Source organism: Lactuca virosa, chromosome 3 (genome assembly GCF_052849685.1).
Source record: "Lactuca virosa cultivar CGN04683 chromosome 3, Lactuca_virosa_CGN04683_v6, whole genome shotgun sequence".
Lineage (NCBI taxonomy): Eukaryota > Viridiplantae > Streptophyta > Magnoliopsida > Asterales > Asteraceae > Lactuca > Lactuca virosa.
In genome coordinates this window covers 137,314,131-137,386,219 of record NC_136428.1, presented here as the reverse complement: position 1 = coordinate 137,386,219, position 72,089 = coordinate 137,314,131, and the positions used below count along the sequence as shown (strand labels likewise).

The 72,089-nt window shown below is 38.9% G+C and overlaps 2 protein-coding genes and 1 long non-coding RNA gene across 6 annotated transcripts; 2 read left to right on the top strand and 1 right to left on the bottom strand.

Moving 5' to 3' along the window:
- Positions 1-3,436: 3,436 nt before the first annotated feature.
- LOC145162630 (uncharacterized) lies at positions 3,437-5,553 on the top strand. Its single transcript, XR_013739217.1, has 2 exons — positions 3,437-3,659; positions 4,024-5,553. It is a non-coding gene; the product is annotated as an uncharacterized LOC145162630 (long non-coding RNA).
- A 14,196-nt stretch (positions 5,554-19,749) lies between these two features.
- On the top strand, positions 19,750-26,036 carry LOC145164101 (succinate dehydrogenase assembly factor 2, mitochondrial-like). Its single transcript, XM_079082825.1, has 5 exons — positions 19,750-20,027; positions 20,108-20,212; positions 20,294-20,420; positions 20,509-20,577; positions 25,983-26,036. Exons 1-5 carry the CDS (start codon positions 19,750-19,752, stop codon positions 26,034-26,036), a joined length of 633 nt encoding a protein of 210 aa, XP_078938951.1.
- A 21,254-nt stretch (positions 26,037-47,290) lies between these two features.
- LOC145166612 (uncharacterized) lies at positions 47,291-52,739 on the bottom strand. 4 transcript variants are annotated; one of them, XM_079085632.1, is made up of 19 exons: positions 51,799-52,739; positions 51,543-51,692; positions 51,370-51,445; positions 50,957-51,132; positions 50,728-50,869; positions 50,352-50,438; positions 50,103-50,276; positions 49,934-50,015; positions 49,778-49,837; positions 49,640-49,692; positions 49,284-49,542; positions 48,984-49,192; positions 48,753-48,810; positions 48,615-48,671; positions 48,163-48,529; positions 48,000-48,064; positions 47,848-47,904; positions 47,625-47,737; positions 47,291-47,535 (listed from the first exon to the last, which is right to left on the bottom strand). In XM_079085632.1, the coding sequence occupies exons 5-11, from the start codon at positions 50,838-50,840 to the stop codon at positions 49,398-49,400; spliced, it is 714 nt and encodes a 237-aa protein (XP_078941758.1). In that variant the 5' UTR covers positions 50,841-50,869; positions 50,957-51,132; positions 51,370-51,445; positions 51,543-51,692; positions 51,799-52,739; the 3' UTR covers positions 47,291-47,535; positions 47,625-47,737; positions 47,848-47,904; positions 48,000-48,064; positions 48,163-48,529; positions 48,615-48,671; positions 48,753-48,810; positions 48,984-49,192; positions 49,284-49,397. The 4 variants fall into 4 exon arrangements, with proteins under 4 accessions (XP_078941758.1, XP_078941756.1, XP_078941755.1 ...); XM_079085630.1 differs by having other exon boundaries at positions 47,625-47,904; positions 51,370-51,463; XM_079085629.1 differs by having other exon boundaries at positions 47,625-47,904.
- Between the last annotated feature and the right edge of the window lie 19,350 nt (positions 52,740-72,089).

Below are 72,089 nucleotides of genomic sequence, written 5' to 3'. Positions count from 1 at the left end.
GAACAAACCCCCATTTCAATAGTCAACTTCAAGACCCGAAAAGTAATTTAACTGTCCAAGATCTTTGATAGAAAATTACTGATGAAGTCGAGTAGGGTGTGCAAAAAAAACCGAAACCAAACCAAAAACCAAAAAAACCCGAAAAAACCAAAAACTGTAACCGAAATAACCGAACCATTTGAAAAACCGATGGTTAGGTTTTTGTTTTTTGGAAAAACCTAGGTACAACTTAGTTATTCTATTTCTAGAAACTGAAAAGAACCGAACCAACCAAGGTACACAAAATGACATCGTTTTATATATAAATATCACATCATTAGTAAAGTAATCCATATAATAATAAAAATTAATATTTTATGGTGTACGTGAAGCGTGTATATGATAGGAGGGGTTAGAGGGTTAAAAGTCTAAAAAGATTCAAATCACATACATATCATATTGATACTATAAAATGAAGAAAAATAATTAACTTACCCATCCCATGACAATTATTTGTAAATGAGTAATATAATTTGCACTAGGGATGAGCATATGGACCGGGGAACCGGCCAGAACCGGAACCTGAACCTGATGGAATTGGTCAGGCCGGGACCGATACTATAATTTCGTCAATTTTTGGAACCGGGACCCGGTAAGAACCGGTCGTTGGAACCGGCCCAAAACCGGGAACCGGACCGGATAACTAACTCAAATTTTGAAAGTTGCATAACTCACTCAATTTAACTTTTTTTGACCTGAATCTTTTTCCAACATGTAGATTATGATTTCTAGTTAAGTTAAGATTATAAAAACGTTTGATTTGGTTAAAAATTGAATGAGTTACAAGCCCCGCAAGGAAGGGTGTCAAATCATAATTTTTTTAATGTTTCAGCAATTAAATGTAATCTGACTTTGTTGTTTAAATGTGTATAACTCACTCAATTTAACTTTTTTTTACCTGAATCGTTTTCCTACATGTAGATTAGGATTTTTAGTTAGGTTTAGACTATAAAAACGCTTGATTTTGTTAAAAATTCAATGAGTTACAAGCTCCGCAAGGAAATGTGTCAAATCAGAATTTTTTTGATGTTTCAGCAATTAAATGTAATCTGACTTTGTTGTTCAAATGTGCATAACTCACTCAATTTAACTTGTTTTGACCTGAATATTTTTGCTACATGTATATTAGGATTTGTAGTTAAGTTTAGACTATAAAAACACTTGATTTGGTTAAAAATTGAATGAGTTACAAGTCCGGCAAGAAAGGATGTCAAATCAGAATTTTTTTATGTTACAGCAATTAAGCGTAATCTGATTTTGTTGTTCAAACGAGCATAACTCACTCAATTTAAGTTTTTTTTTTTACCTGAATCTTTTTCCTACATGTAGTTTAGGTTTTGTAGTTAAGTTAAGACTATAAAAACGCTTGATTTTGTTAAAAATTGAATTAGTTACAAGCTCCCGCAAGGAAGCGTGTCAAATCAGACCGGTTCCAAAATCGAAAACCCGGCAAAAACCGGACTCGAAACTGGAACCGGTAGAACCACCGGGCCGGTTCGGTTTTTGATTTTGGCCGAAGTCGGTTCCTGGGTCGGGTCAGGTCGGGTCAGGCCGGTTCGGTCCGTTTGCTCATGCCTAATTTGCACGCATCTAAAAAATAGGCACCAATTTTTTTTTTGTAGTAATTTCCATTTTGTTTAAACGGATGAGACATATTGTATATTTGTGTCACAGTATATATTAAATAAGTATGATCTTTTAAAATCTAATGAGCCGAGTCTAATAATTTGTTAATGAAAAAATACAAAATAAATTAGCCAAAAAACCGAAAAACCAAAAAAAAAAACGATGGTTTGGTTTTTCCAAATTAAAAAACCGAACCTTTTGGTTTAGTTTTGGTTTTAGCAAAAAAACAAACCAAAACGAACCATACTCACCCCTAATTCAAGCAATAAAGGAGCTCATGACATGTTCCTGTCAAAATAAGATCATCAACATACGCCAAAAGATATATGATGCATGAGTCACATTTAAAAACAAATAAGGAGGTGTCGACTCAACTGCAAACAAAATCATCATGTTTGAGAAAGGTATACTCTCAGTGCTTGTTTGAAACCATACAATAAGTTTTCAAGCTTACAAACATGATAACGAAACTGGGCATTGATAAACCCACGTGATTGTTCCATATAAACAGTTTCACTAAACTGCCTATGTTGAAATGCATTTTTAACATCCAAACTTCCACCGGTGAATTATAGAAAGTGATAAAAAATACGTAGTACGGATTCTTTGACAACCAAACTAGACATGTGTGAGTAATATAAGGTCGATATCTTAGTGAAACATTGAGCAACAGGGCATGCTTTATGGTGCTCAATAGTTTCATCAGAGTTAGACTAGGTCCAAAAAACCCATTTGGAATGGACCATATTTGAGTGATTAGATATGCATATCAAGGAACAGGTGTCGTTAGAGTAAAGGGACATCATTTCATCTTGCGTTCTGGACATCCATTGTGGATGTTTTGAATATTTTTTTGACACCTTTTGGATCGCAAGTTACAAATAACGCAAAACATACTATTAATCTGCTTGATGCTTTGGTTTAAAAATTCCCGATTTTGATTTAGTATTCATCGAATGAATGTTCGGTAATAATGAGCTTGAAACTTGTTGAATTGGAATAGAAGTAGTCCTAATAGGCTGGGAGGAAGAAATAAATTATGTTGTGGTATCCTTTAGATAACGGACATGCCGGGCAAACAATGGGTTTAGGCGAAACTGAAGTAACATTCAAACATCCAAATTTGTTCAAGACATAAATAATATCAAATGCAACATTCCCTAAACGATTATGCAAAGTACAATAAGAAGCTTTAGTAGATGAAAATGAAACCAAAGCTTTATTCCCATCATTCAAAACAAAGAGCCCATTCTCACATCTTTCTTGTGCTAGTGATTGTCCCGTCTTTTTGTCATAATGGTTAAAACGGGTTGAGAAAATAGAACATCAACCGAGTTATCTGTTGTATGTTTTCTCACAGATAATAAATTCTTTATGAGATTAGGAACAACCGAAATATCACTAAGCTTAACATTACGAGGAAGATGTGAGTAGCAGGGACGGTTTTGTAGAGGTGCCCGGTGTGGCACCGGCAACACCTAGTTTTCGTATATGCAGTGTAAATTTTTTCAAAAATTTTTTTTTTTTATATATTGGCAACTACGTAAAAAAAAATTGGCAACTACGAAAAAAAATTTGCCGCCCAATTGGATCAACCAAGCCCAAAAATATATTTATAACTTAAACTTATCAATTAGTAGTCCAAAAAGCCTATTAATTTTAGCCCAAAAAAAAAACTAGTGTAGCCCAAAGCTCATTTGGATAATTGGATCTTTTGAGTTTTGATCCAATTGGGAGAATGGCAAAAAAACTTGCGGCCGATGAGTAGCAAAACAGAAAGCAAAAAAAAAAAAGTCATCGACACAGTGAAGTCGACTTCGAGACTTCGACTGTGACGCACGCCTCAGCCCTCACGAAGACTTGCTTGGTGCTTGATGCTTCCATTGTTAATTCCTTCTAATTTCTTGAGTATCTTGTTGATTGAGTAGCAAAAATCGATTCCCAATTGTTCAATTCGACTCCAAGTGACCAAGCCCTAGCTAAGAATGAAACAAGTAAGTGTTTGAAAATTGAAATTTTACCAATTTGTTTAGGTTGAAATTGCTATGTTTTTATCTTGAATTGGTGAAATTGCTATGTTTTCATTGATGTTATTGACTTATTGATTGATTTGGTGAAATTTTACCAATTTGTTTAGGTTGAAATTGCTATGTTTTTATCTTGAATTGGTGAAATTGCTATATTTTCATTGATGTTATTGACTTATTGATTGATTTGGTGAAATAAAATTACTATGTCATATTGTCTTTATTGAAATTCAATTTTGATTTGGTGTAATTTCTATGTTTTGACTTTTGATTGAAGCTATTGGATGATTTGGTGAAATTATTAGTTATTTAGCTTAATGTTGAATTGTAGGTTACCCTTGGTGGTTTTCTTACCAAAAGACCAAGACCTAATATTAATGAAAGTGGTGAAGGATCTTCCCAAACACCAATCACCAACCAATCAATTCATTCGGTCTCTAATGCAATTCCACAAACACCATGCTCTAATGAAACTAATGATGGTGTTGATTTGAAAGATCTTCCAAAGGACCCGGCGGATAGGCCAATGATTACAAGTTATGCCTCAAATATAAGAGATGATGTAAGAAGGGCATATTTGCTTCAAGGACCTTGTCAAATAAGGCTACATAAGTTTCCAAAAAAGAAAATAGGTGATAGATTAAGAAGCTTCGTTCCTCGTGTAAAAGAAAAGACTTGCTACGGGAACAAGCAAGACAAAGGGTGCAAAAAGGCTTATGTAGTGGTGAACTTGAAACGGGAAGAGGGTTAAATCAAGAGACTACACTTGTTCGGGCGGGAGATACAAGATGGGGTTCACATTTCAACACACTCACAAGTCTGATGAAGTTGTTTGCGGATGTTCTTGTGGTTTTAGAATTTGTGAAAGTGGATGGAGGGTCATTGGCTAACCGCCAACAAGCGTCCGGAATTTTAGCATATTTTCAATCTTATGAGTTCGTGTTTTACTTGTATATGATGTATGACATTTTACACCTCACGGGTACATTATCAAAGCAACTTCAAACAAAAGATCTAGACATTTTAGAAGCGGCTTCGATGGTTAGAGGGACAATGGACGCATTGCAATCTTTAAGAGACACGGGGTTTGCTACTATTTTGCCAAAGGTATCCTCTTTTTGTCAAACACACAATATTGCTACTCTGGAAATGCAGGATTTTTATATTGGTGCGAGAAACCGTACGACCACAAAGACCAATAGATTTCACTTTGAGGTTGAAATCTTCAACACGGTGGTAGATATGCAACTGACAGAATAGCGGGATCAATTTAGTGAAACAAGCACCCAGTTACTAGAATACATGGGTGCTTTGAGCCCTTGTGATTCATTTTCACAATTTGACAAATCAAAGTTGTTGAAGTTGGCTAAGTTGTACAAGTATGACTTTGATTATTCGGATTTGATAGATCTTGAAGGACAACTTGAGATATTTTATCACTCTTCCATCAAAGATGAGCGTTTTACCACTTTGAAAGGAATTTCCGAGCTTTCTCGTTTGATGGTTAGTACGGGGAAACATCGGTCTTATCCTTTGGTTTATAAGCTTTTAAAGTTAGCTTTGATATTACTCGTAGCAACCGCTAGTGTAGAAAGATGTTTTTCGAAGATGAAGCTCCTGAAGACCGACTTGCGCAACAAGATTGGCGATGAGTTTTTGAACGATGCGTTGCTTTGCTATGTTGAGACCGAAGCACTTGTGAAAGTTGAGAATGAAAAGGTAATGGAACGGTTTCAAAAGATGTCGACACGAAGAGGACAAATTTAAATTGTAATAGATGATAGATTGTTGTTATGTTTTTAACTTTTATGTAATGGATCGCTTATTTGTATTAGACATAATGAATTAGTTTTTGGTTTTATATTATGTTTGACCGGAAAAAAAAAATTCGACAACACCTACTGTCAATTCATGCGTTCGTCCCTGGTGAGTAGCTTGTATATGTAACAGGTAAGGATTGTCCATTACCAAATATCACATGAATATTACCTGGATAAGAAGATACATTGTTTAGACCATTAGTAGATAGATCCATATGAGTAGAAGGACGCGAATCAACAAACCAATTAGGTGTGGAGGTACTGAGGTGACATTGAGCTTGAAAGGCTTGAACTAAATTAACATTATGAGGGGTGGCATTAGAGGCAAACGAAGCAAGATTAGGACATTGATTAGCAAACTATCCTTCATTTCGACAAAGTTGACAATGGGGAGGCCGTCTATAATGAACCTGATGACCCAAGAGGAGTAGAATCACATCCATTTGATCAGCTTCATACCATGACGTGTAACCGGGATTAGCAACATGTTTGTCCTAAAAAGTAATTTTCGTCATAGTGGTAAAACCGACCCATCAAAGTGCTTCATTAACTTCTAATAAGATAGGAGGGGAAGCATTTGATTTCTCCATAATAGGTAATTGAACGAATTAAATTTTGTAATCATGTGGAAAATTGTACACATGGGTAGGGTTCCATCAAAAGACTGAGAACAAGACATGTTGAATTGATCGATTGAAGAAAAAGAAAAGAAAACAGGATGCAGAGAGAGAGAGAGAGAGAGAGAGAGAGAGAGGAATTTTCCTAATTAAATGGTTGAAACCATATACACGTAAAAATTATCATCACCAATTAGGTGATCGAGGTTTTTTTTTTAACCTTCTCAGATTCACAGTGTATATAATAGTAATTCAGATTCACAATGTGAATCTGAACTGTTCGAGATTTTTTCATATTGTGAATGTTAAAAATTGAAATATTTACAGTTTAGATTCACAGTGTGAATCAACACTGTTCGAGGTTTTTTTTTTTAATCGGTGTTGATGTTTATTAATAGAGTACAAAAAATTAATATTTTTGGTATAATTAGTTTTTTTTTTGATAAAAATAAACTTAAATATTGAAAAAACTAAGAAAATTAAGTAGGTTTTTTTCGAAAAAAAAAAGTTCGTTTTTCATATAGCATCATGGATCTCTATGGAAAGAGGACGAAAAATCGTGAACAACGGTATTTTCGGTTTTTTTTTTTCGATAAAAAATTTGGCCTAAAAAAATTTTTAAATGATAAAAAGGAAGTGGGTTTTGTTATAATCCGGTACATGTGCGTCCATTATAAAAATTTACAACCATTCCTTTTGCCGTTGATCGCTTTAAATTCTGACGCTTTGGATTGGTTCCTTGGTTCTTTGATTAATAATGGTTCTCTATTGAACTTTTTTCTCTCTCTCTCTCTCTCTCTCTCTCTCTATATATATATATATATATATATATATATATATATATATATATATATATATATATATATATATATATATATATATATATATATATATATATATATACATAATGCTCAGTTTTTCACACTAGGTACACCACAATAAAACTCATTTATATTAACAAATTTATAAAACATTTTAGTGTACACTAGTGATGGGTTTTGAGCATAACATACAATCTTATGTGTGCATGCAACCCTAATAAGATCTATGTCTTCTGTATTTGAACATACAATATGAACAACATCATGCAAACCCTAGAACTATGATAAATAATCGAAATTAACATAAAAGAGTTATGATACATACCTTTGATTGTTATGTAGTAATAACAGTCCAATAACCTTGAAGATCTTGAAGCTTGAGAGCAAGTGTCACAAGTGTAACACCTCTAATGAATCACAAACACACAAGTCATTGATGAAGTTGAGGATCCATCGGAATCTTTCAAGATTGAAACTATGCAAGTTTCACATATTGAAGCCTTGGATGAGTTGCTTGAGGTAGAAACTAAAGATATTACAGAGAGTGATGCAAAAGGTTCAACTTGTCTAGAAACCATGTATATACTTCAAATATTAAAATTACAGAAGCCGCAAATGGGGATTTGGTAGAAGGGTTGCAAGATATGTACATGGAAGTTTCAAAAATTTTAGATGAGGCAAGTCGGATTTAACTTGCTGATGTCAATCTTGAGGCAACAATGGAAGTTTTAACTACTGAACGCATGTATGTTATGGATCTGGATGTAGAAGATGAGTTACAACAAGTGAGCACAGGTAATAATGATGAAAGTTATGTTTCATATGTGATGCCTATAAAACCAGTTCTAGAAGAGGAGGAAAAACAACCATTTGTAATTCTTGACCAATGATCGAACACTGCCAATCTTTAATCAAATCCATGGATAACTATAAACTCATAAACCCAATGTGAACTTGATTTGAAACAAAGACGCATGAAATGAAGGAACAAAATCATTAACCTTATTTACCCCTTTGTATATTGATTTCTTTCAAATCAATGTCGACGCCGGCGTTGACCACCCTCTGTATCTCGATTTCTTTTAACTAAATTCTCTCAATCAGTTTTTCTTGCTTTGAATTCGCTCTGATATCCTCATCTCTTCTTAGTTTTACGACCACACACACCCAAACGTGATGATGAAAGAAAAGTGGTGTCAATCGATTGAAGAGGTTGGGGTCGATTAGAGAGGCTGAGAAACTGGGGTGGGTGTCAATAGAAGCGAGGAAAGCGATTTAAAGTGGGGGAAAGAAATCCACAGTTCATTGGTTTGCTCTTAAAATAAGAGTTCGTTGCTGATCTTTATTAAAAATATTATTTAGAGCATATGGTATGGACAACGAGAAATGCTATTATTGCTGATGTGGCACCTCATAACCTAGTCATAACAAGATGAACACCAACCCCCCCCCCCCCCCTTCTTATTGTATCTGTTGGGTTTTGAGCATTCTAACACTCCTAAGTGTACATGCAACCCTAAATACCTTGGATCTATGTTTTCTCTATTATAAATGCAAATATGAACTTTCCAAGGTATTCATCCTAACTAGCATAATATCATTGATTCATATGAACATAACAAGTTAGAATTACATACCTCTTTGATGTAGAATGTCTTCATGAAGCTTGAGTGCCTAGTGCCCCAAGTGTGACACCTCAAATGGTTCACACAACACCAAATGCACATGGAATGACTTGAGAGAAAATGAATCACTCCTTGAAATCGTCTAGCCCTCATATTCACACATTAGTGCACGATTTCTTGAGCCATGGGATTCTTTTAAATGGTGGCTATTAGGGTTACACTATGTAACCCATAACTTTACCCATTCCTTATGCTCCATGGATTTTAACCTCCACGGAGTATCCATGGGTCACCCCATGGACTTAGTCCAACATAAGGAATCTTGGATCACAAGCCCACATATAAAAGAATGAATGATTTACACAATCAACCCATCCTTTTGATCACTTAATTAATTCCAAATTAATTCTTGATCAATACTAATTAAATAACCTTATTAATATATTAGAACTTATAATATATTAACCAACCTTAAGTGTTATTTCTCTCATTATAGTCTATCCAAATGCATGATGTCATGCAACCCAAATGTACCATGCCGGGTCGGGTCAAGTCTTACCAATTATAGTTATGGACTTAGACATTAATCCAACAGTCTCCAACTTGGATAAGTCGAAAACTATTATTGCAAGTATGACTTCAAGAACCGACTGGCAATCGTAGCTCTCAAAAGCTTCTGTCGAACTCTGACCTTGCCGATGATCTCTGACCTTTGTCAATGACTTGTCCATTAGATAAGGGATCATATATTCCTCCATTCTAGATATCATATGGACTGAGACATGGATTATAATGGACTGAGACATGGATTATAATCATTCTCTCTGTCCATTTGTTGTTTCCCGATTTTCCGATTTATGACGACTGACTAATTGAACAAATCAAATCAGTCCAGGCCCGGTCGAGCACTTACATTTGTCATCACTAAATCATCAAGGGGCCCACAGATATCGCTTTTATCCCGAAGGTAAAAGGAATGGATAAACTTCGACTCATATGGCTTGTTCTACTACTTGTTGAATCATACACAAAGGCACGTTTTATAACATCGAGTTACCAATGCGTTTTCGCGCAATCAATGTACAACCAACTCATAGTAACAACTCATATCTCTAGGTTTGAAGAATATAAGATATTATCGTCTCATGATCACTCGTGATAAAATCCATGAAGTGATTCCAATGAGCGCGGGTTGAATCCAATACTCAGAACTTATGAGCACTCATGAGTGTTGTAGCACCACCTTGTCCAACATATTAGACCTCTACAAGCCCAACCCATGACAGTCTTGATTCATATCTACTTCCAACATATGACCGATTGTGGATGGTTTAAATAACTTAGTCATTCGGGAAGAATAACCTAGTTATTATGGAAGTCAAAACATGCAAAGTGAAACACAAGAATAAATGAATCTAATATGGTATCAAAACCTATGAATATAAATAAAACACTTTCTATTTATCACCATACTGATTACTCATTATTCATTGTTTCGGTTTTATCAACTTTGTACTTGAATTAAAAACACTAGTTGTCCCATGCTCCAAGCAAGTACACTATGTTTTCCAAAACAATAGCTTTGCCACACACCAAGTATGCACTCTATGTTTTCTATGATCCTTACTTTGTGAAATAAACCAATTGAACATAATTTCAATGATTCTAATTTCACAGTCCCAAATCCTTACTGCAAATGCAAGAATTCCAAATTCATGCCATTTACTGAAATCTGTTAGATTCTAAACTTATATGCATTGATCCTCTTGTAATGATCATGCACAAAGTCATAAAGACTTGACAACAAACATTACAGAGCGTTCCAAAGAAGATCAACTCCTTGGAAACATCCTTCTTGCATTAAGTTTCCTAATCTTACACAGATTTATTGAAAAATTTCTAACTTTGAAACATTTCCATATTCCATTTTGACTATCACTTCTGAACAAGAGTTGCCTCCTTACAGATTATGTCAATATGGTCCTTCCAGAATTAACATTATACTTCCAACTGTCCTTGAGCAACCAATCTTTGGTAAACCTTAGATTGTCCTCAACAATTGCTTAATCCTTTTAGTCATATCCAATTCTAGACCTTTTCCCTTCTTAATGCCCCAGGCATTTTGAAAATTTTAGAAAGGATGAATATAGCACATGTAATCGATCCTATATCCGAAGCATATGGGACACGATTCATGATGTCTCACATAAAGACTAAACCAGTCTTTTGCTATAATATTTCCATTTCAATTTGCCAAGTTCTCATAATTCAGATTATGAAAAGGGATGCCGTAATCATAATCGAATTTTAGAACGCAAATAATGGACCCATATATAGAATTTCCTTATGTTGAGCCATTCCAACATGAAATTCATATATATATCCTTGACTAAATACGATTAAAACCTCAATCTAAGCTTTTAGATTTAAGATGAAGTATAATTTCCTCTCCCTTAATTATAGCAAAACAACTCTTTCCCAATTGAAACCTTTTGTTTTCTATAATTAACATTGCTAACTTGCAACCTTTATCATAATTATCATGCTCCCACTAACATGATGATTATTAGCATAACACTTATGCTCCCACTAGCTTTGACATGTACTCAGAAATCAGCTGAACTTCTAGAAAGACAATACTTTATTGACTTTCTTACCAAAGTTCAGATTTCTAATACTAGATTGCTTTGATAAAACTTTATCAATATCATACACCTTATCTTAGATAGCTCACAGGTGTGTCTAAGCAATTTTAAGAGCTATGAAAAGGGATGCCGTAATCATAGTCTCAATTGTTTAGACCTTTGCCACTTCTCACAAGTCCATGTTAGTGTGCCAGTTAACCACACATGCTCCGCTAACTACTTTGAGAATGCAAATATCACAATTGCTATCTAGCTAGAATCTACTTAGTGAAAGTGTTTCCTCACCATCATTTTCATGAATCGGAGAGAAACCTTATGACACTTAGATTTAATGGTGTATGTATTCTTATCCATGTGAATTCGTCAAACCTTAATCACAAGACTAGGTTAGTGATAAATCCTAACTCATATGGATTGAGCTTGTGCAATCTTAAATTCTTGCCACCTGGCAGCCGAAGGGCCTGCCATTGCTTCCAAGTTGATGTGCAACCAATTGAGAACTCTAAGAACTCATATGCAAAGCCAACTTTAATTGGAATGGGCACAGAATGTGTCAACACGATAGGTTATAAACCTCAAGTCGTGTGCTAGTGAAGAACTTCAGGTTTTATTCTTGATTAGTTCTTGAGACTTTCAAGATCTTTAAGACTCCCACTGTCCTCTTGACATATAAGACTCACTTGTCAATTATTCAAGAGATAGTGTGGATTCTAATCAAGACAAACACTTCATACAATTGGCCTTAGTTGGTCTTTGTTTTATCCAAAACATCACAACTTACCAATTTCAAATGTACAAGAGTAGACAACTTTTACTCTTACATTTGACAAGTGTTCTAAACCCTTTTTAAGACATGTCACTCAAGTTACAATCTTAGAGTATAACTCTAAGAATTGTTTTTGGAACGAAGTATGAATCATCTTCTTGATTTAACCACTTCAACAATTCATAACTCCTATTCTTAGCCATCAGAATGCACTTAGAGGATGAATTGTGATAAGGTCTCTTAATCATTAAGATGATTACATAACATGATACTAAAGTACTCTCCCATCTTTTCAGATTTGAGAAACTTTTATCTTTCTGCCTAAGTTGATTCTTCTTATTCGTTCTGCCATACACTGAAATTTTTTCAATGCTTCAGAATTATACTTAAGCCTGTAAGTATAACCATATTTACTAAACTTTAGTAAATCATGACAAATAGTCTTATCGATCTTTTGTGGTGGACTTAATCAGTGCACAAAAATGTGTACTCGATCCCTTAGTCCTTTACTTGACTCACACATCCATGTGAACAAGTAATTAGTCTTAATTTTCCAATGCTTGTAAGTTCTCATTCATCATACTATACAACTTGCATGATTCCAAGTTTCGGTCCAATTGAAACTTGGGTGACGAGAAACTGTCCTTAATTGGTAAATTTAGACACTACCACAAATGAAAGAATCAAAACCATTTTCCTATATTACTAGCAATGGAATCATACAAACAACAATTTTTCACAAATGCCATTGTAAGGATACTTAAAATAAATAAAATCAAATATTTTCCTTTTATTTTAAAAACTTTGCGGAAAAACTATCCTTACAATGCAAAAGCACATGAAAAATTTGTTGTTATCTATTCCTAAGCAATATATCATAACTCCTAAGAAGTAGCTCAAGAATCCGATCTTCAAACTATGCGATAGAAATCCATCTACGCGATCATATTCAGCATATTCTTTCTTTAAGTTCCTTCACTTTTCTTTGATTCTTAAAACATCAACATGTGACCCAGTCACATCATGCATCAAGAATCTCAGAATCGAAACTTAGCAGAGTTAGATAGTGGACTTTACCTGAAGTAGAGTCAAACTTATTGACTTTAACATCCTTTGGTAAATTTGGCAGCTTTGCAACCAATGCCCCTTCCTTTGGCAATTTAACATATGGACGCATTGGTAATAGTACATGGGACTATCACAGACTTAGCCTTTCTCTTTACCATTGGGAAGAGAATGCTTTTCCTGGATTTCCAGTGTCATCATTGTCAATGTCCATAAGGTTTAGGAAGTTGATCTTAGCAAATAGATAAGATCATTAAGGGTCTTGTCATAGTCTGTTTCATAGGAGTCCCAAAGGACCTCACTATGTGACTTAGAAAGTGATTGAACCACCAACTTTCTCAAGACTTTGACACCCAACTCTCCCGGCTTGTCAATATGTGACTTCATCTCCAAGATGTGATCACACCTAGACCTTGCCTTGCCAATAGGGCTTGAGTGACCTTAAACTTGTGGGTTAGGGAGAATAATTGTAGGAGGTGAAAGAAGTATGATTTCCATGGGACATCATCTTCATTTAGGAAAGCTTGTTTCAAGAGATTTGGGAAGATCATAGATGTCTGAACTTAGACATCTTTTGGGAGATATTCAAGATAGTTGATCTAAGGTCCTTAATATGACACCCAATATGAAATATTAAGGCTAGGACCCAACAAACAATTTTATAACTTAGAAGAGGGATGTCGTAATCCAAGCTATAAAATATTTGAAGGTAGGTGAATGACGATTCACCAATTTCTACCAAGATAAACAAAATGTATTATTATTAAGTTTTAATTGGTTTTGAAACTCCTAGATTCTTTTGAGATTCATTGAACTTTTCAATGGCATGTTTCAATCTCGAGTGTGCCCTTCAGGTTTTGTGACTGGGATGCCGAGGATCACAAAACAAGGTGTGAAGTAACCATGCATATTACTTGGTACTCTTAAATGTTTACCACCCAACCGATGTGCCGGTAAACCACACACGCTCCACCGGCCTATGATAAACTTTAAGAAACCCTTTGCCTACCTTGTTAAATTAAGCTAGTGTGCCGGTAAACCACACACGCTCCATTAACGACATAAACAAAGTGCAAAGTGTAATTTCATGGATTAGCACCTTATTCACATTTTCCTAAGTAACTAAGATTGCGAATTTATAAGTGTTTAGTTACTTAGTATTTATCATTAATACTTTTAATGAAGGGAGAATTATAGTCCTTGTCCTACCCGTTCGGCTAACGACCCTCCACCGGTCAAGGAAGCGGTGGGTGAGAGTGGACACCCATTAAGCTGCCATTTTATAGGCAACAACCTTATACCCCCCTTATAGACTGGCTTCGTGAATGAGGCCCACTAATGGTAAGACTGACTTGCTCTTATACATGTATATATATTATTATCTTATAATATTATAAAGTATAAGGGTTGAATTTTAACTTTTAAAACTCTAAGGGCTAACTTGGAATTAAAGTATTCATAAGTGAAAACTTTTCTAATTCCAAAACTTTGAGGGCAAGTTTTGAAACTATTCAAAACTAATTAATTCCATAACTTATGTGTTTAAAGTAGTTTTAATTAAAAGACTCTTCAAGTTCCATAACTTGAGGACAAGTTATGGAAGACCTTAAACTAATAAAAGAATGTAACTTTTCTTTATTTTGTAACTTATGGAATTAATTAAGGTTATATATTTTATTACTTAATGAAGTGACTCTTGAACCTCCATAACTTGAGGACAAGACTCTTCATTTTTGTAACCATTGCCAACTTTTATGAGTTTTTATGAAACTTAAATGTGACTTTTCATATAACTTGAGGACAAGTTACAAAAACACATTTTAGAATCAACTCTTAGATTAAAATGGATTGAAAACACATAATCAATTAACTTTTCTATTAATCTAAGCAACTCATATGAACAAAGATAATTCACATCAAACTTTTCCAAGTATTTAGCATAACTTTTAAACTAATACAAAACATGAATCTTTTGACAATTATCTTTGAAATTGGATTAGCATGAACATTACCACATCAAAAACAAGTTTATAAGTCCAAAAACATCTTATGGTAATGTTCCTAGTCCATTTCCAGCCAAAAAAACTCGAAAATATGCTGTCAGGGGGTCCAACTCGTCGAGTGCATGAACCAACTCGGCGAGTTGGATCGTTTTGACCACTTTTAAGGCATGGACTCGTCGAGTCCCCTGATGGACTCACCGAGTCCGTTGTCCAGACAGCACAAAACTTTGATTTTTAAGCAGTTTTTGCAAGTATAACAAGAAAACAAGCCTAGGCTCTGATATCACTGTTGGGTTTTGAGCATTCTAACACTCCTAAGTGTACATGCAACCCTAAATACCTTGGATCTATGTTTTCTCTATTATAAATGCAAATATGAACTTTCCAAGGTATTCATCCTAACTAGCATAATATCATTGATTCATATGAACATAACAAGTTAGAATTACATACCTCTTTGATGTAGAATGTCTTCATGAAGCTTGAGTGCCTAGTGCCCCAAGTGTGACACCTCAAATGGTTCACACAACACCAAATGCACATGGAATGACTTGAGAGAAAATGAATCACTCTTTGAAATCGTCTAGCCCTCATATTCACACATTAGTGCACGATTTCTTGAGCCATGGGATTCTTTTATATGGTGGCTATTAGGGTTACACTATGTAACTCATAACTTTACCCATTCCTTATGCTCCATGGATTTTAACCTCCACGGAGTATCCATGGGTCACCCCATGGACTTAGTCCAACATAAGGAATCTTGGATCACAAGCCCACATATAAAAGAATGAATGATTTACACAATCAACCCATATATTTAATTAGTCTCCTTTTGATCACTTAATTAATTCCAAATTAATTCTTGATCAATACTAATTAAATAACCTTATTAATATATTAGAACTTATAATATATTAACCAACCTTAAGTGTTATTTCTCTCATTATAGTCTATCCAAATGCATGATGCCATGCAACCCAAATGGACCATGCCGGGTCGGGTCAAGTCTTACCAATTATAGTTATGGACTTAGACATTAATCCAACAATATCTAGTTGTGTTGCTTCTTGTTGTGGCCATGACTAGATGAAACAAGATCATCTATTGGCTGCACACATTATCTATCTCTATCTCTCTCCTTTTAACGGGTGTTATAACACCATGAACACCACCCCCTCTTCTTGTTGCTTCTTGTTATAACATCACTTCAAGTTGCCCACACCTAATAGTCTTAATTAAATCAAATATTAATCTCTATATTTATGGCTAGTTGACTTTATTTTGTCACATACCCATTTTATTTTTCACCTCTTTTTCTCTTGTCCATTGTCGATGTCTCGATGACAATCACCTTACGGATTTGACTGTTCGATCTCTCAACCTCATTTAAACGAAAAATTTACTTTGATTATAAAATCCACAGAAATGTTCTTCTTTATCTTCCAGATTAGGTAGGTTACTCAATATTGATATTTTTTCTAAATTATTTTCAAGTTAATTGATTGTTCAACATATGCCTACTGTGATCAAATTTATTTGGTTGTTTGTAATAAAATATTTGATCAATTATTCCACTTTTCCCATTGTTTTTTTTTCTGGTTTTGTCAATGGAAACAACAATTAATAGCTACACTTTAGGCACTTTCCGCATATGTTCTCTTTGCAACTGTTGCACACACCAACTGTTCGATGTATTGCTCCAAAGAATAATCATCTCTTGATTTCTAGATGTTTTTAAGCCAATTTGATGTATACTTATTCAATTTGAACCATGATGACTCTTTAGCATCTTGTAGGTATGATTTAGATTGGTTTAATCCAATACCAGATGTATTTATTTTCTTATTTTTTTAGTTAGCTTGTCATTCTAGATTGACTATTAAACTAATGGATGATGGGATTGAAAAACCAAAAGTGGTTCCAATTTCTATAGATTCTAATTCTACAACTTATCTTCGTAAGGATTTTCTTTATGATGTTAATACAAAAAAGCAATTGGGCATTATGATGAACCAGTAATAAACAATAGCAATGCACTTTCAGTTATTTATGTAATAATTTATAGCCTCTCATTTCCATTTCTTTCCATTACATTTACATCATTGCGTTTTGAAGGAACAAAAGAGTACTCCCAACATAAAGGTTCTTTCTTATTTTTTTTTTATTCAAGTATAATCATAATTTTTAGTGATCTTTATTAATTTTTTTATTTTCAATTATTAAGATTGATTTGGTATCTGAGATAGTCAAGTGCCTCATATTTTGTTGGAAGTTGATGCAGCCTGAAAGCCAAGGCCACAAAGAACTTCACTTCTGTCCAAATTAAAGTAGACACTACTTCTTTCAACGAGTGAGACAACACGGGCAGTAACACGATATAACATGTCATTAACACGATATAACATATCATTGATGAATTCTCCCATTTGTTTTGGTATTCTTAAAGAATGGAATAACTAATTTCAATTTCTCGTCAATGAAAAAATTGCAATTCTGTTCGAATTTCAGCAAGAATTGCAACAATTCTGTTACTAATATCGACTTAGAATGTGAAAATTCTTGAAAGGAATATAAGATGTATGTGTTTATGAGAATTATATTCTTGAAAAAATCAACTTTTATTGTTCAAAATTATCATCTTTTACAACATTTTTGAATGAAGGAACTTTTTTTTTCCTTTATCCATTCCTTGTTGATTTCCAATCATTGTTAAGAATTAGATTCTAGAATGTAATTTATTTTTTATAAAAACAAGAGTTTATGTTTCAAGCATATATAAATTATTTGTAGTTTGATTGATAAAACTTAAATAAATGTATTCTTAGAGAATATTGAAATTATTTCATTCTTAAGACAGAATATGCGATTTGTTCATCTTGTAATTCTTCTTTTACATTTTTCATTGCTTGTTCTATTCCCAGTATCACTGTTTGCAGTGCAACCTCTACATGAGTACACATTCAAAATAAATACAATAATTACACTTTGTTAGAATTTGAATGGAAAAGGTTATAACCTTCTTGATGCATAATCAACAATCAAATAATAAAAAAAAAAACAAGTCTTTATAAAAAAATACACCTGATAGATTCTATCATAATATTGAATACTAATAACCAATAAACCATAATCATTCCTGCAAAACGAGTACACCAAAACACACTACAACAACTTAATTGTTTAATATTCCAATATAAGTGTAATTAAAAATCAATGAAATAGTTACAAATACTATTTTTTTTCAATAATAAGCACAACAAATCATTTGTACTAATCAAACTATCCTTTTTACCTTTATGATACTTTGTATATAGATCAAAAAACCTTAAATTATGTAAAGTTCTTTTGTACTATAATACACATTTATGCATAATTAAAGTTAAAGAAATTGTAACATTTAAAACCTTTTTACATACAGTACACCATATATATTCTATTGAAATTTTATGTATTAACAAAAAAGTCATTATAAAGAATGTATACACAAAAGCAATTTTAAATCACATTCTGTTAGAATATTCAATATGGATTACACTCCCTACAAAACGAATTCTTTTAAAATAAGTTACTCCCCTTTATATGTTTACATTCTAGAAGATATATACACACAAAAAAAAATTACATTCTTTTGGACTTTGTTGTATGTCTTACAAGTCCTAAAAACAAACTCTTTTAAGAATCACTTTACATCCTGTATGGATTCATATTCTTGAAGAATATACGACATAAAACAAATTTTTACCATTTCAAAAATAACATTCATATCTTTACCATGTTTTTGGACCAAAAACCCCTTTTTTACAAACTAACGTTCTGACTCATTTGTTACCAAATAGCTATTTTATAAACCTTACAAAACATTATTACAGAATATTTAAACCTTTACCGCAATCAAATACACCCCTAAACAATAATGACCAGTAACCTTGTATAGGATTAACGAAATCTTCATCGTCCAAGTTAATAGGTGATACAGAAGTATTCTTGAACTTAGCCTTGAAGTCTTTCTCAATCTTGAACTTGATCGTGGACTCCGCATTCTACCAGAATTCGATACACACGGACATTGCAAAAAACTAGGGTTTTACGTAAAATTCTTGATTTGACAAAGAATGATGTTGATGAACCCAAATAAACGATTCTTATGGGTCGTTCTTAACAATAATTCCTAAAGATCAATTCTATTTCAGTTTTCGAAAAAAGATGGTGACGATAGGTAATCTATGCGAAGAATGGGGGAAAAGATATATATATATATATATATATATATATATATATATATATATATATATATATATATAGAGAGAGAGAGAGAGAGATAGGTTCAGGTGTTTAAAGTATTTATTGTGCTATTGTATGCATAAATGTAGGCCAATGAAAATTAAATAAAAAATTAAATAATTAAAAAATAGATAAGGGTAATTTAGTAATTTGTTTAGTAACTTCCAAAAATAATCCCTATAATCATGGGATAATCACTGGTCTTCCTCACCTTAAAACCTAAATAAATTATCCGGTCTTCCTCACCTTCTCATTGCCGCCTGCGACCGCCAACGTCGTATCTGCCTCATCGACCTTCGCCAAAAATCAGCCCCTTCGCTCTTCCTCCAAATCGATCAGAACTCCAAACTTGGAATCCAAGACCTTTGCTGGATCCAAGCCCAATCCGACTCATGGATAATCGCTGCCCTAATGGGACCATCACTCCTCGCTCTCTTCAACATCCCCACCGGACGTTGCTTCTTCAAATACGATGCATCGCCGACGATCCCAGACCGAATCCCGATGAGTTCTGCGACGAGTTCTGCAACGAATCAACACCAGCGACCCTTTGTGGGGTTGCCCTTCATCGTCTTCTTTATAAGTGTGTTGTTTGGCATATCACGCTTCCTTAATTCAACAGCCGCCCCGGCTCGTGTACTCGGCGGCGCATCGTCAAACGTCACCATTCCGTATCAAACTCTCTACAGGTTCATAATCTTGTGCTTGTGTGTGTGTGTGTGGTTTGCCAAATTTTGTTCTTCTATCGATGGTTTTCTGTGAGTTTCAGGCCTTATGTTAATTCATTCTCTCGTTTCTATTCTTCTAATGACGGCGTCGAATCCCTAGATTTCGATTTGTCTAACGAAGAAAGCAAGCGAAGATTAACTAACAGGTTTGATTTTTCATATCCCTATTTGACTTCCAGAAGCGTGATTCATTTCTGATTTGTGACTTTTGTTGTAAATCGGAGTAGGTTGTTTTATAGAAGCAAACAAAGGGGTTTTCTGGAGCTGGACTTAGTTCTAGGAAGTTGGGTGGAGAATCACATTGGATCTTTAGATGTAAAGGGGATCAAATCGCTTATTACTGTCCTCGACCTGGTAAATTCCACAAATATTATTGCTAATAATTACCAGTAATAGATTACACCTAGGGTTAACATCCATCTTACTTACTTTTGTATTGCAGGAAAATCCAGATTTGTGGAAATGGCTCACTGGACAGGAGCAACCTCCTAAAGCAATCGAGACGAATCCTGTGAGTTAAACGTTACTGAAAAACCTGAATTCATGTACTAGTTTGTTTCTTATGTATGTATTGTGTAGAGTGTAGATGGCTATCTATCATCAGTTTGTTAATATTCTAGATATTTTTTGTTTCAGGCTGTGATAAAGCAATTTTGTGTGTGGGTTAGTGTGGGAAGCTGAGACCGAAAATTACATATTCTGCAAGGATGAATTTCAGCATTTCTGACAGCAATTCAGCCGGAATGGAATATCGAATTCCAGTTCCGTCAGAATAGGAGAACTATTCGTCGTTATATTCTGATAGAATAGTCTACAATAGAATGATGGGACTATATGTAATAATATATTCCGTTAGAATATTCAGGTGGAATAATATACATGTTTTTGTTTGTTATTAGTGAGTATTTTATTGTCATAGAATATTATATAATGTTTTTATTTTTTAAGAAGGTAATGAAAAATTGAAGTTATATCCAAAATTTTGTTACTAGTCAGTGATATTCTCATAGAAGTTCATTATAACAGAAATATGTATACTGACATTCCTAGAGAATATAATTCTAACAGAAGGTCATTCTAACAGAATAAAATCGGGGTTAATTAAAAATTACAAATTATGTTATAGTTAAAATTGAATTAATTAAAAAATTCAGAATTTTAAAATCAAGAGAATTAATTATCCCTAAAAATATGGAAGTTTCCTTTTTTAAATTGATCTCAATTGTCTAAAATACCCTTGGAATGAAATTAGATGGTATTTTTCAATTATCTTTAATTTAATAATATGTATTAATCATTTTCTTAAAATAAGTAAAATGATTGGCCCACATTTATGCATACAATCACACAATAATTAGTTTAAATAGAATAACATAAGCCTATATATATATATATATATATATATATATATATATATATATATATATATATATATATATATATATATATAGACCTAGGTTATTCTATTCAAAGTAATTATTGTGTTATTGTATTCATAACTGTGGGTCAATCAATTTTACTTATTTTAAGAAAGTGATTAATATATATTATTGAATTAAAATAGATTTAATAAAGGAAAATTACATATTTTAAGGGATCATAGATTCTATTAATTTTAAAAATCTGATTTTACGAATTATAACTATTAATTCGGACATTCTGACAGAATATGTTTATTTATTTAATTATTTACTCAAAAATAAAAATATTCTTGAACCATAAATTCTTGAACTTCTTGTAGAATAACAAATTCTTGAACAATCAATTGAAGAATAAAAACAAAAAATACATTATTTCTTATAGAATACGGTTAACAAATTCTTGTCCCACATTTATGCATACGATAACACAATACTTAGTTTAAACAAATGAACCTAGCTCTATATATAATTATATATATATATATATATATATATATATATATATATATATATATATATATATATATATATATATATATATATATATATATATAGAGAGAGAGAGAGAGAGAGAGAAAGAGAGAGAGAGAGAGAGAAAGAAAAAGAGAGAGTTAGGTTCAAATGTTTCTACTATCTATTGTGTGCATTTAAGATTGATTCTGGACCAATAATTTTAATTATTTTAAGAAAAGTAATTAATGTATATTAAATGTTGAAGATTTAATTAATACTTATTACATCTTCAACATATAATATGTATTAATTATTTTCTTAAAATAACCAAAATGATTGGTCCAGAATTAATCTTACATATACACAATAGATAGTTAGAACACAATAACCTAACCTTATATATATATATATATATATATATATATATATATATATATATATATATATTATATATATATATATATATATATATAGGGGATAAAGAATATGTGGCTGTCATGTATTTAAGGTTAGGTATAAAACTCTCAAAATTATATAGTTTTAAGCTTAAAAAACATAATCTGTAACGCCCCGATTCTCAGGTATTGTTTAAATAAGATTTATTGGGTGAAGCTCTACTCGAGGAGTTGGTTGACCTACTCGTCGAGTAGCAGCGGGGTGGGATCGCGTGTTAAGTGACCTACTCGACGAGTCCATATTGGGACTCGACGAGTTGGAGCTGGCAGATGAAACCCTAAGTCCCGGGGTTTTGCACCCTATTTAAAGGAGCTTCAGCCTCCTTTGGCCTCTTTGCAGTCCTTTGAGAGCTCCTTAAAAACCCTAATTCGTGTGGTATTCCCTTTGGTATGTTCTAAGCTTGGAAAAAAGGTTCGCTAGAAGAGAAAAGCTAGAAGTGCAAAGGAATTGAAGCAAGGAAGGTGTGGGAAGCAGAAATTACCTCAGCTAGCATTCCTTGGAGGTATCAAGTTGCCATCCTTACTTCCTTTTTTCCTTTTTGTTGAGTTTGGGGGTTTTTCATGGATTTTAAGGTTGATAAGGTGGGCTATGGGCTAGATCTGAAGTTGTAACTTCAGATCTGGACCCTCCTTAAGTTTTAGAATCATAAAGTTGTTGTATTGGTCGTGATTGAGGTCCCTCTTGGACATGAAGCCCCATTAAGAACTTAGTTTTAGCATTAAGAGCCTTATTAGTCATGCATGCACGTAAAGTTTGCAACTTTACGTGAAAAGCATGCCCTAGAAGCTTGGATCTGTGATTTGGAGCTGTTGCATGGCTCAAAACAAGTCTGTATGGAAAAAGGACTGAATAGACTCGGCGAGTCGCAAGGTTGACTCGGTGAGTCACATGAAGATGGCCGTGAACTCGACGAGTTGGATGAACAACTCGACGAGTCCGATGAAGATCACCATAAGAATCGACGAGTTGAAGAACAACTCTGCGAGTCGGATGAGTTTTCCCTAGGATATGTATGCGTGTGTGCCCGTCGAGTGGCAAGAAGGGAACTCGACGGGTGGCCTTAGAGTTTGAACGGGAATCGAAGGAACTCGACGAGTCACCTCGATGACTCGGCGAGTGGAATGTGCTTCGAGGAACTCGGCGAGTAGCCGAGGGTACTCGGCGAGTTGGGATCAACATGGAATGTTGACTTTGACTGAGGACTTTGACTTTGACCAGGGGTTGACTGGTGGGTTATGGAGTACCTTATAAGGTTAAGGACTTATGAGTATATTATGTTATGGTCATAGGTGGTGGAGCCTGTGTCAAGTGATCCGAGAATTGGAGTCTACCTTTTGAGTCGGCATCTGCAAGGTGAGTTATCCTCACTATATCGATAGGGTCTACGGCACCAAGGCCGGCCCTTTAGTTGTTATTGTTATGGTATGCAACATGGTTTGGTCTGCTAGATCGGAATCAGGGTAGACAGTATGTTATGCTTTATGATCCGTAAGGATTGGTATGTTAGTGACCTGCTAGGTCGGTACTCTAGTTATGAGAGGATTCTATGGTTGATGATCAGTATGACATATATGTTGATGTTTATATATGCCAGTATATGATAGTTATGCGAACTTGGTTATTTGCTTATTGGTTGGGTTGAGGCGGTCCTGCTTTGTGCTGAAGGCCAACATACCCTATGAGAGGTCCGGGGAGACTGCAGGCCCACGAGGCGGACCAGTCATGCCGAAGGCTCGGGATAGATTCAGATAGACTGTAGGCCCAGTAGGGCGGTCCAGTCAGGCCGATGGCCCAGTATGCTTGGATGGGTTCAGATAGACTGTAGGCCCAGTAGGGCGGACCAGTCAGGCCGATGGCCCAATATGCATGATTGATTGATTGATTGTTACTGATATGGTATTGTCAGTGTGGTATTGGTATTTTGGGGGTAGCTCACTAAGCCCTCGGGCTTACAGTTTTCAGTTTATTGTTTCAGGTACTTCAGGAGATCATGGCAAGGCGAAGGTGTGACCGTACCGCTCCTCATCCTTATGTTATGATTTTGGGACACTCTGATGGATACTGATTGGAAAACATTTTGTAAACAATACTATTTGACTTTTATTTGTGATTTAAAAAGTTTGAATTTGGCGTGAAATTTATGGATGTTACAAGTTGGTATCAGAGCCTTGGTTTGAGTGAATTGGAGGAACACTCGTGTGAATCCAGTCTCAAACCAAGGAGATTTTTGGGAAGTAAGTTTTAAAAATGGTTTTCAAAAGAAAGGATGGAGGATGCAGAGGGTACGATCAGTCGGAACCTGTAAGTAAACCCCAAAATACCATACAGTTATTTGATATTCTGATATGTTAGAACAGCATGCTAGTGCTAGGCTATCGATCTTCAGGAATCGTGTGATAGATTTGCCTGATTATATGATACCTATTAGCCTAGGGTTTCTTGTATATATGATTGACATCATAACTGTAGATGTTTAGTGTATGCATCACGGCCGTGTATAGTTAAGATCTTATAGCCTGAGAATGTCTGACTCGACCTTAGGGTAGGGTTGGATATTCGAAAGTCTATCGGGTCCAGCGTTATGTGCGGCTAGCATACACTAGCGCTGCAGGGGCTGATGGAAGTTCCATGGAGGTGTGAGTTGTGCAGAGTTGTGGGATCAGTAGTGAGATAGGCAATATCCCCTAGTAGTGAGGGTTGAGCGCACATTATGTTGAGTATAGTATTAGGGAGTTGTGGTGATACTTGAGACAAATATGGGTAGGTGTGGAAGGTAGTATGGGCCCGTACTACTGGAAGCACAGGACCCATACGCGTAGCAAGGAAGTCACAACCCCTAGGATTTGTGAGTTTTGGTCTCCCGATGTTATGTTATGTATCTGATGTCTTGAACGTATCTTTCAGTATGGTGGTGACGAGAAGTTTTGCTGCTGGGTCCGGATCAGGATCGGGATCCGGATCAGGGTCGGGACAGGGGGATGGAGGGCCAGAGGTGCCGGTAGCACCTGAGCCCGTGGTTCAGATGGGGACTGAGGAGCTGGATGCTAGGATCCGAGAGATTTTGCACGATGAGGTCGTTGTGGCTTTCCGAGCGCAGCTACCAGAGATGTTTGGGTCGATCAAGACCGCGATGATCGAGTATTTTGATGAGCGATATGCAGCTCTGGCAGAGACAGCAGCCGCTTCAGCCACTTTGGCTGTAACTGCGGCAGGGGTTGGAGAAGGAGCCAGCAGGGCTTTCCAGTACCGGGACTTCGATAATACGAGGCCCCCGACATTTGATGGTACTCAGGATGCGATCAGGGCTATGCGGTTGTTGTCTGACGTGGAGGGCTGTTTCTTCACGTGCTCATGTCCTGCTGACCAGAAAGTCAGGTGTGCTCTGAACCTGCTTAGGCTCGGGGGAAAGGAATGGTGGAGATTGACGACAGGTTCATATTATGATGATCAGTGGGCTGCTGTTACTTGGGAGCAGTTCCGGGATATGTTTCGCACCCGCTACGATCCGCGCGTGGAACGGGAGCGGCTTGCTTAGGAGTTTTTGACATTGAGGCAGGATGGGGAATCTGTGATGGAGATTACCCAGATGTTCACAAAGAGGGCTATGTTTTGCCTGGAGTTTGCGTCGGAGCAGTCTTAGATGACTCGTTATCTGAGTATGCTCAAGACGGATATACGACAGTTTGTGGCTACACAGCGTTGTGAGACCCTCCTGGATCTACAGGAAGTCGCGAGGCGGCGTGAGTTGGAGATAGAGCTGCAGCTGAAGGAGCAGCATCAGGCACCGGTACAGTCTCAGCCGGCGCCTAAGCGGTCTAAGACCGCTGATGCACGGTCTGGGGGTCAGCAGAGTCGCACTTGTGGAAAGTGTGGCAGGGTTCATTCGGGAGTGTGTAGAGCAGGAGGGGGTGCCACAATTGTGGCAAGGAGGGGCACTATGTCAGGGACTATCGTCAGTCCGCCCCTCCAGCGGATATGAGGATTTGTTACCATTGTCATCAGGTTGGTCATGTGAAGACCAACTATCCGCAGCTCGCCGCCAAGTCGGCGCAGGGTCCCGCGCCAGCCACTGTGAGGATTGGAGATGGGAGGCCAGGCAGGGTGGAGCCTCCGAAGGCTCAGGGTCGCGCCTTCCAGCTCACGGCCGAGGAGGCCAAGGCAGCGCCGGATGTGGTTGCTGGTATGTTTCTATTCTCTGTCTCAGTTATTGTATTGGTGTTATGCTTATTGATTGTACCTGTGGTTAGGTACGTTTTTAGTGAATTCTTTGCCCGCTTTGGTATTATTTGACTCGGGGGCGAGTCGGTCGTTTGTATCTCAGACTTTCTCTAGAGGGTTCAGTGTGCCGATAGGTGATCTTGAGTGTCCGTTGCGAGTTTCTATCGCCAACGAGCACGGGGTTTCTGCTTCTTCGGTTTACCGGGGATGCGAGATGGATATTTTCGGGGTGTCCTTCCTGATATATTTGATTCCTATCCCCATGGGGGATGTGTGTGTGATTGTAGGGATGGATTGGCTTAGCCGTTTCGTCGCCATGATCGACTGTGGGAGGCAGCGGGTGGTGGTTCGAACCCCAAGTGGGGGAGAACTGGTAGTATATGGCGAGGGCACCAGGTTGGGATCAGGGTTTTGTTCGGCAGCCAGGGCTCGACAGTATATACAGCACGGGTGTGCCGGTTATTTGGCGTATGTAGTAGATACGCGGGTTAGGGAGCAGCTCTCAGTTTCGGAGGTTCCGGTGGTTAGAGAGTTGGCTGATATGTTTCCAGATGAGTTACCCGGAGTGCCTCCGGAGAGGCAGGTTGAGTTTAGGATTGATCTAGTGCCGGGTGCGGCCCCTATCACTAAGGTGTCGTACCGACTGGCACCGCCGGAGATGCAGGAGTTGTCATCTCAACTGCAGGAGCTGTTGGGTAAGCATTTTATTCGTCCGAGTAGTTCACCCTGGGGAGCACCGATCCTTTTAGTCAGGAAGAAGGACGGTTCGCACAGGATGTGCATTGACTATAGGGAGCTGAACAAGTAAACGGTGAAGAACCGTTATCCGCTTCCGAGGATAGACGATCTTTTTGATCAGCTGCAGGGTACATCTTGGTTTTCCAAGATTGATTTGAGATCAGGATACCACCATGTCAGGGTGAGGGAGGGAGACGTGGAGAAGATCGCGTTTCAGACTCGTTATGGTCTTTACGAGTTCGTGGTGATGCCGTTTGGGATCACCAACGCGCCAGCAGTGTTCATGGATCTGATGAACCGAGTCTGCAGACCGATGCTCGATCGCTCGGTCATTGTATTCATAGATGACATCTTGGTATATTCCAAGACCCGAGAGCAGCATGAGGAGCATCTCAGGGAGCTGCTGGAGGTACTGCGACGAGAACAGATGTATGCCAAGTTCTCGAAGTGTGAGTTTTGGTTACGAGAGGTTCAGTTCCTCGGACATCTCGTTAACCAGGATGGGATTTTGGTCGATCCGGCCAAGGTGGAGGCGGTTATGCAGTGGGAGACTCCGAGATCTCCCTCAGACATCAGGAGTTTCTTAGGTTTAGCAGGGTATTATCGAAGATTCATTCGTGATTTATCCAAGGTTGTCGTACCCCTCACTCGTCTAACGAGAAAGGGAGTGGATTTCCGGTGGGGCCCTGAGCAGCAGAGGGCGTTTGAGACCCTCCGGCAGCGGTTATGCGAGGCGCCAGTGTTGACACTCCCCGGGGGAGTGGAGGATTTCGTGGTATATTACGATGCATCCATCACAGGATTAGGGACAGTCCTCATGCAGAGGGGACGAGTGATAGCTTATGCATCGCGGCAATTAAAGCCGCATGAGGCGAGATACCCCACGCACGATCTTGAGTTGGGAGCGGTGGTCTTCGCTCTCAAGATTTGGAAGCACTATCTGTACGGGGTTCGTTGTACCATATACACGGATCACAAGAGTTTGAGGCACATTATGGATCAGCCAAACCTGAACATGAGGCAGAGCAGGTGCCTGGATGTAGTCAAGGACTATGATTGTGAGATCCTTTACCATCCTGGTAAAGCGAACGTGGTTGCGGATGCTCTGAGCCGCAAGTCAGTTGGGTCCTCGACCCCAGCTAGGTGTATGAGGATAGCGGTGGATTCCCCGCTGGTGGGTCTGGTCAGGGATGCTCAGATTAAGGGTATGAGACTAGAGAACTGGAAGTTGGAGAAGATTAAGGGCGAAAGCGCCCGGTTTGTTCAGGATAGCCGCGGATTGTTGACCCGTTACGGTCGGGTTTGGGTTCCGATGACCGGAGGGGTCCGGCAGATAGTGATGGAGGAGGCTCATTAGTCTCGCTTCTCTATTCATCCGGGAGCCACCAAGATGTACCGTGATCTGAGTTCGAGTTATTGGTGGTCGGGCATGAAGCGAGATATCGCTTGGTTTGTTGAGAGGTGCTTGACATGTAGGATGGTCAAGGCCGAGCACCAGAGGCCGCATGGTAAGTTGCAGCCCCTGGAGATTCCCATGTGGAAATGGGAACGGATCACGATGGATTTCATCACGAAGTTGCCAAAGACGGCAAAGGGTTTCGATGCTATATGGGTCATCGTGGATCGATTGACCAAGAGTGCCCATTTCCTAGCTATATGGGAGAGTTCGTCGGCGGAGAAGTTGGACGACCTGTACGTCCGCGAGATTGTCTCTCGCCATGGGGTTCCAGTTTCCATAGTTTCCGACCGGGATGTCCGATTTACTTCCCGTTTTTGGCAGAAGTTCCACGAGTAACTAGGTACGAGGTTGCATTTTAGTACAGCGTTCCATCCGCAGACTGATGGGCAGACTAAGCGGACCATACAGACCCTCGAGGATATGTTGAGGGCGTGCGTCATTGATTTTGGTGGGAGTTGGGATTCCCACCTACCGCTTATAGAGTTCGCCTACAACAACAGCTATCATTCCAGTATTGGCGCCCTGCCTTTCAAGCTGTTGTATGGGAGGAAGTGTAGGATCCCAGTCTGTTGGGGCGAGGTTGGGCACAGAGTGATGGGTCGGACAGAGGTAGTTCTGCAAACTACCGAGATGATACAGCAGATTAGACAGCGACTGCAGACCGCTCAGAGTCGGCAGAAAAGTTACGCCGACCGACGCCGATCTGAGTTGGAGTTTCGGGTGGGTGACATGGTTCTCCTGAAGGTTTCACCCTGGAAGGGAGTGATCCGCTTCAGGAAGAGGGGAAAATTGGGTCCCCACTACATCAGGTCGTTCAGGATTGTTGCCAGGGTTGGCAGGGTGGCTTATAGGCTAGAGCTTCCGGAGGAGCTTAGCCGGATCCACAGCACATTTCATGTTTCGCAATTGCGAAAGTGCATTATGGACCAGGAGGCAGTGGTATCGTTGGATGACATTCAGGTCGATGAACTCCTGAACTATGTGGAGAGGCCGGTGGCTATTTTGGAAAGGAAGAAGAAGATTATGCGGAACAAGGAAATACCTTTGGTAAAGGTACAGTGGGAACATCGGAGGGGATCCGAGTGGACATGGGAGCCGGAAGCGGAGATGCGCGAGCATTACCCGGCATTGTTTATTCCGACGGACTTCGAGGGCGAAGTCTAGTTCAAGTGGGGGAGAGTTGTAACGCCCCGATTCTCATGTATTATTTAAATAAGATTTATTGGGTGAAGCTCTACTCGACGAGTTGGTTGACCTACTCATCGAGTAGCAGCGGGGTGGGATCGCGTGTTAAGTGACCTACTCGACGAGTCCATATTGGGACTCGGCGATTAGGAGCTGGCAGATGAAACCCTAAGTCCCGGGGTTTTGCACCCTATTTAAAGGAGCTTCAGCCTCCTTTGGCCTCTTTGCAGTCCTTTGAGAGCTCCTTAAAAACCCTAATTCGTGTGGTATTCCCTTTGGTATGTTCTAAGCTTGGAAAAAAGGTTCGCTAGAAGAGAAAAGCTAGAAGTGCAAAGGAATTGAAGCAAGGAAGGTGTGGGAAGCAGAAATTACCTCAGCTAGCATTCCTTGGAGGTATCAAGTTGCCATCCTTACTTCCTTTTTTCCTTTTTGTTGAGTTTGGGGGTTTTTCATGGATTTTAAGGTTGATAAGGTGGGCTATGGGCTAGATCTGAAGTTGTAACTTCAGATCTAGACCCTCCTTAAGTTTTAGAATCATAAAGTTGTTGTATTGGTCGTGATTGAGGTCCCTCTTGGACATGAAGCCCCATTAAGAACTTAGTTTTAGCATTAAGAGCCTTATTAGTCATGCATGCACGTAAAGTTTGCAACTTTACGTGAAAAGCATGCCCTAGAAGCTTGGATCTGTGATTTGGAGCTGTTGCATGGCTCAAAACAAGTCTGTATGGAAAAAGGACTGAATAGACTCGGCGAGTCGCAAGGTTGACTCGGTGAGTCACATGAAGATGGCCGTGAACTCGACGAGTTGGATGAACAACTCGACGAGTCCGATGAAGATCACCATAAGAATCGACGAGTTGAAGAACAACTCTGCGAGTCGGATGAGTTTTCCCTAGGATATGTATGCGTGTGTGCCCGTCGAGTGGCAAGAAGGGAACTCGACGGGTGGCCTTAGAGTTTGAACGGGAATCGAAGGAACTCGACGAGTCACCTCGATGACTCGGCGAGTGGAATGTGCTTCGAGGAACTCGGCGAGTAGCCGAGGGTACTCGGCGAGTTGGGATCAACATGGAATGTTGACTTTGACTGAGGACTTTGACTTTGACCAGGGGTTGACTGGTGGGTTATGGAGTACCTTATAAGGTTAAGGACTTATGAGTATATTATGTTATGGTCATAGGTGGTGGAGCCTGTGTCAAGTGATCCGAGAATTGGAGTCTACCTTTTGAGTCGGCATCTGCAAGGTGAGTTATCCTCACTATATCGATAGGGTCTACGGCACCAAGGCCGGCCCTTTAGTTGTTATTGTTATGGTATGCAACATGGTTTGGTCTGCTAGATCGGAATCAGGGTAGACAGTATGTTATGCTTTATGATCCGTAAGGATTGGTATGTTAGTGACCTGCTAGGTCGGTACTCTAGTTATGAGAGGATTCTATGGTTGATGATCAGTATGACATATATGTTGATGTTTATATATGCCAGTATATGATAGTTATGCGAACTTGGTTATTTGCTTATTGGTTGGGTTGAGGCGGTCCTGCTTTGTGCTGAAGGCCAACATACCCTATGAGAGGTCCGGGGAGACTGCAGGCCCACGAGGCGGACCAGTCATGCCGAAGGCTCGGGATAGATTCAGATAGACTGTAGGCCCAGTAGGGCGGTCCAGTCAGGCCGATGGCCCAGTATGCTTGGATGGGTTCAGATAGACTGTAGGCCCAGTAGGGCGGACCAGTCAGGCCGATGGCCCAATATGCATGATTGATTGATTGATTGTTACTGATATGGTATTGTCAGTGTGGTATTGGTATTTTGGGGGTAGCTCACTAAGCCCTCGGGCTTACAGTTTTCAGTTTATTGTTTCAGGTACTTCAGGAGATCATGGCAAGGCGAAGGTGTGACCGTACCGCTCCTCATCCTTATGTTATGATTTTGGGACACTCTGATGGATACTGATTGGAAAACATTTTGTAAACAATACTATTTGACTTTTATTTGTGATTTAAAAAGTTTGAATTTGGCGTGAAATTTATGGATGTTACAAGTTGGTATCAGAGCCTTGGTTTGAGTGAATTGGAGGAACACTCGTGTGAATCCAGTCTCAAACCAAGGAGATTTTTGGGAAGTAAGTTTTAAAAATGGTTTTCAAAAGAAAGGATGGAGGATGCAGAGGGTACGATCAGTCGGAACCTGTAAGTAAACCCCAAAATACCATACAGTTATTTGATATTCTGATATGTTAGAACAGCATGCTAGTGCTAGGCTATCGATCTTCAGGAATCGTGTGATAGATTTGCCTGATTATATGATACCTATTAGCCTAGGGTTTCTTGTATATATGATTGACATCATAACTGTAGATGTTTAGTGTATGCATCACGGCCGTGTATAGTTAAGATCTTATAGCCTGAGAATGTCTGACTCGACCTTAGGGTAGGGTTGGATATTCGAAAGTCTATCGGGTCCAGCGTTATGTGCGGCTAGCATACACTAGCGCTGCAGGGGCTGATGGAAGTTCCATGGAGGTGTGAGTTGTGCAGAGTTGTGGGATCAGTAGTGAGATAGGCAATATCCCCTAGTAGTGAGGGTTGAGCGCACATTATGTTGAGTATAGTATTAGGGAGTTGTGGTGATACTTGAGACAAATATGGGTAGGTGTGGAAGGTAGTATGGGCCCGTACTACTGGAAGCACAGGACCCATACGCGTAGCAAGGAAGTCACAACCCCTAGGATTTGTGAGTTTTGGTCTCCCGATGTTATGTTATGTATCTGATGTCTTGAACGTATCTTTCAGTATGGTGGTGACGAGAAGTTTTGCTGCTGGGTCCGGATCAGGATCGGGATCCGGATCAGGGTCGGGACAGGGGGATGGAGGGCCAGAGGTGCCGGTAGCACCTGAGCCCGTGGTTCAGATGGGGACTGAGGAGCTGGATGCTAGGATCCGAGAGATTTTGCACGATGAGGTCGTTGTGGCTTTCCGAGCGCAGCTACCAGAGATGTTTGGGTCGATCAAGACCGCGATGATCGAGTATTTTGATGAGCGATATGCAGCTCTGGCAGAGACAGCAGCCGCTTCAGCCACTTTGGCTGTAACTGCGGCAGGGGTTGGAGAAGGAGCCAGCAGGGCTTTCCAGTACCGGGACTTCGATAATACGAGGCCCCCGACATTTGATGGTACTCAGGATGCGATCAGGGCTATGCGGTTGTTGTCTGACGTGGAGGGCTGTTTCTTCACGTGCTCATGTCCTGCTGACCAGAAAGTCAGGTGTGCTCTGAACCTGCTTAGGCTCGGGGGAAAGGAATGGTGGAGATTGACGACAGGTTCATATTATGATGATCAGTGGGCTGCTGTTACTTGGGAGCAGTTCCGGGATATGTTTCGCACCCGCTACGATCCGCGCGTGGAACGGGAGCGGCTTGCTTAGGAGTTTTTGACATTGAGGCAGGATGGGGAATCTGTGATGGAGATTACCCAGATGTTCACAAAGAGGGCTATGTTTTGCCTGGAGTTTGCGTCGGAGCAGTCTTAGATGACTCGTTATCTGAGTATGCTCAAGACGGATATACGACAGTTTGTGGCTACACAGCGTTGTGAGACCCTCCTGGATCTACAGGAAGTCGCGAGGCGGCGTGAGTTGGAGATAGAGCTGCAGCTGAAGGAGCAGCATCAGGCACCGGTACAGTCTCAGCCGGCGCCTAAGCGGTCTAAGACCGCTGATGCACGGTCTGGGGGTCAGCAGAGTCGCACTTGTGGAAAGTGTGGCAGGGTTCATTCGGGAGTGTGTAGAGCAGGAGGGGGTGCCACAATTGTGGCAAGGAGGGGCACTATGTCAGGGACTATCGTCAGTCCGCCCCTCCAGCGGATATGAGGATTTGTTACCATTGTCATCAGGTTGGTCATGTGAAGACCAACTATCCGCAGCTCGCCGCCAAGTCGGCGCAGGGTCCCGCGCCAGCCACTGTGAGGATTGGAGATGGGAGGCCAGGCAGGGTGGAGCCTCCGAAGGCTCAGGGTCGCGCCTTCCAGCTCACGGCCGAGGAGGCCAAGGCAGCGCCGGATGTGGTTGCTGGTATGTTTCTATTCTCTGTCTCAGTTATTGTATTGGTGTTATGCTTATTGATTGTACCTGTGGTTAGGTACGTTTTTAGTGAATTCTTTGCCCGCTTTGGTATTATTTGACTCGGGGGCGAGTCGGTCGTTTGTATCTCAGACTTTCTCTAGAGGGTTCAGTGTGCCGATAGGTGATCTTGAGTGTCCGTTGCGAGTTTCTATCGCCAACGAGCACGGGGTTTCTGCTTCTTCGGTTTACCGGGGATGCGAGATGGATATTTTCGGGGTGTCCTTCCTGATATATTTGATTCCTATCCCCATGGGGGATGTGTGTGTGATTGTAGGGATGGATTGGCTTAGCCGTTTCGTCGCCATGATCGACTGTGGGAGGCAGCGGGTGGTGGTTCGAACCCCAAGTGGGGGAGAACTGGTAGTATATGGCGAGGGCACCAGGTTGGGATCAGGGTTTTGTTCGGCAGCCAGGGCTCGACAGTATATACAGCACGGGTGTGCCGGTTATTTGGCGTATGTAGTAGATACGCGGGTTAGGGAGCAGCTCTCAGTTTCGGAGGTTCCGGTGGTTAGAGAGTTGGCTGATATGTTTCCAGATGAGTTACCCGGAGTGCCTCCGGAGAGGCAGGTTGAGTTTAGGATTGATCTAGTGCCGGGTGCGGCCCCTATCACTAAGGTGTCGTACCGACTGGCACCGCCGGAGATGCAGGAGTTGTCATCTCAACTGCAGGAGCTGTTGGGTAAGCATTTTATTCGTCCGAGTAGTTCACCCTGGGGAGCACCGATCCTTTTAGTCAGGAAGAAGGACGGTTCGCACAGGATGTGCATTGACTATAGGGAGCTGAACAAGTAAACGGTGAAGAACCGTTATCCGCTTCCGAGGATAGACGATCTTTTTGATCAGCTGCAGGGTACATCTTGGTTTTCCAAGATTGATTTGAGATCAGGATACCACCATGTCAGGGTGAGGGAGGGAGACGTGGAGAAGATCGCGTTTCAGACTCGTTATGGTCTTTACGAGTTCGTGGTGATGCCGTTTGGGATCACCAACGCGCCAGCAGTGTTCATGGATCTGATGAACCGAGTCTGCAGACCGATGCTCGATCGCTCGGTCATTGTATTCATAGATGACATCTTGGTATATTCCAAGACCCGAGAGCAGCATGAGGAGCATCTCAGGGAGCTGCTGAAGGTACTGCGACGAGAACAGATGTATGCCAAGTTCTCGAAGTGTGAGTTTTGGTTACGAGAGGTTCAGTTCCTCGGACATCTCGTTAACCAGGATGGGATTTTGGTCGATCCGGCCAAGGTGGAGGCGGTTATGCAGTGGGAGACTCCGAGATCTCCCTCAGACATCAGGAGTTTCTTAGGTTTAGCAGGGTATTATCGAAGATTCATTCGTGATTTATCCAAGGTTGTCGTACCCCTCACTCGTCTAACGAGAAAGGGAGTGGATTTCCGGTGGGGCCCTGAGCAGCAGAGGGCGTTTGAGACCCTCCGGCAGCGGTTATGCGAGGCGCCAGTGTTGACACTCCCCGAGGGAGTGGAGGATTTCGTGGTATATTACGATGCATCCATCACAGGATTAGGGACAGTCCTCATGCAGAGGGGACGAGTGATAGCTTATGCATCGCGGCAATTAAAGCCGCATGAGGCGAGATACCCCACGCACGATCTTGAGTTGGGAGCGGTGGTCTTCGCTCTCAAGATTTGGAAGCACTATCTGTACGGGGTTCGTTGTACCATATACACGGATCACAAGAGTTTGAGGCACATTATGGATCAGCCAAACCTGAACATGAGGCAGAGCAGGTGCCTGGATGTAGTCAAGGACTATGATTGTGAGATCCTTTACCATCCTGGTAAAGCGAACGTGGTTGCGGATGCTCTGAGCCGCAAGTCAGTTGGGTCCTCGACCCCAGCTAGGTGTATGAGGATAGCGGTGGATTCCCCGCTGGTGGGTCTGGTCAGGGATGCTCAGATTAAGGGTATGAGACTAGAGAACTGGAAGTTGGAGAAGATTAAGGGCGAAAGCGCCCGGTTTGTTCAGGATAGCCGCGGATTGTTGACCCGTTACGGTCGGGTTTGGGTTCCGATGACCGGAGGGGTCCGGCAGATAGTGATGGAGGAGGCTCATTAGTCTCGCTTCTCTATTCATCCGGGAGCCACCAAGATGTACCGTGATCTGAGTTCGAGTTATTGGTGGTCGGGCATGAAGCGAGATATCGCTTGGTTTGTTGAGAGGTGCTTGACATGTAGGATGGTCAAGGCCGAGCACCAGAGGCCGCATGGTAAGTTGCAGCCCCTGGAGATTCCCATGTGGAAATGGGAACGGATCACGATGGATTTCATCACGAAGTTGCCAAAGACGGCAAAGGGTTTCGATGCTATATGGGTCATCGTGGATCGATTGACCAAGAGTGCCCATTTCCTAGCTATATGGGAGAGTTCGTCGGCGGAGAAGTTGGACGACCTGTACGTCCGCGAGATTGTCTCTCGCCATGGGGTTCCAGTTTCCATAGTTTCCGACCGGGATGTCCGATTTACTTCCCGTTTTTGGCAGAAGTTCCACGAGTAACTAGGTACGAGGTTGCATTTTAGTACAGCGTTCCATCCGCAGACTGATGGGCAGACTAAGCGGACCATACAGACCCTCGAGGATATGTTGAGGGCGTGCGTCATTGATTTTGGTGGGAGTTGGGATTCCCACCTACCGCTTATAGAGTTCGCCTACAACAACAGCTATCATTCCAGTATTGGCGCCCTGCCTTTCAAGCTGTTGTATGGGAGGAAGTGTAGGATCCCAGTCTGTTGGGGCGAGGTTGGGCACAGAGTGATGGGTCGGACAGAGGTAGTTCTGCAAACTACCGAGATGATACAGCAGATTAGACAGCGACTGCAGACCGCTCAGAGTCGGCAGAAAAGTTACGCCGACCGACGCCGATCTGAGTTGGAGTTTCGGGTGGGTGACATGGTTCTCCTGAAGGTTTCACCCTGGAAGGGAGTGATCCGCTTCAGGAAGAGGGGAAAATTGGGTCCCCACTACATCAGGTCGTTCAGGATTGTTGCCAGGGTTGGCAGGGTGGCTTATAGGCTAGAGCTTCCGGAGGAGCTTAGCCGGATCCACAGCACATTTCATGTTTCGCAATTGCGAAAGTGCATTATGGACCAGGAGGCAGTGGTATCGTTGGATGACATTCAGGTCGATGAACTCCTGAACTATGTGGAGAGGCCGGTGGCTATTTTGGAAAGGAAGAAGAAGATTATGCGGAACAAGGAAATACCTTTGGTAAAGGTACAGTGGGAACATCGGAGGGGATCCGAGTGGACATGGGAGCCGGAAGCGGAGATGCGCGAGCATTACCCGGCATTGTTTATTCCGACGGACTTCGAGGGCGAAGTCTAGTTCAAGTGGGGGAGAGTTGTAACGCCCCGATTCTCATGTATTATTTAAATAAGATTTATTGGGTGAAGCTCTACTCGACGAGTTGGTTGACCTACTCATCGAGTAGCAGCGGGGTGGGATCGCGTGTTAAGTGACCTACTCGACGAGTCCATATTGGGACTCGGCGATTAGGAGCTGGCAGATGAAACCCTAAGTCCCGGGGTTTTGCACCCTATTTAAAGGAGCTTCAGCCTCCTTTGGCCTCTTTGCAGTCCTTTGAGAGCTCCTTAAAAACCCTAATTCGTGTGGTATTCCCTTTGGTATGTTCTAAGCTTGGAAAAAAGGTTCGCTAGAAGAGAAAAGCTAGAAGTGCAAAGGAATTGAAGCAAGGAAGGTGTGGAAAGCAGAAATTACCTCAGCTAGCATTCCTTGGAGGTATCAAGTTGCCATCCTTACTTCCTTTTTTCCTTTTTGTTGAGTTTGGGGGTTTTTCATGGATTTTAAGGTTGATAAGGTGGGCTATGGGCTAGATCTGAAGTTGTAACTTCAGATCTAGACCCTCCTTAAGTTTTAGAATCATAAAGTTGTTGTATTGGTCGTGATTGAGGTCCCTCTTGGACATGAAGCCCCATTAAGAACTTAGTTTTAGCATTAAGAGCCTTATTAGTCATGCATGCACGTAAAGTTTGCAACTTTACGTGAAAAGCATGCCCTAGAAGCTTGGATATGTGATTTGGAGTTGTTGCATGGCTCAAAACAAGTCTGTATGGAAAAAGGACTGAATGTACTCGGCGAGTCGCAAGGTTGACTCGGCGAGTCACATGAAGATGGCCGTGAACTCGACGAGTTGGATGAACAACTCGACGAGTCCGATGAAGATCACCATAAGACTCGACGAGTTGAAGAACAACTCTGCGAGTCGGATGAGTTTTCCCTAGGATATGTATGCGTGTGTGCCCGTCGAGTGGCAAGAAGGGAACTCGACGGGTGGCCTTAGAGTTTGAACGGGAATCGAAGGAACTCGACGAGTCACCTCGATGACTCGGCGAGTGGAATGTGCTTCGAGGAACTCGGCGAGTAGCCGAGGGTACTCGGCGAGTTGGGGTCAACATGGAATGTTGACTTTGACTGAGGACTTTGACTTTGACCAGGGGTTGACTGGTGGGTTATGGAGTACCTTATAAGGTTAAGGACTTATGAGTATATTATGTTATGGTCATAGGTGGTGGAGCCTGTGTCAAGTGATCCGAGAATTGGAGTCTACCTTTTGAGTCGGCATCTGCAAGGTGAGTTATCCTCACTATATCGATAGGGTCTACGGCACCAAGGCTAGCCCTTTAGTTGTTATTGTTATGGTATGCTACATGGTTTGGTCTGCTAGATCGGAATCAGGGTAGACAGTATGTTATGCTTTATGATCCGTAAGGATTGGTATGTTAGTGACCTGCTAGGTCGGTACTCTAGTTATGAGAGGATTCTATGGTTGATGATCAGTATGACAGATATGTTGATGTTTGTATATGCCAGTATATGATAGTTATGCGAACTTGGTTATTTGCTTATTGGTTGGGTTGAGGCGGTCCTGCTTTGTGCTGAAGGCCAACATAACCTATGAGCGGTCCGGGGAGACTGCAGGCCCACGAGGCGGACCAGTCATGTCGATGGCTCGGGATAGATTCAGATAGACTGTAGGCCCAATAGGGCGGTCCAGTCAGGCCGATGGCCCAGTATGCTTGGATGGGTTTAGATAGACTGTAGGCCCAGTAGGGCAGACCAGTCAGGCCGATGGCCCAGTATGCATGATTGATTGATTGATTGTTACTGATATGGTATTGTCAGTGTGGTATTGGTATTTTGGGGGTAGCTCACTAAGCCCTCGGGCTTACAGTTTTCAGTTTATTGTTTCAGGTACTTAAGGAGATCGTGGCAAGGCGAAGGCGTGACCGTACCGCTCCTCATCCTTATGTTATGATTTTTGGACACTCTGATGGATACTGATTGGAAAACATTTTGTAAACAATACTATTTGACTTTTATTTGTGATTTAAAAAGTTTGAATTTGGCGTGAAATTTATGGATGTTACATAATCCATCATCACAGGTTTGTTAATCTTCTTCCTTAAGTCAGGAAAAAATAAAAGTATGTGAATGCCAAGATAAAATATAATAAAAGCAATTACAAAAACTTGCTAGCTATTGTTTTTTTAGTATGTAAGAAAAACTTATTGAACTGAAGTAAAAAAAAAAAAACTTAGTTCATGTTGTACCTGATGCTTTGTTCCACCAGTAATAAAATGGTTTTGTAGCTTCATTAGTTTTGAATTGAATTGAAGTCTTGTCATTTTAAAAAAAAATGAGTTTTCACTTATCTTGAAAACTTTGTTCGGCGGGTTTTTTTTCTAGAAAACAAAATTTGATTTGTATTATAATGTACAATTCGATTTAGTTTATTAGTTTATGTAATTTTTTAAGAAAGCAAAATCAGCAACAAGTTAAAAATTATAGGATTTTACGTAAAATTAGGTGTTTTCATATGGTTCTATGTCTAAGATTACATACCTAACAGCCATATATTCACTTTTCCTATATATATATATATATATATATATATATATATATATATATATATATATATATATATATGTTTCCAAATCATACGCTCTTACCGATGTAATCTGACATACAAATATACACTTTTGCCTTTACAATCTCGTACCCCTTATCAAAATAGTATTTTCCTTTTTCTTAAAATTAAAATTCCTTATTAAATCACATACCTTAATTAAGCTAATCTAATGGTCCAAATTAATCTCTACGTTGACACAATAATTGTTTTTCACGTTATAACCTAGCCATATATATATATATATATATATATATATATATATATATATATATATATATATATATATAGTTATGTTCAAATGAGAACAATTCCAAATTTGAGAACATTTTCAGCCACAAATAAAAAGACGCTCACCCCCACCCCACTCTCACCGCACTCTTCCAATATCATATTTACTTTCTTTTTTCTTTGATCGCAATTGAAGCTAGACCAACAAACCGCCTTCGGAGTCACCGGAACGACATCGGAATCACTGGAACGACGTCGGAAACCTTGTCTTCCGTCTCTTTTGTCCGGCGAAAAGCTTTCTCGATCTCGTTTGTTGGTGGCTGACTTTGAAAAGCTTTCACAGGCGGCCATATGCTACTAGGTCTCGTTTCATCGACCGCCATTGCTATCAGATCCGACAACTATTTACCGAGAGTATCTTCTTCTCCGGCATCTTCTGCAACATTTTTTGGCTCAAAGAACGAGGGCTCACTCTCTCCAGATCTTCTGGTCACTTCCTGGCTTCACCTCCACTCGATTGCTTGTCGGAAATCACCTCCGCCTCTCCTTTTCCAGAACCGCGGCCCTTAACCGCCTCCTTGAATCAGCCGGAAAAGCATCTCGTACGAAACTACCTTGTCGGAAACACCTTCTCCTCTACGATCTTGTTTTTACCGACCACCTGGTTTCAACAGATCTAGATCTACAGTTGAATCTATAATCGATTTCAGGTTAGTTCACACAATTGCATATGTCCTTGTGATTACCTGTGAATATTTGGTTTCTTATGTCAATTAGGAAGATAAAAATTATGTCAGTTAGGAAGATAAAAATGTGTTAGATATTAGTAGTTTAATCAAAGCTTCAACGATGATGGTCAAAATACAACCGTCGGGGTAAGGTTAGAAAGAAGGAGAAAAAGGAACGTATTTGTGTCAGAGATTTTAGGTTGAGCACACGATATCACACTCCAGCTGTAAGAAATGTTTCTGATCGGACCAAAAGAATAGTAGACAAGGGGGGCTTCATTTGAAAATAAGGTCCTTGAAAATATTACCCGATAAACAATAAAAGAATTTTTTGAGTTTTTTCTTCTTTTTGAAATGAAGGATCAACCTATCGGAGACCATAATATAATCTATTAATTGTACTTTATTTAAAAAATACAATATGTTTTTAAACGTTTGACTAGGAATGATTACTTATTCTCACAAAGAACAAGATAGGTCTTATTAAAACCTATTACATAATTGATCGACTTTTTCTAAAAATTAGAAAAACTAAGTCTAAAACAATTAAACAAATAAGTAACTTCAACAGTAGAGTAAATTCAAGATAGATTGTAGGTGGTTACATAGTAGACTGTTAAATTTCTTATGTGAAATACAAAGATAAAAATGTGTTAGATATTAGTATTAACAATACACAAGAACAATAATTGTATAAATCAATTTTATTCATTTTTTTTATATTGAAATGCTAATATTTTTTTATTACTTTGAGATAATAAAAACTTATTATATATAATAATATTTTATAATACAAAAATTTATTTAGATTGGATTGTGAAAATGTATAAAAATTATATTTAGATATATATAATCATAATTGAATCAAAATTGTGAAAACAAATATAGTCCATATAAATCATATGTGATTAAACACAAATAATCATGTGTGATTAAACCTACCACTACCCACTAACAACCACCACCGCACACTACTGCCACCCACCACAAACTATTGAATCAAGATCACGCAAACAAATATGTAACGCCCTGTTCCTGGTACGTATTTCAAATAAATATTCCTTTTTATTTTAGAAGCTACTCGACGAGTCAGTAGCCCTAACTCGTCGAGTAGATGCGGGTCAGTATGTGGATTTAGCGGGACGACTCGACGAGTCCGATATCCCCGACTCGGCGAGTCGGCAAGGCTGGAGAAAACCCTAATTTTTAGGGTTTGCACCCTATTTAATCAACTTTAAGCGCCCCATACCAGCCTCCATCACCCCTCAGAGACTTAATCCCGAAACCCTAGCCCCCATAAGTGATTGTGAGTGATTCTTACCATTTGAAGTGATTCTTTGGTGCATTTTGAAGTAAGAGGAGGAAGGAGAAGATAGAAGACTCAAGGAAGAAGAAGTAGATCCAGAACCCACTCCTCCTTTGGCATTCTTTCTGGTAATCAAGTTCTCATTTTGATCCTCTTTCTTCTAGATCTATTTTGTCCCCAAAATATGAAGGTTTTGGCCAAAAACCTTAAATCCCTGAATTGTAGGACATCTTGATGCTTCATATCTTAGATCTAGACATCTTTAAACTCCATGAGCCCCAAGAGATTACCTTTAGGCAGCCATAGCTCCATATTGAGCAATTAACCTCCATTATTAGCTTTGTTATGGTGTTATAGCTTCATTACTCTATGCATGCACGTAAAGTTAGCAACTTTACGTGTAAAACCAGCCTCAGGAGTCCAGATCCAATAGTTGGAGGCATCAGAATGGTTTAAGGTGGTCTGAATGTCCATGTCACGAGGAAGACTCGGCGAGTCGTTCATGGACTCGGCGAGTCGGGTCGCGAACCCTAGTTCCCGGATGAGTGAGTTGTGAGTTGAATCAGTGAGTAGAGGAGGTAACTCAGTGGGTTGGCCAGGATTAGGAATCATAGGTTTAGGAACTCGACGAGTCATGGGAATGACTCGGTGAGTCGAGTCGTGAGATGTAAGGATTTCGAGTTATAGGACTCGGCGAGTCAATGTACTGACTCGGCGAGTAGAGTTGACCTGGAAGTTTGACTTTGACCAGGACTTTGACTTTGAATAAGGGGTAAATTGGTCATTTACCCCATGAAGAGTTATCAGTATTAACTAAGAGTATATGGAATTTGTATCCGGAGGGTCACCGGAGCAGCAGACAGGGATTTCTCACTCAGATTGTCAGCAGTCACTCATACGAGGTGAGTTTCCTTCCAGTAGGAACGGGTCTACGGCCACAATGTCGGCCCGTTTAGATGATAATAGTTCCGGACTATGGTCCGATGTCAGGGTGGTCCCGAGAAGTAGTTATGTATGCTTGAGGTCTTCGTGATTCATGTATGTTTGTGTTATGTGTTATATGTTCCGGACTCCGGTCCGATGCCGAGCAAGCCCGATGCAGTATTTGTGATTATGATATATGTTTATGCTATGTTCAGTCTATTCCGGACTACGGTCCGATGCAGTGGTCGGGGCCCAAGTTATTCTGGATTTCGGTCCGATGTCGGGCGGGGCCCAAGTTATTCTGGATTTCGGTCTGATGTCGGGCGGGGCCCGGTGCAGTGGGCGGGGCCCAAGTTATGCTAGACTTAGGTTCGATGTCGGGCGGGGCCCGATGCAGTGGGCAAGGCCCAGTATGTGCTTATGTGTTAGTTTGGTATGTAGTAGTTTGGGGGAGCTCACCAAGCTTCGTGCTTACAGTTTCAATTTTGGTTTCAGGTACTTCAGCTAGCAAAGGGAAGGGCTCAGGATGATGGCATGGCACACACCACAGTTTTTAGCCTGGGAGCGTTTGAGACTCTGATATTTTCCTTACTTTGTTGATACAGTGTTTGAGTTGAGATTTTGAGATACATGATAACTGGTCGTTTTATTTGATTACGAATGTTTACCGTTTTCTTGATAAGATTTTAAAAGAAATTTTTGGGTTGTATTTTTGGGTCGTTTCAACTTGGTATCAGAGCCTTGGTTTGAGGGATTCAAACACACTTTCGGGTGTGTCTGAACTCAAACTAAGGAAATGGTATAAGGTTTTCAAAAGAAAATCATTTTTATGAAAAGAATTTTTGAAAAAGAAACTTAAAAAGAGAAAAGAGTTTTGAAAAAGGGAAAAGGGTGTGGTGCATGCAATCAGCCGAGCTCAAGTAAGTACTCCCAAATTACCCATAAAAGTTTATGTTATGATTATCAGTTTTTGTAGAACAACATGCTAGATTAGGACTAAGGATCTAGGAAGGATGCCTTATGTGCCTGTTATATGTGTTTCAGCTTTATGAGAATTGCATGCTAGTACAGATTAGTTAGGATGATAGCCTGAGTAGTATATGTTGATTATGAGTACTCGATGCCCGAATGTTGCTTGCTTTGTGCTTTTAGGAGTTCCAGTTGTCTTTCATTAGCTAGTAAACAAATATGTTAAGTTACATATTGCAAGGACTAAATAATTTCAGAAGGTTAGGTCTAGCTCTATTTCGCAACTCTTTATTGAGTCCAACCGTTGTACGGTAGGATCTCTCATTCGAAGAATTATCTAGTATGAGTGATATGTAATAGTATTTGCGAGCTAGTTAGGGGAAGAAAGCAGGGACTCCTTACGCAGCTGATGCGGAGAGTGAGTTGGTGATTACCCTAGGGCAAGCCTAGGATGAGAGTAGAAGAGATCAGTAGCAGTAGAAGGGACTTGGTGGAGTCAAGGCAGTTCTTGAGGAAAGTACGGATAGATGTGGAAGGTAGTATGGGCCCGTACTACTGAAAGCAGAGGATCCGTACTTGAATCGAGGAAGGCTGAGACAAGACCAGGAAACTTGTAGTAGATGTGATCCCTCTAGATATATCAGTGTTTCTGACGTTTGTCAATATGTGTTTTCAGAATAGTGGTTTTGCGCCCTAGACCAGCAGTCGGCAGTTCAGGTGCCGGAGAGGGATCAGGTTCAGGCTCGGGAGCCGAGCATTTGGATGAGCAAACTAGGGAGTTCATCTCCTCAGAGATCACATAGCATACTTGAGCAGACTCCTGTGATCTTCGGTACGATCAAGGAGGGCATTCTAGAGCTTATGGATGAGAGGTTGAGTACATTCCGTGCTGAGGTGGCGGCCATGATGGGGTTGCGCACGCTCACATTCAGAGAGTTCAGGGCATGTGGAGCTCCTGATTACCAGGGGGCTCGAGACCCCGTTGCTAGTACCAGATGGTTGGCGGATGTAGCCAACACATTCCGCACCAGCAGATGTCCCGAGGGGGGACAAGGTTAGACTTGCGTCCTGTCTTCTGAAGGGCAGGGCACGTGACTGGTGGGAGGAGGTCGGGAGAGCCATTGGAGATGACACTGTATCGGATGCTATGACCTGGGGCGATTTCACGACTTGGTTCAGAGCCGAGTTTGCACCGGTTATTGAGGTGCAACAGCTTGCTAGGTTGTTCCAGGACCTCCAGTCGACGACAGAGACTGTGGCGGAAATTACCGCCAAATTCAGGGAGAGGGCCCTTCTCGTTCCGCAGTATGCAGCGGACGAGGAGATGAAAAAGGCCCAATATAATGAGATGTTGTGGAGTGATATCCGCCAGTTTGTGAGCTGATCCATCTGCAAGACGCTGGAGGATATGATAGAACGGGCGAGAGAGAGAGAGAGAGAGAGAGAGAGATTGATTTAGAGATGGAGAGGAAGAGGAAGCTAGAGGTGGTGTCTGTCACAGGGGGTTCGGGCAAAAGGCCTAAGGCATCCGATCACAGATCGAGGGGACAGCAGAGCCACAGTCGGTGTGGCAAGTGTGGTAGATTGCACGATGGGGTGTGCAAGGCAGGGAGTTCCGGCTGCTTTAAATGCGGCCGGGTTGGGCACATGAGTAGGGATTGTACAGCTACTACCACTACCACCACAGCATCTGATTTGATTTGCTTCTATTGCAATCAGAGGGGACATAAAAAGTCCCAGTGTCCGAGTTTAGCTTCGGTAGGGCAGGTGGCAGCACCCGCTCCTACTACCTTGAGGATTACAAACGGTCGACAGGGTCGGGCCGAGGCGCCAGTGGCGAAGAGCAGAGCTTTCCAGTTGACAGCAGAGGATGCGCGAGCGACTCCTGACGTGGTGGCGGGTATGTATTTTTCCTCTTATCTCTGTATTTTGGTATAGATTGTTTCTCATGGTTATGTGTTTGTGTATAGGGTCGTTCTTAGTGAACGGCATTTCAGCTATGGTATTGTTTGATTCGGGGGCTACCCGATCATTTGTGTCACTTGCACTTAGCAAGCGATTTAGTAGAGCTCCAGGGGAGCTGGATTGCCCACTCGAGGTTGAGATAGTTGATGATAGGTCCGTCAGGGTCGCGAGAGTACATAGAGGGTGTTCGTTGCTGTTATTTGATGAGCAATTCTCAGTGGATTTGGTTCCTATTCCCCTGCGAGGGAATAAGGTTATATTGGGTATGGACTGGCTGAGCCCCAATGGGGCAGTGATTGATTGCGAGTTGCAGTTAGTGAGGGTTTGCACTCCTAGTGGGGGAGAGTTAGTGATTCAGGGCGAGAGGCCACGGCGCGGACCGATTCTTTGTTCAGCAGCGAGAGTGAGGCGCTACTTTCAGCAAGGTTGCGCGGGGTACGTCGCATATGTTATGGATACCCGGGTTAAGGGCAGGGCAACGGTTGATGATGTACCGGTGGTACGAGAGTACCCGGATGTATTCCCAGAGGATTTGCCTGGGATACCTCCTGAGAGACAGGTTGAGTTAAGGATTGACCTGGTTCCTGGTGCGGCTCCGATAGCCAAGGCACCATATCGGTTGGCTCCTCCAGAGATGCAGGAGTTGTCACTACTAAAAAACAGCCTTTTACGACGCGCAATGCGCGTCGTAAAACGCTCAGACGACGCGCAAATGCGTGTCAAGGAAAGCCGTGTCATAACGAGAGACGACACGCTTTTGCGCATTGTCTATAGACGACGAGCATTTACGACGTGCATTTATGACACGCATTTGAGACGCGCATTTACGACACGCAATGCATATCAAGGAAGGCCCTGTCATAAAGGAAGACGACACGCATTTACGTGACGTAACCTTTCGACGCGCGTTTATGACACGCAATGCGTATCAAGGAAGCCCCTGTTATAAATGAAGATGACACACATTTGCGTGTCATAAACTTCAGTAACCATTTACGATATGCATTTACGACGCGTCTTTACAATACTCATTTACGCATAATACAAAAATATGTAAACAAATATATACCAAAAAAATCAATTTCATCCAATAACATCATATCAAAAAATTGTAATACATTGATATTAAGGGGATCTAATTGTACATTGTTATTAAGATGTTTTCCCTAACTATATAACCTAATACTACATTACCATTAAGGAATACCTTCTGCAATGTAATGCTATACAAACTAAAAAGATATACACAAAGATGATAAATATCAAATTCCAACTAAGTAGAGTTGCATCTTGCCTTTCATAATTCTTTAAGATTAATGAACCCCTGCTCCGATATCTTGTGAACTGATCAAATAAAAGTCAAAAAATTAATATGCTAATATAATTATTAGAAGAATCAAACATGGAATGTTAGTTGTAAAAGACGAAATTACCCTTTTCTCCATCCAAAGAATGTGGGACCGCGCTTGAGATATGATATTTGATCCATTTGGTGTTCAGGGTTCCATTAAAACCCTTTTCTCCATCCGAAGAATGTGGGACCACACTTGAGATATGATATTTGATCCATTTGGTGTTCCGGACTCCATTAATATGCTAATATAATTTACTATGTTTTTAATGATTAAAAAGCACAAAAAGAAAGAATGGCCTTACTCTATAGTCAATATGGCACAAAGCATCCCTGCAAAATCTGGACTCCAAATTTTCCTTCTGTTAAGATGAGAGAGAGGGTGTGTGTGTATTAGATTATTAAATAAAAAAAAAGGAGAAATTTATTAATATATGTTCCATTAACTAATTCTTACCCATACACCATGGATGGAATAAAATCACGCCCACTTGTTGCATCAATAATAAAGTCAAACCCTTCCTATTATAAATATAAATATAATAATTAATAATATAGTAAAATCAGAAAAGAAAAGATGTAAGCAGTAGTAATGAATTAGGGAATTATAGCAAACTCACATGAAAAATATTGTTTGTGTAAGCATCGGTCTGTTTTCACGGGTGGCATTCTTCCCACTTAAAAGCACAAATTTCATTTCAGAAATTACATCCTTGTCCTTGTCCTCGTCAGAAATTACATTCTTCTCCTTCTCCTTCTCCTTCTCCTTGTCAGAAATTACATTCTTGTCCTTCTCCTTGTCCTCGTCAGAAATTACATTATTGTCCTTGTCCCCCTCCTCCTTTTCCTTCTCCTTCTCCTTCTCCTTCTCCTTCTCCTCCTTATCCTTTTGCTTCTCCCTCACAAAAGTCAACAGGTCATCATCAACAAAACAGAATGAATTCTCTCACAATCCGTTATGCAAAACCACTTCCCTTTTGGCAATGCCTATAAACAATAATAAAAGAAAATATCAACCCATTTCTTTTACAATGAAAATAGTATTGCATAATATTAATATACACATACACACCTCCAAATCAGCCATTTTTTGTTCCCTTAGACACCCGATATGATATTCTCTTTCGCACTGACAATGTCATTAACAATGTTTAATGATTAGTGGATCATAAACCTAAATTAAACCTAGGCTAAATTCAAATTTACTTACCTGATCACAAACTATAACAGTTCGTTCATTGAACACGTTTTTGCTGAAATCATGTCCTCTGCAAACAAACAATAACATCATAAACATTATAAAGAGAAGACTAAATTACAAAAACAGTCCCCGAATTATCATTTTTTTTCTATTTTGGTCTTATTTCAAGGTTTCTAATTTTGGTCTTTATTTCAAGATTCATTTGACAAAAATTTATTTTGCAAAGAGTGTTAATGTTACCTGCATAAAATAAACACATGCAACAAGATCAATGTTTTCTGCGGTTTTGACTATCCGAATGCAACGTTTTGTTATCTGTTCAATAAGATCAACCCCTCCAACTCTTCCAGCTACTGTAGCATTTTCACTATCTTCACCAACTTTCATTGCCTGTGTACAAAATCTGCAATACCATTTTCCTTGTGGGATCTCCTTTTCATCAATACATTCTGTATGTATCAACCAAAAAAAAGTAAAACATATTTGATTAATTCATTGTAAATATTTGATCTTGTTTTTCTATAAAAATTAAAAACTGACCTTTATGGAAGGACCTAGGGCATCCATCACAAAGCAACAGATTTCCACCATCCCAACATATTCTACACAAGTCATCATTAAACTTCACAGGACATCTTTTGTTTTCGGCTCTCTTTAAAGAAACAGATTTCCACCATCCCAACATATTCTACACAAGTCATCATTAAACTTCACAGGACATCTTTTGTTTTCGGCTCTCTTTAAAGAAACCGCATATTCATGGAGAGATACTCCATTTGAGATGTAAATGTCTTCATATCTGTCAACATTTATATAAAAACTTATTCATGGATCCAAATAGGTAATTTACTCTCTAACAACAAAATACAAAGAAATGTATATGTAAGAAAACTCACGGTTTTTTGTGTGAAGGCCAACCAGCATGCGCTTCAAACTGTGAGGCGCTTATCTGTTCATGGATGTAAAAATGTTAATGAAGTTTTAATTTTTTTTTCAAAAAAAAAACACAGGGTCAAAATGGGAAATGCATATACCTCAGTCTTGTAGCATGAACAGAATATTCCATGACCTAACTTATAACCATCTAGAAGTTTCTGTTGATAAATAAATGTCAGATTTTTTTTTTCAAGAAAATGATATGATGTTAACAAATATAAAAAAATAAAAAAAATAAAATAAAAACCTGTCACCTTTCCATGAGAAACATAAGTTAGTTTGGTTCCATCGGGTAAACCTCCTTCCTCAAAAACAGGCCAATGCAACTGCTGATTCCTGCATATCAACAAAAGTTATTATTTTACATTTTTACTTCAAGCAATTGAAAGAAACTTTATTGAAATTAAAGTGATAGAGTCTAACTTTATTGTTAGCTTTTTTCCACTCTTCTGTTGTGAGGAGAAAGCACTCCCTGGTGGCTTTGATACAGTAGTTGACCTTGGTGACCTGAACTTTTTTAGTATCTTGTCTTTAATCTTACTTCGTGATAACTTACCACTTTTAGCACTTTTAGGTGAGTTCAGAACTGAATCTGACCTGAAATAAGTCGCATCATATATCTGTCATAAATAGCTACAAGTTAAATGTTATATTCAGAAAACAAATACTTACTTCCTTGGTCTCCCTCTTCCTCTCTTTTTTTCTGATAAAACTGGCAACTCGGTATTTGTAATGGCCTTCAGTACTGGACTTGATGGCCTAAAAGTAAATAGATTAGACATCAATATTTTCCTAAAAAGCAAGTAAATTTTAGTATACATGTCCAAATACATTCACATGGAAACCATAGATCATAGATCAATGAAAAAAGTTCAGTGTGGATTTCTTACTAGATTAGACACCAGGTTATTAGAATACAGATGTGGAAGAAGATTGAATATTAGAATTGTTGAAAATTAAGATAGATCAATAAATACTAAAAGTAACATGCATGTATAAGCGGTAAGCCAAATGTTGTAAAGATACACAGTGTCAAAATAATACACACCTATCTTCCACTTCCACTTCCACATTGATTGCAGAAAGGGCCACCACTTGTTGTTCCTGTTTCTGATTCTGATTTTGATTCTTCTGATTTAAACAAGTGTCACATTTTAACATATTTTCAGTAGAAGATGATTCGAATGGGCCTGTGAATCATAAAAAGAATACCAAAATTCAGAAAAAAAAATACCCAAAAAAGTATAGAGAGCTAGGTCAATTAGGGCATTGTTTACCGTTGCAGTCTGTACATATGGAAGGTTCCTTGACTTCCTTCACAGGCAATGAAGTAATTACATTCTCAAAAGCTACTTCTAGAGATTCCAAAGCTGATGATTTACATATTTCAAGCAGTTCAAGGAGGCTTTTCCCGTTTTCAAGACAAATATATTTATAGAGAGCTGATGACTTCCTACAATAAGTTCAATAAAACACAAAACATCAGTAAAACCCACCAGATCTGGTAATGTTGTGTGATGGTTTTGGATGGAAATCCATGGCAGTGGGTAGTTAGAGGCTGCACCACAATCTCATTGATGGAAATCGACCTCCAATAAATGGAAAACAAGAGTTTTGAATCGGGAAAAGGTTGATGAATTTACCTTTTACTTTCATACCTGTATAACTCCTGAGAAGATAAAGGAATTACCTTTAGATTTGGAATTATCTCCATGTTAAGAGCATCTGGTTGGGAAAGTCTTACAATAGCATTCACGTTCATCCACCTATAAGCAACAGCCACACTGTCAATGGCAAGAGGGTTATCATAATCGAACAAAGGACTGTATTGAAAATAAAATTCGACCCACTTGACAAACTTACCAATATTTTAGAGTTAAATACCCTAGAATCGGGGAAAAGCAACCCATTTCACTCCCTTTTGAATTACCTCAGTAATAAGGTGTATTCACCGACCATTACAGGCCTTGGAGTTGTTGTGAATCTCCTTCCATCCATCACTTTCTTTCACCTCTACCGTACAGGCAGAAGACAATGTTAGAGGCGTTATTGATTGAGCTATTTTAGATCTGGGGAGGAGAAAACAAGAAATCACGAACATAAGATCAAAAAACATTACCTGAAGCATATTCAGTCGACCACATCAGCTGTTCCAAAGAAAGGGCGTCGTTTTTTCATACTGATGATTGGGAGGAGCGGTTTCAAATATTCAGAACTTGGTAGCCAGAGTGGAGGCGTGAAGAAGATGAGAGATAGGTGTTTAAATATCGATGTGAGAATAAACAAGGAAGAGAGGCGATGGTCAGAAGATCGTTGGAAAAACATGGCGGAATGGCTCGAATATAAAGATGAACACAAATAAATACACATATTTCACAAAGAAACGTACCCATATCATGTGTCTCCGTACTTCATGGGTCAAGGGTTTTCAGGTAGAACAACAACGACATTCTCTAGGGTTTCCTGTGGCGGTGTAGTGATTTTTCGATAGAGGTAGAGACAGATAGTGAAAGAAGGTTGGGGACGGGGATCTAGGGTTAAGATGGTGAAAGAAGGCTATGGTGATTTAATGTATGGATGCACGGTGTAGTGGATATTGAGAGAAATAGAATATGGAGCATCAAATCCTGTGGTGGCGGCGGAGGTCGTGAAGCCGCGAAACAACGGTGATGGTAAGAAAGGAACCAACTGGAGATCACTTTTCCGGTAGGGAGGGGAGGAAGACGGGCGATGATTTTTTTGGGGAAAAGAACACGCCTAGGGCAGAAGGTGGAGGCATCATTAGAGGGAACAAGGTAAAAAGAGAGGAGATCGAATCATTTAGTGTGAGGGTCGATTAAGAAATCTCAAACCCTTAACCTTAAACATGATGTGAAGCGATTGATCCATAATCTTCTTCGTCTCCGTCAATTCCTTGGGCTCACATAATCGGACGATGGTGGTAAATGAAGCATTCTTCGAGAAGGAAGGTGCATCGCCGCAGTTTGAGGCTAGAAGAGGCAACGAGGATTGGAGGCAGTGGATGTGGGTGAGGGGTGGAGACGAGGGAGAAGAAGGTGGGGGTTTAGAGCGAACGGTATGGGCCTAGACGAGGAGCGACGAGCATGACATGGCGGTCCGCGACGCCGTCGTAACGTGGGGAACACCGGCCCCCAACGCGTTGCATCTCGTTGTCCGGTTCTCTCGTTGTCATGGAAACGAAATGCGACGCACAAAATTTAGCCGTTGCCATTTAGACCGTTTGATAACGGTCAATTTCAGAAAAAAAAATTATTTTTTTACCGTATATATATATATATATATATATATACTAGGAAATTCCCGAGGCCCGTGCTAAGCACGGTCCGAGCAAGGCGATTGGGTATTTAGAAAGATTAAGGTAGATTGATAAAACTAATTTAGTTTCGTAGTGTGATATCATATCTCAGGGTGAATACTCTAAACATAATATGGAACGTGATTGGTGTATACAATAAAAAAAATTACATGTGTGTTATTATAGTGAGTAAAAAATAAATACATTGTTGATATTGGTAAAGAAAAGTAAAGTGTATTGGTATGAAGTATGTTGCTATTATTAATATGGAATTGGACGTACATTGCTATTATGGGTAACAAAATGAAATTACATTCATGTGACCTTTAAAAATAAAAACATTGTACTTTCTAAGCTTTTTTAAAATGTCAACAAAACAAAAAAGTGAAAGTTCGATGCTATATGATAAATTATGTTATGTACTGATATTAAATCTCAACTGTTGAAGCTTAGAGGGAGGTAAGAGATCATTACTACAAGTGCCTTTAATAGTGTTGTATATACATAATTTATGGTTGTTCGTGCAAAGTTTCTACATGTTCCTATACACACATAGAGAAAGATATATAATATCTGATATGAATGGTAAAAAAGGTCTTCTTTTTGAAATTTGAGTATATACAGTCTAGTGGTCGTTGAAAAGCTCATGAACATGAACACATAAGGGTAATTTGGGTATTTGGTTCGCAGTTGTTGAAAAATATTATGGTAATAACAAAAAATTGGAAAGTCAATGATATAAATGGGTTAATTTTCAACATAAAATGTCTAAATAAGCAAAAGAATATGAAAATACATGGCTATATTATACAACCAAATGAATGTATGTCTTATTTCCCACATAAGAGCTAGGTATACTTCCTTATAGTGATTGTTGTCAAATTGAATGCTGAGTAAGGAAAGAAGTAAAAGATTAGATAAGTAACAAATAAAGATATAACTTGGGAATGAATTATTATTGACCTGATCAATTTAACATGAAGATGTCTAACTTCACATGATAATCCATATCATACAAGAACACAATAAGCAATGTAATTGTTATGAATTCATAACCTACTAAAAATTAAATTCATTCGAATTTGCCTAGTTTTTAAGAAGTAAATATTTAACAAAAAAAGAAAGAGAAATGACAAAATGAGATGACAAAAATGTTGGATAAGATGAAGTCGATATAAAAATCGTATATGTTTTTGATTCCTGATCTGAACATGGTGCTATATAATCTAATATTGATTTTACCCATTCAACCCAACACAGATAGGAGAAATTGTTGTTTTCTTTTTTAAAATCATAGCTTATGGCCTATCATATTTTCCCCATGTTGTAGAGTTAATTGTGTTCTTGACCAATCTGAATACGCCTTGTTTCCATCATAGTTGTATCTAGCTGTTTTATAATTGAAATTCCTTTGTTCCAATATGATAATGAAATCAGTCGAGAAAAGTTCGATTTCTCATTGTAATGTTAGTTGAATAGTAAGAATAATATAAATATGATGATATATAATGTTAGATTATATGACAAGAGTGATGCTATGTATTCTTTTTTCATATGTTTCTCAGATTGGGAAAAAGTAAAACTTTTCCAAAGCTGTAAAAGTAAAAGATATTCATAATGCACAATTAGAGATTGAAATAACATGTGTAAATGTATAACAAACTTAGTGTACAATGATTGGGCTGGGTATATTATATTCATCATTTCTGGTTAATCAACATAGGTATGGTCATTAGTCATTGATATATTTATGGATTTATGTTGTATATATTTTTTCGACATCGTATATATTTGTTGTAGAAAAAAGGAAATGTAAGATTATGCAAGTAGAATGTCGAAATTAACATGATGATGACTAACATAAATATTATAGAGTAAATGAAGTTATGGTGAGGCATACATGAATTGTTCTAATAATGTAATAATGTTGGATATAATAACATAGAAACATACCAATACCATGTAGAAATAACATAATATTATCTTTATTTAGGTAAGTGATAATGATCAATAGTCGGTTGGTAGATTGTGTGGAAAATAGCTCTGTGACAAGCAAATGAAAGCAGTCAGTGTACACAAATAAACAATTAAACTACTTAATGCAATGTTGGTTGATGCTCCATACCTATTTCATTTTTTAGTTGGTCTTGATGTGCCAACAGATGACGATTCCGTCACTTTTGTTTTCCCTACATCTAGCTGGATACGCTTTTGGGTTTGCTTAGGTGAGGCTGGTTTTGTTGTTGACAGAGTTTCAGATTTAGTTGATGGATTGAGTAGTTGTTGGTCTTTGGTGTAATGTTCTTGAACTTTATGCAGCTTGACAATGACAAATCTTGTGATTTGTTGTTGTTGGTTCCATGATTGATATGATCGGACAAATGAGACAACTGATAATCCTTGAACTGATGATGCAATAACATCATGTACATTTTTTTCCTGCTATATGTAATTTATTAAATGTTATGAAAATATTTGAATAATTAAAAAATGACGGTTTTGAAATTATAAAACCTTACACTTTCTCCTATATCTCTGATTTCATTGGGTTTTAATGGAATTAACTTTTCAATTTCTGGTGTTGATATGCTTGCAACAATTGTTCCAGTTCCATCATCGATTTCAATTATTGCCCTTGAGCTGTTCAAAGAATCATGATGTCAAAAGAAAATTGGTTTAAAAGTTTATTTAATACAAATACACATACATGATATGTACTTCAGATTTCTCTTTACAAAGAGGGCATTTGATGTTCCAGTTTACATCTGCTTGAATTGGTTTTAAACACATAGCACATATTGTTTGTGTGAAACTTCTATCTTGATGAGGTAGATTGAGATTTCCTTTTATCCAAGTTGGTTTACCCTGGTGGCAAATAATCGGTAAGTTTATGATGGTTTAGAATATATAGAATAGTTGATGATCAATTGTTATAATTACTTACATTTTTCATCCTTATAATTGCCCTGCCTATTGGAAGTATGTCTTTGTTTTCGGGAGATGGCAACAGAATCTCAGTATCCTTGTATGTTTCATTCTGAAGGAGTCCTTTAATTTCTTCTTTGTTAATTGTGTACCTGTGCATTACAAAAAATTAATTAAATATAATTGTGGGTAATTATTATCTTGAATATACCAGTCTTGTAGCGCTAAATCATCTTTCACTGGTGGATTTATAAGAATCGCAGATCTGGGGCTTGTAGTGAGTGATTGTCCTGATATGCATGTTGTTAATCATTAGTGTATTTTTTTAGGCATATATGTTTCTGCATTATGGTTGAAAGGGATTCGAATATACCATAGAATGTTGTCACATTTACCCTCATTGCAAATACCAAAGGCCCAGTATTGGTTATTTTGACCAAGGCATTTCCTTCAATTTCATCGATGGGATTCCATAATGTTAGAATTAGAAGTTTTTTCCTGATAAAAATGTGTCGATTTTAGAATAATAATAATAAATAAATTTTAAAAAAATGATTTCATATTGTTAATTCTAAGAAGTTAATCTTGCACATACTCCTCATTGACAATGATTACGTCCCTTTTTGATGATGTTTCTGATCCCTTTTTCACATGCTGAATTGGGAAGCATTTAATTACAACACCTCTTACATCTGCATTTTAAAAGGTATAGATGTATATGTGACAATGTGGTTATAAATGGATATAAATGAATGGGTAAATGTGTATGTCTTACTTATATAATTTTCTTCACCTGCATACTTGTATAGTTCACTAAATGGGGTAAAGTGAAATTGGCATGGAAGTGGTGGTGGGGTTTGTTCTTCGATGGGTTCAATGAGTGTTTGTTTGGTTAGTGTCCAAGAAAATTCATATGAATCAAGTTGAAAACGTGGTTCTGTGAGTCTCAAATTTGCATTGGAAATTTGATAGCGATTGTATGGTTTGAATGTATTTTCAAAAAAGTCAAGGTCATTACTATAGACTAAGGCCAATACTCTTGTCCCCTGATGTAACAAACATGATTAGAATCAACATACAAATTGAAAAATTAACGCATGTAATGTTGGTATACATGTGTGTCCGTAAACATGAGTCTCCTAAATTCTCTTTTTGCGTTACTAAGTTGTCTATGACCACATTCTATAACTTGAATTTCGACAGTCCAACTTTTCTTCATGTTTGGAGTAATGTCGACTATGTTGTAATAATTTTATTCAATACAGAGTTCTATTCAATAATTAATTTTTTATATCCTTGGTGTAGCAAGTCATCTGTTGTTAATGTATGAACTGGTATTGATTAATAGTAATATATAAAATAAAAAAAAAAGTCATTTACATATAAATATTTGTTTATTTGTTGCATCATTTGTAATACATAAGCATGGCGATAATTGCCTGAATTTTATGGGAAGTAAATTCTCCAAGCTCCCTCTGGAGGTGAAATCCACCTACCTGCTTGAAATTGATCAATTTCGTTTATGACCTTTGGATGATCATCTTGTGTAACTGAAAAACTTATTTTGTCACATCCTTTGCATATATACTTATATATGTATTTCACAGCCTTTATTGTAGAGCATATTTCTATATTAATGTGACAATCAAACTTACATAGTAAATATGGATTGTATGGAACAACCCATCTATTATCTAGTGTAGCACCTCTAACTGTAACTTTAACCCCATTGTCACGTCTTCTGTATGCAGGGTAAGCATCTTTATCTTGTGTTGTTACCTCACAAAATGCTTTGGGAAAAAAATTCTTACAATACCCTTTTTTTTCATACAAACATTTTTTGGATTAAGATCACCACATGGACCATGAAGCATATGTTTTACCACCATTCTAAATATATGAGGATTTGAATGTTTATCTGGTATTTCGGCTGAAACTATCTCATCATACTCTTCTGCATGGTACATCTTATGTTGTGGTTCAAGTATAAGTAAAAAATGAGCATGTGGTAGTCCTCTTTTTTGAAACTCCACAACATAAGTATGTGCAATAACCTTACCAAAAATTTCATTTTTAAAAATTTCTTTCTTAAATTGCTCAAGTTTTGCATGGAAGAATCTAACAATTAAATCTGCTCTATTTTGTGTTTCCTCGTGACACATCATGTGTTGTTTGATTTCTGGCCAATTAGGGTTACAGGTTAATGTTACAAAAATGTATGGCTTACCAAACTTTTGCACTAATGCCATAGCATCAATGTATTTTATTCTCATGTTCTGTGGACCACCAATAAAAGTTGCTGGTAAAACCACTCGTTGGCCAATAGATGATGCACTCGTTTCACCACTTGCCATAGCATCTACCACCCCTTGAAGGAACTCTTGTCTTAACTCTTGTTGTTGATTTCTATAAAAAGCTAACCTTTGTGTTTCTAATTTTATGTAACTATCAACTATATATTGTTGTAATAATCTACCAAAAAGCAACAAACATGATTTATCATGCGAACGCATTTGAAGTTTATATGCATAATATTCTCTTACAGAAACACATTTTGTATTCTCCAAAGATTTTCCCATACCTGAAAAAAAAACAAATCTATTAGTTTCAATTTAGATGTTTTACAAAAACACGAAGGGTATTTCCTTACCTATTTCTTCCATATTTAATAAGTCATCAACATGTGTAATACCCGATGGCGAGATTAGCCTTTCTGCGGAACATGTAACTGTTTTACTATTTCCTCGTTCAGTGGGACTTTTTTTTGGAATGTGTTGATGCCAACCAAGTTCTCCATATGGAAACATTAGAGGGTATTGTAAAGGATCATAACAACCATAATAATACTCAACACTCTTTGGTTCGTCACTGTGTGTTCTTACTTGTATATTTCTACGACCATGTTCACCGTTCTCTTCACCCTCAACCCATAGTGCTGCAACTTGTGAAACATCTGGTTTGTTATATACACGTTGATCTTGTCGTGGAATAGTTTTAAGAACAATCTTATATTCATTCAAACATGGAATTTCTCTTAATTTTTTTTAAAAAAAGTGCATATGGATTATCCGTCAGATAACTTATACATGTTGCAATTAACTGTTTAGATAATCTTGGGGATGATGTTAACCAATTTTCAATTTCATTGTTCGTATCGTGAAAATATAATTGAAGGTTTTTGGCTTCTTTCTCTTTAGGTTGTAGGTTGTTCATGAAGTGGTATACCTGTCCTTACACTCTAAAAGTGTAAATACCCATATTTCGTCTTGTAAGTTTTTTATCAGCTGTAACACCAGATGATGTGAATGCAAATGTATTATTATATGTTCTAATATATGTTCTAAATGATTTTGCTTCTTCAAAATTAGTTGTGAGTAAATTTCGCATGGCTTGTGGGAGTTCATTACTGGATAATACAATACGACCTTATAGGCAACAGAAATTTGATGTTTCTGAATAAAATTTCACAACATGACAATAAGAACAACACATGACCTCTGGAAGAACATCAGCAGATAATATTACTTGTTGCAATAGATTCTTTCCTTTTCTATTGCTATTTTTCTTGTCTACATTATTTGATTTCTCAATTGGTGGACCTAGATTTCTATGTTTTCTTTTGTTGAGTCTTTCACTTTCATTAGTTATGTTTTCATTTATGTGGTATAGGCCTGTTTGTATGGTATCACACACTTTTACATTTGTGTTGTTTATTGTTACATTTGTATGACAAGTATTCTTTAATTTCTTCTTTTTCCATTTTATGAGAGCTTTTTTCTATATCTTTTCTTATATGCATGAGCAACATTAACCATATCTAACTTATCAATTATAGCATCACAATTACCATTCTTTTTCTTCCAGTTTATAATAGCTATTCTCCTGTATAGTTTCTTATCTACATTAGAACAGCTAGCAACAGTTGTTTTTTCTTTGTCAATGTTTGATGGTTGATGACATCCACTCATGATCCTGAAATTTGGTAAAAATAACAAAAAATTTGTAAGGTCAATGATATAAATGGGTACATTTTCAACATAACATGCCTAAATAAGCAAAAGAATATGAAAGTACAGTGCTATATTATACAAACAAACAAATCTACATTTCTATTCCCACATAAGAGTGAGGTATACTTCATTCAAAGTGATCGTTTTCAAATTGAATAGTGAAGTAAGCAGGGAAGTAAAAGATGAGATAAGTAACAAATAAAGATATAACCTAGGAATGAATTATTATCGAGTCAATCAATTTAACATGACGATGTTTAATTTGACATGATAATCTATATCATACAAGAACATTAGAAGCAATGAAATTGTTAAAAATTCATAACCTACTAAAATTCAAATTCATTCAAAATGCCTGGTTATTAAGAAGATAAAATTAAAAAAAAACAAAGGGAGGAAGGACAAAAATGAGATTGCAATAATGCTACAATTTTAACTAAATAATGAGTTGTTCCATTGATTAGTGTTGTAGTTATTACTATATTGAAATGATTTTTCTTCTGGAATATTAATGTAGTTACGATAAGTTGCAGATATGTCTGATTTCTTTATTCACGTGTACATAACGCCGATCAACAATTTGCAATTTTTGGTTAACTTATGAATGAGGAGTAATGAAGTGTAATTAGATCAATCCAAATTCATTTCAACTTATACTTTTAACACCAGGTTGTATATTCATAAGTCACGAAAATTACAGAATACTAAAACTTTTTTTACAGGGGATGCTTTCTGATGTTTTTTTTAATTTAAAGGAAAACAGTTGACCAATTACGCTCAATTTTAGAAACACAGAAACATGGAAAACAAAATTGCAATTTGAAGGCTATGTCAATTTTTTTTAATATGATGGAAATTAGTGGATTTTTTTTGATTTTTTTATTAATTTAAAGGAAAAAAGTTGATCAGTTATGATTAATTTAGAAACACAGGAACTCGACAAACAAAATTGCAATTTGAAGGCTATGTCAATTCTTTTTTTTTTTTAATATGATGGAAATTTGATATTTATTGCAATCACACCATTTAAAAAATACATGCAATATGGGATTAATATGGTCAATTTTAGTTTGGGATAGAGACCTATTTACGACGCTAAACTTCATGAAGATTGGGAATTATGCTTTTGAAAAGTTAATAACCAAACAGAACACAAGAGAACGAGAGAGGAAATGGGATTATGTCAGGGTAACATACACAAATTTACAGGAAGGTAGTAATCAATCACAATGGTTGTGAACCTTTATTGAATCAGAAAGATGAAGCGTGACAAATTTCATGCAATTCGATCAATTCGATAGAGGTTGTTCATCACTTTCACAAATAACCCATAATCATTCAGAGATGTTTTGAGACAATTTCACACATCAGAGGAGAAAATGTTGTGGTATAATGTAGAAGAGAAGCAAGAACGATTCTCAAGTAATTAAAGTTTGAAATTAGGGTTTGTGATCATGTACCTATGGGTATGAAAGGACGGTGGACGATCACTTTGAATAGGTTGAAGTAAGTTGTTGGTCTGGCCAAATGTCCGCCTTAAAGATCACTTGATCTTCAAGACCCTGAGAAAAAACATTTTTTTTAATAAAGGCTGTCAAAAAATGAATGTATCAAAATAACCAGGTAAATTAGAAGACTGCAATAAGATATGCATTTGGAGGAAAAATATGACAGATTTATATATTTGAATTCAGAGCAACCAATGGAACAAACTTTCAGCAAGTTTTTCCCCTGTTTCACCAAATTAATCACATATCTTTGTGTGATTGAATTTAATTCACCTTTTATACGATTGAAAACAAAAAGGAATATAAAATTGCAATAACATATGCATTTGTGGTAAAAATATAACATTTTTATACTTGAATTCAAAGTTATACAATGTAAAGCAACCAAAGGAACAAACTCTGAGCAATATTATCACATGTTGCAACTGATCATGATAAATAGAATTGGAAAAGATGTAAACACACTGGAATCTATCTATTTTCTCATGTGCAAACGTTAATCATAATTACAATTGGACTTTGCAGATAGGAGAAAAAAACAAGTGAAATAGGTTTTAAGTTGGAAAGAAATCAATCGATAGTTTGAAGTAGAAAAAGTATGGAACAAGTGAAGTCAATTTAGAGTTCTTATAGAAAACATACCAGTGGGAAGATTTGCGATGGCATAAGGAGATAACGCAGAAAGATAAATGTTGTCGTTCTTATTTAAATCAATATTCAGGATATTTTCGGTGAAGAATTCGGGGAATTTTATGAAACTAAAGCATAGCATCAGGTTCTATTAGAAGGATTTAATTGTTAACTAAAAAGTGGGCACACGAAGACTTTGAATTCAAATTGGAGCCATCAACCAACGACTTATGATACATTTTAATTGACAAAATGCAGAAGACAAAGAAAAATGCTTACCTTTTTCTTTGAACGGAGGCTCGATTGACTTTCAATCTTCGGTGTTAGGGCTTAGCGATTGTAAGAGGAAGAGGACGGTCACATATTGTCATAGAAGATGATTGTATTTGGTTGCGATTACTTTTTTTGTCGATGGTGCAGTTCGTATAGTTAGAGGAGAAGGGATTCACTGATGAACAAAAAATTAGGATTTGTTCGTAAGATCAGAATGGAAAATTGGCTTAGGAGTCAAAGGCGAGACGGTGGTTTTTTTTTGTGTCGGTCGGAAGATGAGATACAGACGTATCCCTTTATGAAGCGACGTAGATGTTAATGGCGTCGTTCACAAGGTAGAATACGTGGCGGAAAGAAAACTCACTAAATTTGATTTTGGTGGCTTTTGGTAAATAAGGCTTTTATATATAGGAATGATATATATATATATATATATATATATATATATATATATATATATATATATTTTATTTCAAATTTTTATATACCTTTCTCTCATTCTCTTTATATCTTATAAACATTTTTCATTAAAATTTCAAAAAATGGAGCAAAACCCAAACACCCCCCTCCATCATCAAACCCAAACACAAACTCGCCTCTCGGATTTGCGGGGTATGAAAATTATTTCAACCTTTTGTCGTCTCAAGGTTCACCACAAATCCCATACCAAGGTGCCGCTTTCAATCCCGCTTCACCGCCACTGCAATTTCCCAACTCACCTTACGTTCAACAAAATCTTTTCTCTACTTTTGGTTCGATGCAACAAACAACCAACCAACCATCGCCTACAACACAACCATCAGTTCAAGTTGAAGCGGGAAGTAGTAAGAAAGGGAAAGGGAAAGGAAAATCAAAAGAGGTAGAAACAGAAAATGCAGACGTTCCACAATGGTGGACACCGGAAGAGGAATACGCTTTGACGGCGGCTTGGTGTGCTACTTCAAAAAACGAACTTCGCGGAAATGGAATGAAAAAATGAGCTTATTGGGGGGCGGTGCTCGACAAGTTTCACGTTATTTTAAAGAAAAATCTGTATCGCAACAATGACATGTTGAGCAGCAAATGGGGTATGATAACTAAGCGGTGCATCAAATTCAACGGTATTTACAACCGGCTTGAGGCGCAACAACAAAGCGGAACCAACGACTTCGATTTGTTCAAATCGGCTAAGGAACAATATCGGGTCGAAATGGGTCATGTTTTCGACTTTGAAAAATCATGAGAATTGTTGCGAGCGGATCCAAAGTGGAATAAAACGCCTACATTGTCGGAGGTTCAATCCAAAAGGTCTCGCAATTCTAGCTCGGTCGACGTGCCGGACGTACGGACTAACATCGACCTAAACGCCGATGACGATGAGATCCCGGATGATATCCAAGAGATATCCCTACCACGACGACCGCCCGGACGCGACAAAGCAAGGCGCGCTGCAAGGCATGCGGAGGAGGTGGAGACGAGAGCAAAAGATGTGGCGGAAATGAGAACCAAATTCGACGAGCACAATTTATTAATAAAAGAAAAAAATGAGTTGAAACGTCGTCATTTGGAGTTCCTGGAAAGGCAGGCACGGGAGAAGCAGGAACAAAAAGAGAGGGAACTAATGACACATCAGTTGTCAATTCTTCGGACAAGCGATGAGAGTTTAGCGCCTGCTGATCTAGCGGTGCTACAAGCGATGAAGGAACAAATTAGGAAAAAATATTTGGATTAATTAGGATTGGTGTGGTTTTAGTAGTAATTTGAATGGTATTTTAGTTATTAATTTAGGTTTAAAATTATGTTTTTTTAATTGTAATCGGAATTTTAGATTTTAAATATTATGTCTTTTTTTTGTTTTTAAAATTATATGTTTTATAAAAAATATAATAGTTATTAAAAAACACAAAAAGAAAAAAAAAACAAAAGCCAAAAAAAAGTAAAAAAAAAAACGAAATAGTAAAAAAATTACAAAAATAAAAATATTTATTTTCAAAAAGTTGGTGTTGCATCTTGTTGCCCATTTCTCCACTTGGTGTCATAACACCATTTGTTTAAGTGGCATGTGAGGTGGCACAACTTTGTGTTGCACCTTGTTGCCCACACCCAATGCTCTTAAAAAATTGGGGATTTCATTTTCCCTCGGAGACGCGCGTTTCTTAAAAAAATATATATAAAATGACATTCACAAACGACGCATAAGTGCCCTCCGGGTTTTTAATTTTTTTACATGAGACACTAATGTAAGGGCACGCAATAATGTGTGACCTAAATCTTTAAAATTTTTTTAGAGATGACACTTTTTTAATGTCACTCTCTTTTGCGTAACATAAATCAATGAGTGTCGTGGTTTGCGCCTCGTAAAAGGGTCTTTTTCTTATAGTGTGTCTACACAGCTGCAGGAGCTGCTAGACAAGGGTTTTATCAGGCCGAGCAGTTCACCATGGGGAGCCCCGATCCTATTTGTGAGGAAGAAGGACGGGTCGCATAGTATGTGTATAGATTACCGGGAGCTGAATAAGGTAACGGTGAAGAACCGTTACCCACTTCCGATAATAGACGATTTGTTTGACCAGCTCCAGGGAGCATCTTGGTTTTCCAAGATTGATTTACGGTCTAGAAATCACCAGATGCGGGTCAGGGATGAGGATGTGCAGAAGACCGCTTTTAGGACCCGCTATGGTCATTATGAGTTTGTGGTGATGCCGTTTGGGCTCACCAACGCTCCAACCGCGTTCATGGATCTCATGAACCGCGTATGCAGGCCAATGCTGGATCGGTTTGTGATAGTGTTCATTGATGAAATCTTGGTGTATTCCAAGACTCAGGAGCAGCATGAGGAACACCTGAGGGAGGTGCTAGAGACCTTGAGGAGGGAGAGACTATTCGTAAAGTTCTCCAAGTGCGAGTTCTAGTTGCGCGAGGTGCAGTTTCTGGGACACCTCGTCAACCAGAAGGGTATGTTAGTTAACCCGGCCAAGATAGAGGCCGTGATGCAGTGGGAGGCCCCGAGGTCTCCAACCGAGATTCAGAGCTTCCTAGGTTTGGCAGGGTATTACAGGAGATTCATCCAGGATTTTTCTAAGATAGCAGTTCCGCTCACCCAACTGACCAAGAAGTCGGTGGCGTTTCGCTGGGGTCCTGAGCAGCAGGCAGCATTTGAGACGCTTAGGCAGCGACTGTACGAGGCACCGATTCTTACCCTGCCAGAGGGAGTAGATGACTTTGTAGTCTACTGTGACGCTTCGATCACAGGTATGGGAGTAGTGTTGATGCAGCGGGGGCATGTGATAGCTTATGCCTCTAGACAGTTGAAGCCTCACGAGGCTAACTACCCGACGCATGATTTAGAGCTGGGGGCAGTGGTGTTCGCCCTCAAGATTTGGCGGCATTATCTCTACGGGGTTCGGTGTACTATCTACACGGACCACAAGAGTTTGAGGTACCTCATGGATCAGCCGAATCTGAACATGAGGCAGCGTCGGTGGTTAGATGTGGTTAAGGATTACGAATGTGAGATCCTTTACCACCCGAGCAAGGCCAACGTGGTGTCCGACGCTCTGAGCCGCAAGACGGTAGCGGCTCCGATCCGATATGTATGTCTGAGGATGACGGTTATGACTCCATTGTTGGAGCAGAATAGAGAGGCACAAGTTGAGGGCCTGAAGGAGGAGCGCCAGAAGTGCGAGAGAATAGTGGGTCGGGTGGCTTCTTTTGATTATGATAGCTGAGGATTGTTGACCCTACATGGGAGGGTCTGGGTACCGTACTGGGGCGGAGTACGGTAAGTGTTGATGGATGAGGCCCACAAGTCTCGGTTCTCCATACATCCAGGGGCGACGAAGATGTACAGAGATCTTCGACTCGATTACTGGTGGCCCTGCATGAAGCGGGACGTAGCTTGGTACGTGGAGAGATGCCTGACCTGCAGGAAGGTCAAGGCAGAGCACCAGAGACCCCACGGCAAGATGCAGCCGTTAGATATTCTCGTGTGGAAGTGGGAGGATATCACCATGGATTTCATTACTAAGCTTCCCAGGACCGCACGTGGGGTTGATTCGATATGGGTCATCGTGGATCGATTGACCAAGAGCGCTCACTTTATACCGATTCAGGAGAGCATCTCGGCCGAGAAGCTGGCCTAGATTTATGTGCGTGAGGTAGTGGCACGGCATGGAGTGCATATCTTAGTGGTGTCAGACCGAGACGTCCGGTTTACTTCCAGGTTTTGGAAGCAGTTGTTGGATTAGATGTCTAAGCCCATAACTATTATTGGTATGTACTTGACCCGAGAGTAGCATGGTCCATTTGGGTTGCATATCATCAGGACAATTTGTTAGGATGGACTTTTGAGAGAAGAGGTTATATATGATTTATTAATATATTATAAGTTATAATATATTAATATGAAATCATATGTTTTAATTAGTATTGATCAAGAATTAATTTAGTGATCAAAAGAGACTAATTAAATCTATGGGGACTAATTATGATAATTAGTTATATATATATATATATATATATATATACATATATATATGTGTGTGTGTGTGTGCGTGTGTGTGTGTTGGGCTTATGATCCATGTTGGACCAAGTTTATGTATGGATACATAAGAGTTGGGCCACATGAACCGTGGATCATAAAACCCATGGGTGTGGATTATGGGTTATACCCATGACCCTTGGAATCCTACATATAAATAGGTTACTCCATAGCCAAAATCACCACTTCTTTTCTTATAGAAATATGGAGGTGTTTTGGTGCATGGAATTCTCTCTCATGAGCCACCTTTGTCCTAGGTGTGTTGTGATTCCATTTGAGGCATTTCATACTATTGGTGCTAAGCTCTTAAGGCCAAATACATCAAGACTTCAAGCCACATAAAAGGTATGTTACCCTAACTAGTATATTATATGGTTTATGTCAAATGCATACTAGTTATAGGTTTAATGCCTTGGAAACCATTTGCATGTATAATTAGTGAAAACATAGATCCAAGGTATTTAGGGTTGTATGTGCACCATAGGATGTTGTATTATACCAAAACCAAACAGCAGTTTCACGACAAGATGGGTACTTGTCTCCATTTCAGCACCGCTTTCCACCCTCAGACGGATGGGCAGAGCGAGAGGACGATTCACACTCTCGAAGACATGCTTCGGACGTATGTGTTAGATTTCGGTGGCAGTTGGGATATGTATCTTCCATTAGCGGAATTTCCGTATAACAACAGCTATCACTCCAGTATAGACCGACCTCCTTTTGAGATGCTCTATGGGAGGAAGTGAAGGACCCCGGTCTGTTGGGGCGAGGTCGGTTAGAGAGTCATGGGGAGTACGGAAGTAGTACTCAAGACCACGGAGTTGATATAGCAGGTCTGTAGCCAGCTCCAGACTGCTCAGAGTCGGCAGAAGAGTTACGCCGACAGGAGGCGTTCTGATTTGGAGTTTCAGGTGGGCGATATGGTCCTCCTGAAAGTGTCACCCTGTAAGGGTGTCATCAGATTTCGGAAGCGGGGCAAGCTGGGCCCCAGGTTCATTGGCCCCTTTAGGGTTTTGGCCCGGGTGGGTCGGGTTGCGTATCGGTTAGATCTTGCAGCAGAGCTCAGTCAGATCCACAACACTTTCCACGTTTCTCAGTTACGGAAGTGCTTAGTGGATGATTCAGCAGTGGTACCCCTTGAGGACATTCAGGTTGACGATAGCCTGAACTATATTGAGAGACCAGTGGCGATTTTGGATTGCAAGACGAAGGAGCTGAGGAACTAAAGGGTATAGTTAGTTAAGGTGTAGTGGCAGCACCGCAAGGGCTCGAAGTGGACGTGGGAGCCTGAGGAGGAGATGAGAGAGCACTACCCAGAGTTGTTTTCAGGGGCAGCAGACTTCGAGGACGAAGTCTAAGATAAGTGGGGGAGAATTGTAACGTCCCGTTCCTGGTACGTATTTCAAATAAATATTGCTTTTTATTTTAGAAGCTACTCGACGAGTCAGTAGCCCTAACTCGTCGATTAGATGCGGGTCAGCACGTGGATTTAGCGGGGCGACTCGACGAGTCCGATATCCCCGACTCGGCGAGTCAGCCAGGCTGGAGAAACCCCTAATTTTTAGGGTTTGCATCCTATTTAATCAACTTTAAGCGCCCCATACCAGCATCCATCACCCCTCAGAGACTTAATCCCGAAACCCTAGCCCCCATAAGTGATTGTGAGTGATTCTTACCATTTTAAGTGATTCTTTGGTGCATTTTGAAGTAAGAGGAGGAAGGAGAAGATAGAAGACTCAAGGAAGAAGAAGTAGATCCAGAACCCACTCCTCCTTTGGCATTCTTTCTGGTAATCAAGTTCTCATTTTGATCCTTTTTCTTCTAGATCTATTTTGTCCCTAAAATATGAAGGTTTTGGCTAAAAACCTTAAATCCCTGAATTGTAGGACATCTTGATGCTTCATATCTTAGATCTAGACATCTTTAAACTCCATGAGCCCCAAGAGATTACCTTTAGGCAGCCATAGTTCCATATTGAGCAATTAACCTCCATTATTAGCTTTTTTATGGTGTTATAGCTTCATTACTCTATGCATGCACGTAAAGTTAGCAACTTTACGTGTAAAACGAGCCTCAGGAGTCCAGATCCAATAGTTGGAGGTATCAGAATGGTTTAAGGTGGTCTAAATGGCCATGTCACGAGGAAGACTCGACGAGTCGTTCATGGACTCGGCGAGTCGGGTCGCGGACACTAGTTCCCGGATGAGTGAGTCGTGAGTTGAATCAGTGAGTAGAGGAGGTAACTCAGTGGGTTGGCCAGGATTAGGAATCGGAGGTTTAGGAACTCGACGAGTCATGGGAATGACTCGGCGAGTCGAGTCCTGAGATGTAAGGATTTCGAGTTATAGGACTCGGCGAGTCAATGTACTTACTCGGCAAGTAGAGTTGACCTGAAAGTTTGACTTTGACCAGGACTTTAACTTTGACCAAGGGGTGGATTGGTCATTTACCCCATGAAGAGTTATCAGTATTAACTAAGAGTATATGGAATTTGTAGCCGGAGGGTCACCGGAGCAGCAGACAGGGATTTCTCACTCAGATTGTCAGCAGTCACTCATACGAGGTGAGTTTCCTTCCAGTAGGAACGGGTCTAAGGCCACAATGCCGGCCCGTTTAGGTGATAGTAGTTCCAGACTATGGTCCGATGCCAGGGTGGTCCCGAGAAGTAGTTATGTATGCTTGAGGTCTTCGTGATTCATGCATGTTTGTGTTATGTGTTATATGTTCCGGACTCCGGTCCGATGTCGGGCAAGCCCGATGCAGTATTTGTGATTACGATATATGTTTATGTTATGTTCAGTCTATTCCGGACTACGGTCCGATGCAGTGGGCGGGGTCCAAGTTATTCCGAATTTCTGTTCGATGCCGGGTGGGGCCCGATGCAGTGGGCGGGGCCCAAGTTATGCCGGACTTAGGTCCGATGTCGGGAGGGGCCCGATGCAGTGGGCAAGACCCAGTATGTGCTTATGTGTTAGTATGGAATGTGGTAGTTTGGGGGAGCTCACCAAGCTTCGTGCTTACAGTTTCAGTTTTGGTTTCAGGTACTTCAGCTAGCAAAGGGAAGGGCTTGGGATGATGGCATGGCACAGACCACAATTTTTAGCCTGGGAGCGTTTGAGACTCTGATATTTTCCTTACTTTGTTGATACAATGTTTGAGTTGAGATTTTGAGATACATGATAATTGGTCGTTGTATTTGATTACGAATGTTTACCGTTTTCTTGATAAGATTTTAAAAGAAATTTTTTGGTTGTATTTTTGGGTCGTTTCAAAATATTTGTCCACATTAATCATATGTGATTAAATAAATATAATCACATATGATTAAATAAATGAGAAAAATTACTAAATAGAAAACATGAAATGAATATTGTCTATATAAATCATATATGATTATATATATATATATATATATATATATATATATATATATATATATATATATATATATATATATATAATCACATGTGATTAAGTATACAAATCAAGAACGCAAAACGAATCTTGTCCGCATGAACAATATGTGATTAAATACATATAATCACAAGTGATTAAATACACGAGAGCAATTATTGAATCAAAAACGCAAAAAATTAATATTCTCCACATAAGTCACATGATTAAATACATATAATCACATGTGATTATATGTATCCAATCACACGTGATTTATGTGGACGGGATTCATTTTTTCTTTCTTGATTAAATAATTATTCTTTGTCCACTTTAATCATATGTGATTAAATACAGGTGAACTACTATTGAATCAAATGTGATTAAAATGGGTGGTGGGTGTCGGTGGAGGTAGGTGGTGGGTGTCGGTGGTTGGTTCAATCACATATGATTATATGTATCTAATTACATGTTATTCAATAGTGTTCTCATGTAATAATCACATATGATTATTTGTATTTAATAATGTATAATTTATATTCACAAAGAACAACTATTGAATTGTGAATGCGAAACGAATATTGTTTATATAAATCATATGTGATTAGATAACTATAATCACATATGATTAAATACACGATACCAACTATTGAATTGAAAACACTAAAATAAATATTGTCGACATAAACCATATGTGCTTAAATACATATAATCACATTTGATTATATGTATCTAATCACATATGATTTATACGGACAAAATTTGTTTTCGCTTTCTCGATTCAACTGTTGTTTTCATGTATTTAATCACATGTGATTATATGTATTTAATCATATTATGTGCACACGATTCGTTTTCACGTTCTAGTCACATATGATTTGTGTGGAGAAGTTTCATTTTTGCATTCTTGATTTTTACGTTTTTGATCCAATTTTTGTTTCCAAGTATTTAATCACATGTGATCATATGTATCTAACCACATATGATTTATGTTAAAGAGATTTGTTTTTGCGTTCTTGATTTCAAAGTTGTTCTTTGTCTACATTAATTATATGTGATTAAATACATGAGAAAAATTATCGATTCGAAAATTCGAAAACAAATCTTGTGTATATAAATGATATGTGATTAGATACATAAAACCACATATGATTAAATGTATTTAATCACACGAGATTTATGTGATTAAATACATATAATCATATATGATTAAATATTATCCATACAAATCATATATGATTAAATACACATAATTACATGTGATTCTATGTATCTAATCACATATGATTTATGTGGTCAAGATTCATTTTTGCGTTTTTAATTCAATAGTTGGTCTCGTGTATTTAATCACATATGATTTATATGAAAAAGATTTGTTTTCACGTTCTTGATTCAATAAATCATATATGATGATATATATGTATTTAATCATATGTGATTTATGTGATTATATAAATCATATGCGATTAGACACATATTGTCACACCCCAAAACCGGAACGGCGAAAACGTTCGGGGGCGGAGGACATCATGTACAGTATCATAACTGATGGGTTTTGAGCAAAACATTAATCCTATGGTGTACATGCAAACCCTAATAGCCTTTGGATCTAGTTTGTCTAATGAGCATGCAATTGAATATCCAAAGCTATAAACCCTAGATCTAGCATACAATTAATCATATTAACATAAAGTAGGGTTTAGATCTAACCTTTGATAGTTATATAGCAATAACAATCAATCCTTAGCTTCAGAAAGCTTAGTGCCTCAAGTGTTGCACCTCTAATGGAATCACAAACACCACTAAGCAACAAGATGAAGAAGAGAAGAAAGAGGA

What these genes read in the sequence shown, in the direction of transcription:
- LOC145164101 (XM_079082825.1), top strand. Translation starts at nt 19,750, where the DNA reads ATGGGACCATCACTCCTCGCTCTCTTCAACATCCCCACCGGACGTTGC. An exon ending in CCGTATCAAACTCTCTACAG is followed by an intron (nt 20,028 to 20,107) that starts GTTCATAATCTT and finishes TGTGAGTTTCAG; the next exon opens with GCCTTATGTTAATTCATTCT. An exon ending in AAGCGAAGATTAACTAACAG is followed by an intron (nt 20,213 to 20,293) that starts GTTTGATTTTTC and finishes AAATCGGAGTAG; the next exon opens with GTTGTTTTATAGAAGCAAAC.
- LOC145166612 (XM_079085630.1), bottom strand. Translation starts at nt 50,840, where the DNA reads ATGTTAAAATGTGACACTTGTTTAAATCAGAAGAATCAAAATCAGAAT. An exon ending in CTTATGTTTCTCATGGAAAG is followed by an intron (nt 49,838 to 49,933) that starts GTGACAGGTTTT and finishes ATTTATCAACAG; the next exon opens with AAACTTCTAGATGGTTATAA. An exon ending in TGGCCTTCACACAAAAAACC is followed by an intron (nt 49,543 to 49,639) that starts GTGAGTTTTCTT and finishes AAATGTTGACAG; the next exon opens with ATATGAAGACATTTACATCT.